Below are 72089 nucleotides of genomic sequence, written 5' to 3' on the forward strand. Positions count from 1 at the left end.
AATATCGAACTCTTAAATATTTTAGTGCATTCTAGGAGTAAAGTGGAAGTGTTTTTCTGACAGACCTTGCCTGCATCCCCACGCCCCCTCCTCTCTATTTCTCTTCACAAATGCATTGTGTGCACCGGCCGGCCCAATCCATCACTCAGCGTCTGGCGGGAGAAAAAGCACTTTCCCAGGGTGGGTGTTTTCTAGTTCTGCCAGCGCTGCTGTTTCAGTGGGCACCCGTGAGACCTCGCTGATGGACACTCTGGTCATCACTGGCAGGGTGCTTTGGGACTCTCTTCAACCTCGCATCCCTCCCTCTGCTTTCCCCCCTACTCCCCCTTCTCTCTCTACCTCAGCCTGTTCCACTCACCTCGTGTTTTCACCAGCACCTTCCTTTGTCCCAGCAGTGTTGTGCACTCCCTTTTTGACAATGATGACTATTGTACCTGTCTGAATTCTCTCTTGCAAAGTGGCTCGGCCTTCAGAGACCAGCCACACTTTGTTCGAGAGCTAGGGCCTCTCAGGATGAGATTTTGACCGCATGAAAACAAATAAGCTATAACAATGTTAGCAGGGAGGTAAAGAACCCCATTTCACCACGTAATTGAAGTACTGTTTAATCAATCATTGCGTTTAAGTAGATGGTTCCATTCTGGAGGGATTCTCAGCGGTAAGGCCGAGGTTCTGTACTCGACATCTCTCTCTCAGTGCCTCCCGTTCAGCCTCATTTTGCATCACAACCGGGCAGAATGCATAAAAAGAAGGCTTCGTGCATGCATGTGCTCAGAACAATTATGTAGAAATAAATCTATTCAAATTGAAGTCTGCTCCAGTTTTACTCCGACAAACTGAGATTTGATTTCCAAAATGCTCACTCGTCTCTTCTACACAAAGAAGCCAGCGGGGAGAGGGTGCAATCGCTGGAGAAAAGTGGGCTGGAAGGCAAATCTAGGTGATGCGTATGTTCTTAGAGTGCCCCTGGGTCTTCCATGGGTAGGTAGGATCTGACAAAAGAGATCTGTACAGCAAAAAAATCCTCCACTCTGCTAGAGCATGGGAAATTAAGCCCAGATAAAGATTCTCTCTTAAACATACTCCCTTTTCTCTTTTCATCCCTCTTTTCCCCCCCTCCCTCTGCAGTGGCAGAAGAAATTACCCATTGTACCATTAGATAAACCCAAACAGCCCTCTCCGTAAGACCTCCAGTTCCTTGTGCAGTCCCAGCTTGGCGTCCCTCGGGTGTTTGTTCAAAAGGAAAACTCCGCGGTGCCTCCGGGGGATGTTTAACTCATTGCAGTGGCAAGTATTTAGAGAAAACTCAACAAGTTTGAGGCTGTCAAAGCTAGAATCCAACTGTCAGGCTGAATTATGTCTCCAAGGCGTCTGATGTGAGGTAATGACCAATTGCATCATTTTGACAAACCCACCATCGATGAGAACTAGGGCAGACGGCGATTGCTTTTGCACAAGTGTTTCATTTGAATCTGAACTGCTGCTGCTAAGTGCATTAAATGATGCTGATTAACTAAGATTACGGCTGCAGCAGGGATGTGATTTCTGTTTTGATACGGAGCATAAATTGAGGCAGAGCAAACAGTTTTTTGAGTGGCTGATGAATAATTGAAAGTCAGCAGAGGGTACATCAATAAAGTGGTAATGAGGCGTATTTGTGTGAAATTTCTAATTCTCAAACTCTGTCACTCTTCTAGCAGTCTATTACTTCCATTATTACTGCTACTGTAACTGCTGCTACAGCAAATTATGACTGCTTATTGTTAGTGTTGTTATTAATTGCTACCTGTCTCTCATGTCAGTGAGGTATTTTTAAAAAAACATTCTATGTTTTCATATCTTTTCAAGACTAACCCAAAATAAATTGCAATAATTTATTACCTCAGCGCATGATGTGTAAATATCTTATGCAAAGTAGCTGTTTCTTCCATAATTAACTATCTCACATTTTCATTATCACAAATTCATTATTTCACCATGCCATGGATATTATTCATCAAATGTAGGATATTTCGGACCTTAACCACTTATTCCCACTCTTCATGCCCTGTGCCCATTTCTACCCCCCAAAATAATGGTGCCAACTACGTCTGCATATCTGCAATGATGCGTATCTATTTAAATAAATCCAAAATATATCCTGAATCCTACTTTGGTATCAGTTTTTCATCATATCAGTTGTCATGTCATGTTACTATCTCATCCTAAAACAGAATATTTCCAAACCCCAGCCTACACCCTCACCCCTATTGTTGCTATCATTAATTGACACATGGTTCCTGTCGTGTCATGCGGCTATTTTATCCAGTGCCGAATTATTCTTGAACCTTGTCCTAGACTCTCTAACATATCCCTAAATCTGACAAGTGATGTCTCAGTAGAGGTATTTTTTCATGCCCAGTACCTGTTTCACCCCCAACTAGAAGAAATTTTAGTTCTTAACCAGGGTTAGTATTATGATTGTAATCATGATTTTTGTCATGTCATACACCCATTTTTTTTATCATGACTTCTCCCACTTTCTATTGTGTTATTAGTAATAATAGTATTTTTTAAAGCTCATAACAGAGCTGTTTTGTCATGCCGTTTAACTATCTTAATCAAAAATAGAGCTGCCACATTGTTTCAACTACTTGAACTGAACTTGTGCTGATTTAGATGCATTTTGTCCTTTGATATTGTCCAGTATATAATTTGTGTTCATGTAATTTAAAAGCTAATCCAGGAGTGAGCACTGAAAGCTAGCTTAGGCTGTAAATGCTGCAGCATGTATCGTTCATGCAACATAATTCTGTCAATAAAGATATTTTCTAAAATATATAAATTGCAGATATCTTATTTCCACATTCGCCAAAGCTATTTTGTTGTTATAGATTTCATTCAAAACAGATTCTATCCTAAACCTGACCCCTAGTACTATATTAATAGTAGCATTAATAGTAGCATTAGTACAATTAAACCTGTTTCTTTTTCAGTTTACACAACCATTTCATTCAGACTACATTTCTTTATTGTAACCTAAGTCTGGCTTAAGGGTTAAGGAGCTATTACAAAATTAAAATAGACACTAACCTTTAGGTACACAAAGCACTTCAGATTCTCTGTGTTACGTCTGACTAGCAGGCTTTCAAAAAGTGAGCCTGTGGTGCCCTCTATCTTTGAGTGAAAGTAGAAAAGAAAGGATTACTGGTCAAATGGAAGCAATTATTCCTTGACAGTTTAATTCTGTTGCAGTCATCTGCACTTCACTTAAATTTTTATGTCAAGCAGGCACTAATCTACGATTAATATTAAACTGAATAAGAGATTATTTTCCCCACAAAGAGCTTTCTATGTATAACTATGTATAACTGATGCTGAATAATTTGCTTTGAGAAAATGACAAAAGCAACACTTTGAATGTTTTTATTTACAACAGTGTCTACGGGTCACTTTCTTTGGAGTAAAACTGTTCCTTTGTTCTGCCTTTTTCTAACACAGTTGTGGCATGTTGTGTCCACCTGGAGTACTGTTGACCTTCTGCGAGGCAGCTAGCTAGTTAAAGAAGTCCATTTTCAAGGCTGTTCTTGCTCATATCAAAACTCCATTATAGATTTTACCTCCAGGGGAACCCAGGGCTCACAAGGTCCTTGGCAATTTTACCTGAGGAAGAAGCTAAAAGGATTTGAATCTCCAAGGATGGGTGAGGAGGAGGAGGGTGTGAGGACGAGAGTGAGGGTGGGATGCGCACCCCAGGACCCGAGCCCCTAATCTTTCTCTGCCAAGCAGGGAGCAAAGCAGAGCAAAAATGGAGATTTGGAGATGGTTCAGTGACACTGAACCCTGAACATCAGGGCCTCCAGAATTGGTGGAGGAGGCAGACAAACCTTGGAAAAACAAGAGGTGGAAAAGAAGAGCTGAGAGATTGTTGTCGAGGGATTGCCAGGGGAGCTGGTTTCTGCTCCCAGAAACAGAGCATCCAATACATTTAACATATATGAAAGAACAACAGCTCTCTCCTCACACCATCCTTAACTATGTGTACTAACAAGACAGATGGAGGCCAAAGATGCAGACAGATCACATCAGGACATCTGTCACTTTATGGCAACAGCCTCCTTAATAAGTGACAAGGCTTCCTCACCCCGTGGGCACATGATGGGGGGAGGCGGGGGTTAGAGTCTGAGCAGTGGCTGTGCAAAGCAGCCGTCAAAGTCATGCAGTGCCCCCTTTTTTTAAAACAACTTGTTCCAATTACAGCCAATCACATGCGATATGTGCTCTTGATTATCATCCTGGGCAGTAGACATCAAAGCTGCCTTCTATGGGTGCTGACATGTGGCTGTGCAGTAATTAGTGGACTTCACTGGAGAGAGTTTCATCACCAAATGTTTTCAATATACTGAATGTCTTAATTTGCAGGGAGGAGGGGGGATGGAGGGGTGCATTCATGTTGGGAGAGAATAATGCCCCACAGAAATAATTAAAGCATAATTACAGCTCATCAGCTGTGCAAGTGCTCACAAAGTGCTGTCGCTGAAGATCTGCCGCTTTCCTCGGGCTATCAGACAAGGAGCAGGCCACATTCACATCCAAAACTCACAGCACAGCCCCAGTTGGACCAAATAGATCCTCGTGTCTTATTACCAGAAATACCACCAGGAAAATGACATAACAACCCAAATTCAAATGAATTTATCTTGCTGTTACACTGGTGCTTATTATCCTCAATAAACACCTGCTATTGCTGAGAATATGTTGTCTGCCAAGGACAAACCAGGCAGCATGCATCAAACCAGGAAGCCCAGAATGCATAGCAGGTCGTTAAAGCAATAACTTGTCTCCTCGGCTGACGTGTCAAACTCTATGCTCCGTGCAAGACGGAGATGCACAGATTGAGGAGCCAGTCAACCTTTTAAATTGACATCATGTTAGCTCTGTCCCCAGGATGAAGCATGGCTATGTCCCGTGATGACCACTTCATACAAATATGGCTGGCAGTGCAGTCCTGTAAGGAGCAAAGTGCACGCTAAGTGTTTGTGACGAGTACTAAGGCCATTGCTTGATCCCAAGGAAGTAATGAAGGCGGGACTGTAGGCCATGTGTTTTCTCCATCCACCTGATGGCAGACTTATAACAACCCGGGTGTCAGGCCGACTTAAAGTCATGCATCCTCTCTCTGCTGCTGTGCTCAGAGTTATCTTGACATATGTTTACCCCTCCCAGCCCAGAGCTGAGGATCCAAATGGCACAATGGTCGCCTTCAAGTCTGCTCTGATGATGTTGCCCGCCCTCTATGTAAATCTGTATTTGTGTGTGAGTGTGTTTGTTTGCATGTGTGCATGCTTAGCAGAACATGATCTGTAAGAATGCCAGGATAAAAACAGATCGCCCTCTAGTGGTGAAAAACATGCAGAATGAACCATAAAATCACCATAATGATGCTGCTTCAAAAAAGAACATAATGGTAAACTGAAACTCTGATGTTAAAATAAAAATTCGAATATAAAACACATAATAGATTGTAATAACATGTTTATTATACATTATTTACATACATTTATGTTTTTAGTATATGCATCATAGGGACCTCACAGTGAGTGAACGCTTGATAACATAATAAGTAGATGAGCACACCAAGAAACAGTTAAATCCCAAATCACAACAAAAGTCACCCCAAGGACCTTTATATTGTAAGGAAAATGCCCTACAATAATACAGAGAGAACCCCAACATTCAGAAAACCCCCTATGAGCAAGCACTTGGTGACAGTGGAAAGGAAAAACTCAATTTTAACAGGAAGAAAACTCCAGCAGAACCAGGCTCAGGAAGGGGAGGCCATCTGCCGTAATCGGTTGAGGATGAGGCGAGTAAGACAGGACAAAAGACAAACTGTGGTAGCGAGCAAGGAATGAATAATAACTAATGATTGAATGCAGAATGTGGTATAAACACAGAAAAAAAACTCATTGCGCCACATCATTAGAAGCAGCCGATGCCTTCTGTTTCCTGAATCCAAATTAGGACATGGTTAAATTAAACCTGGGTAAATTAAATATGTTAATTTACCTGCTATTGGTTTAGTTAAATAAATGCATTAACCTTATACATAATTACCAAACTGTTATGGCATCAAACTTTCAGGAACTTTTTGTAAAGAATGTTGTGTAATACATATATGACAAATGCAAGAAAAACAAAACGCCCCTTCGTCATCATGTAATAACCGCTTAGTGATTTACTATCTATATTATATCAGTTCAGTTCAGTTCATTTTTATTTCAAACATATACATTCACCAACATTTCATAAAATCATTCCATGCAGTTGTTTGAAAAGGAGTAGGCTGAAGTATATACTTATTTAGCCCTACCCCCTCAGGTTTACATCCTCATCATCTAAATTTGAACAACAAAACGTTTACAATGCCTTCAACTTAGAACATAATAACATCACAAAAAAAAAAAAAAAAAAAAAAAAAATTGTCATGTTCAACAAGAAAATCAAGAAAATAAACATCAGTTTGACTGCTGTCTTGGGTTAATTGCATTTTCTTCATTCTTATACTTATTTAAAATTTCTTTTTTGAGTTTTATTTTAAACTGGTTTATATCACTACTGACCTTTATTTCTTCTTTTAACTCATTCCAAAATTTAACTCCCGCTATTGAAATAGACATCCTTTTCAATGTTGTTCTTACTTTTTGTAATTTTAAATTCCACTTCCCTCTAAAATTATACCTCCCTTCTCTTTCTAAGAACCATTTACTTATTTCGATTGGGAGCATCCCTTTCCTTGCCTTATATATTATTTGCACTGTTTTAAACTTCACCAGATCCTGGAATTTTATAGCTTATCTTAATAAAGAGCGGGTTTGTGTGAGCCCTATACCCTCCTGATTTATTAGTCTAATAGCCCTTTTCTGCATTATAATTATAGTCTGAATATTACTTTTATATGTATTTCCCCAAACCTCTACACAATAACTCATGTATGGTAATAGTAAAGCACAATATAACATATACAATGTTTTCCTATATCTATATTATATCTATATTATATCATTCAAGAGCATGCTGTTAAACAGTGTCACCAGTTAGTAAAGGTATTAACTGGGACAGTGACCAGCTTTCAGCAAGAACCTGTGTTGTTTTCCATTTCAGTCAGTTTTGATTAGTGATACAATGCTCCACACTGGTATCGATATTAATACTGATATTGGTATCAGTCCTTTACATGACAAAATTACAAGTTTGGATATCAGAAGTAAAACAGTATAATCAAATAAAGATCAGGGTAATCAAAGATAATCAAATAAACTTTGAATCCACTAATGAAAACTGCGTCTCAGGCACTGTATATAAATGATGCTTGGAGCACAGATGTCTGACTTGTAAATCATACATAAAAGCTGGACGTTACCCACAGAGATTTTCTGATTACTTGAAGCCTCAAAGAGAGTATCTCTATCATTATGTTTTAAAGTCAGGTGTGATTAGTAAGAGGTGGATTGAGGGCCCCACTGCATGGTCATAGGCCTGCACTAAACCTTACCCTGCTTTACCATGTTGGGAATCGTAATTTACAAATTAAAAATAATGCTGGATTGAGTAAGAGTTGAAACTAGTGACTGAGACCATAAACTCATCAGGATACTATTAACTTTACTGTACAGTCAACCCGTGTTGGTCATTAGAAAGAACATTTGTTTAGGGCACTTTCACATTGCTATCACTTTTCAGACCCAAACGATGCAATCATGTTTATTTCTATTTTCACAGTCTATAGTTGTGTCCACACAGATGTATTATTAACAGCTTAGCTCTTTAAGGGAGGGAAAACAGTGTATTGATTCTGTATTTGCATTTGCAGATGTTCAAGGTTGTGATATCAGTACCAACAGACATGAAAAGGGGGTGTCGAGCCAGCTGTAGTTTAAATAAACCTTCATATATCCACAATAGGATGCTTCCTCATCTGAAGGTTTTTTATATTTTTAGTTATATTGTAGGAGGCTATATTTTTGGAGTTACATTCCATGTACTACCCTGCAGCATTGCCTTGCTTTTATGACTTTATGAAACTGACACAAGTTGCACATCTTAAGTAGAAAGTAAAAATTAGGCAATTAATTTTGTATGCCTTAAACATGAGACTCGTGCCTTACTGGTGCTCTAGAAAGACAGTAGTGTCAGTAATAATAAAACTTAAATATGTAACATGTATAAAATAAAACTATATATTAATATAATATAATAAAATGGGCATGGAGCATTGTCATCGTAGCGCAATGATCTGTGGCAGTGTGACATGATATAGTTCTGTGATATAAGAAGGTCTGTTTAACAGAGGTGCTGAACTCATTTAACTGGACCACCTACAATCCTATTTAATTTCAACTGGACTGAACCAGGAAAATATTGTATGATGACTTCTAAAAAGTTTGTTTTTAACCCTCTTAATCAGGGGCGCCACTAAGGGGGGCCCAAAACTTGCTGGCCCTACCAGTGCCTCCCAGTTACACAATTTAGAGATGATAAATTACACAGTTTTAGTTATTTGTTAGTAAATTAAGTGCAAATCGCTACAGTTTAATTTAAATGGTCCATATTACTGTCTGATAAATATCTTAGAATAACAAGATAAGGTGGATGTTTGAAAACATACCCAATGTAGTAAATACTACTTAGAAAACAAAAACACATGTAGGAACAAATTATTTCCACAAGGGGGCAACACTACACAAGAAATGTATTTAGTTTCAGAAAGTCTTCCACATTTACAATGTTTCACTAGTTTGAAGTGTACCACGTTTGACACCAAATTAAATATTACAGATAGATAGATAGATCTATTTCATTCATTTCATCCTGGATAGCTTTGGCATGTTCTTCCTGTTATGAATCCTCTCCGGCTCAGCTTCCTCCCACAGTCCAAAACCATCCATCTATTAGGTTAAATGCTCATTCTAAATGGTCTGTAGGTATGAATTTAAACGTGTGTGAATCTTTCTGTGTTGACCCTGCAATAAACTGGTGATGAATGTAGTACATAGGCAATACTAAAAAGTAGAAGGCTGTCAGGTAAAAAGTGACTGTTGCATTTTTTCATGTAGCCCAGGTGTGTGCAGGTGTCTGGTAAAACAACATGTCAGCAGTTTTCTTACTGCTGGAGGAGAAAAACCGGTTCTGGCTAAGCAAAGAAAATATGTTTAAAAAAAACAAACAACCAAACAAAAAGAACAGTGAGATATGAGACATCAAGGCTTTCACAGCACAAATATACAGAATAATTCCACATTTTTGTGCTTAAAAGTATTTCAGTGCAATTTTATTATAATTTCTAGCATTTCATAATAGCAATAATAACTGTGTAGCATTCCTTTATTATATATCATAGCGCATTTTAGAAACAGGTTTACAAAGTGCTGTGCAGAAAAACACAGAAAACACAATGTAAATACACAAAAAATACATGAGAAATATACTGATCAGAACAGTACAACATAACTAGACATAACAGCTAAAGTAAAAATAATAATTAAACAAAGCATCTTTGTGATTTGGCTGAAAGGATTATGGTGTCTATTCATTAAAAAAGAAAAAAAAAGATAATTAAAGACTGAAGCAGTAGCAAAAGAGGTTAATGGAAATTTCAACATATAGGTGTACATCTTCAAAATGCATGATAAGCCTAAAGAAGGTGGAATCGGTTAATGAGAGTATACAGTTAACTGTGGTTTATTGGTTAGTGGTAGTACATGAGGAGGGTGAGTGAAGGTAAAGACTCCAGCTTGTTGTGCATGAGAAGTGAGGTTCCTGACACTAACAGTTTTGAAATGTTTACAATAACAATACAGATGAAGTTGAGATTTTTGAAGGATTCAAATCACATCCTCATTTACAGTCTCCATGATAGCTTTGGTTTTGTAGTTTTAAGCACATCTCTGTAATTGTAACTGAAATGCATTTAAAAAAAATCCAAAAAGCGATACCACTTCCCATAAACGGCACCCTGTTATCTCTCTCGTACAGATTCGATTTGAAAGTAGAGATAAAGTGCTTGATAAAAACACTAAAACCAGTGAGCTCTGTTTATTATCCAGGAAAATGACAACATTGTTTCTGAAAAGAGATGCTTCTGTTAACTTTAAGTATTAAATGTAAAATGTTTGTTAAAAGAGAAAACAGCAAAAACAACAGAAAATAAATAAGGCACACACAAAAACAAAGAAATTAACATTATCTGATTAAAGTGCTGCCATTTTGAGAAATAATACTTTTTTTTGTGAGAGTTACATGAAAAGATTGATAGAATGTATTCATGCTAAATATAGAGCTACAGTTAGCTGAGCTCAATATTAAAGACTAAAAATACGGAGAAACCACTTGATTTTGTTCAACAAACAAGATGAATACTGTATGCTACTTATTTAACTTTAAATATGCATGAATGTAATTTCATGGTCAGTTCACGGATTGTAGCTGTTTCCCCATTTTTCCAATCTTTTTGCTAAGCTAAGCTAAACTAAGCTAATCATCTCCAGGTTGCAGTTTTATACTTCATTGTCAGATATGGCTGGAGATGCATGCAGGCATCAATCCTTTTCATCTCACTCTTTACACAAAATACTCATCGTAAAGTTAATCTGAAAAAACAAAACAAAAACAAAAAAACAAATTAAGTCACCGCAATAAAGGGGTACACTTTCAATAATATATAGTTTCCCATTAATCTACTATAGATGTTTGTGAATACTATGGTAAGAAGTATAAGGTGTTTGAGGTGCTGCTATGCATTTACAATAACTAAAAATAAAAGGAAAAAGGGAAAGAAATCAAGACAAGACACAAGCCATGACATTTCCAGTGGTACCAACCCTGTATTTGCTATACTATGTTTACTGTGTACAACCCTAAGAGCCCAACATGTGCACTCTAGTCAGCTTTTTTCTAGCAGTGATGCACTTAAAAAAACAAAGATTTGAGAGAAAATGGCCGACATTTGATGTCATATAGGATGTAACTACCGTCCATCACTTAAACATTTACATCCATTAGCAAAAGAAACACTGGTTTCCTGATTGATGCTCTCTTTTACTTCAATTGGAAGTGAGTCAAAGAGATGATCCTCCACAATCAGGCAGCTCCTGCGAAGGAGGGAACACTGACCAAGCTGAGCTGGGAGACGATCCAGACAGTTTCCCTTCAATTCCAGATGTGTGAGCTGAGAAAGTTGGCCAATTTTCTCTGGAACAGAGGAGATACAGTTGTGGCCAAGGCATAAAGTCCTTAGTTTGGTGCATTTGAACAGTTGCTTGGGGAGTGCCTCGACTTTGTTACCTGCAATAGCAAAATATAGGAGGTTCTGGAGAAAGCCCACCTCTGGTGGGATTACCACTATAGAATTATGGCTAACATCGAGGTGCCGCAACTTGAGAAGTGTGAATAATGGTGAAGGTAGAGATTCCAGCTTGTTGTGTGAGAGATAGAGCGACTCCAGGTTTTTAACATGGCTGATTGACAGTGGAATAGTGATGATCTTATTGTGCCAAAGTTTGAGACACGTTAGTCTTTTCAGGTGCTGAAAGCTGATGACCTCTTCAATGGTGCGAATGTTGTTGGATTTGAGATCAAGTTCCTGAAGGTTGTTCAAACTGAAGATGGCATGAGGGATTCGTTCCAGTTCACAGTTATGCAGTTCCAGTTCTGCAAGGTTCATCATTTTCTTCAAACTGTTCAGCACTAAGAGCTTTGTACCATCATTATGAATAACCAGCTTTAACAGATGTGGTGACAGGTCGGTTATGTTTGTAGGGATCTTTGTGAGGTTGCTTTTGAGGTGCAGAATCTTCAGATGCCTGAGATCTCGCAGGGACTCAAGTCCAATCAGTTTGTTGTTTTCAGAGTTCAGGTTACCCACCAAGTAGAGTTCCCTTAAATTTTTCAACATGTATACCCAGCTAGGAATCTCTGCAACATCTGTGAATTTGACATGAAGGCATCGGAGGTGATCACGAAGGAAAATGAAAGCTGTCTGCTCAACTTTGGCAGGACAGTGGTAGAAGTGCAGCTCCTGGAGGTTTGTCATTTGTGAGATCTTCGCTGTTATTTTGGCTTCTGGGATTAATTCTAGTTTCAGAATTTCCAAGTCAGTGAGATCAAACACAGCATCCGGAACTCCAGACAGCATGAAAAGATGAAGTTCCAACTTATCTTGAGGATTGCGCGTTACATGCTGGCGCAACTTGTCAAATGTCCATTCATGGTTCAGGCTGATTTCCCGAAGTTTATTCTCACTCACCTCAGAGAGAAAAACCCCAAAACGCTTTGAATACAGCTGGTCGTATTGATCAACCATGTGGAGAAGGAATGCAAAGTCATTTTTAACATCAGGAATGTCACTGAAGCTGCTCTCCTCTCTGACTTTTTCAAAGGAATACTCCTTGAGTGGTCGCCGAAAAAGCCAGAACAGTGTGTATATGCAGATCACGCCATAAACGCATATGAGAGCAATATAACTAACAAGGAGCTTGTTTAACATAAATGCCATGTTATGTGTACAATGGAACTTGGTATATCCAGTCAAATGCTTTATTTCAGGCTCACACACATGGTCAAAATCTATATAAGCAACAAACGTCATTGTGTAGCACAGGATCAAAATAAATTTCACAGTTTTGATAACTGTCTGTATGGCATAGAGTCTATAAATCAAATCACTGTCTTCAACATGAGCACGGAATTTCCGAACTTTCTCAAACAGGGCCTTCGCTTGCTCGCCATCTTTCTTGTCCAGTATAGTCATGGAGGGAATTTCACTCACAAGCTTTTCAGCAGAAAAGGTAACCCCAGATTTAGTCAGCACCGGAGCGGACTGGTTCGGACTCCCCTCCTCGCTACTTGTGGACAGATGTTTCAGGAGAGAGGAGGCCCCGGCCAGCCTCTGCTTGTTCTCTGACGAATCCTCGCACGCAGTCTCAGACAGAGCTTTGGTAGTCCAAGGTGATTCAAAACACTTTCCCAGTATGGAAACAAAATGTTCTACTTTTGAGCTTGTTTTGGGGTATTTGAACCAGAAGTTGCTACTGACCATCAACACAATAGTGTGAATTAGAGCAAGGTATGGGAAATATTTTGAATACCAAGGTAGGGCGACATGGTAGCACATCTGGTTGACAAAAACATACTGCTGAAAATCCAGCTTGGTCCTGACGCCTGTAGGATAGGGCTGTCCGATGGTAGCTGGTTGTGTGAAGTGAATGGTAGGCGTGACGCTGTCGGGAGGCCTTTTAGCCATGAGAGGAGCAGCTTGCTCCCCAATGGCACTCTCTTTGTTCCAAAAGCCATTGGTTGGCTCTGGCGCTTCAGGTTCCAAGAAACCCCCGGACCCCTCTGGAGTTTGCTCCAGAATGGGAAGACAAACCACTTGGTCCTTAGTTAACTGCATGGTTCCAGAAAATATGGCCAACATCAACATGACAATACCAAGATAATCCATGAAGACATCCCACCATGGCTTCAGTATTCTGTAAGTTGGCTGGATGTCATTCAGGGAGGCTACTTCTGTGAGCGTGAACATTCCTGCAACAGAAAACAACTTTAGTAAGAAAATGTGCATAGGATTATATCACAGTTGATGTTCTTGTACTGAATTGTTTTCGCATAATGTCTCGGTCCATAATAAACCCACACATGAAGGAGTCTTAGAACTACCTTGTAAGCTGTTTACAGATATTCTCATCCCAGTGGTACTCTGTAAAAGCCTTCCCTGACTTAAAAAATAAAGAAATTGGGGAGGTGACAATGTTGTAGATGTCACGCTATAATGGACAATTGCAGTTTAACATGTCCAAGTGCAACCTTCTTACCATTAATCCTCCCTTTTTTTCACTTAAATTAAAATGACTCCACTGCAATCACATTTATTCTCATAAAGCTGGATCCATTAGGGGTTTAGTGAAAAAATGCACAGCTAGTATCCCTGTCTCAAATTTCAGCTACAGCTACATTTCTCAGGAACATTTAGAGCAGACTCAGAGAGGACAGCCTCTTGGGATTGTAGCTTTAAAGAGGAGCCCGCACTTGAACTGAGACATGATATGAGATGTCAGTGTGCAAAACAAACGGTGCAGTCTGCAGAGCAGCTGTAAATCCTAAGCATCTATTGCGTCTCTTTTCTGTTCCTGGTTTTCTCTGCACTTTCGTGACACTGTCATAGTGGCTCTAGAGAGGCTTAACATGCTGAATACTGTTTGAGCACTGAAAACACATGATACAAACAGCTGCTTCGGTGTTGCTATTTAAAGAAAAAAACTAAATATAATTGTTTACCCCTGCGAATAAATCTGTTGTGTGTAAAGCATGAAGGTCACTGTTTTCCATGGGGCTGCAGAGCAGGCTGAGACCGGCTCCAGCAGCAAGACGCATCCATGCACTCAAAACAAGAGGTGGGGGATGTACGTGACGCCTTTAAACGCAGCACAAAAAAATCTGTCTTCGGCTGCAGAAAATCACTTTCACATTAAAACAGTACACTCCGTGCAGGTTTAATTCTCTGTCCAGCTCCACTAAATTTCATAACGCCATATAGCCTGCTAATGTTATTGAGCCAACGCACTGCGGGTACATTTAAAGACCTTAGATGATTTACACTAAAACAGCCACATACTCACCTTCAGGGAGTCTGATCCGGTTTTGCGGATGCCAGCAGTACCGAACAACGCCTCTTCTCACTTGCCATGTTTCCCTGATGAGATGAATCCGTCCATTCTTCGCACTAGTTCAACCGTGGGCCTGCCGGCAGAGCTGTAAGCAGCTTATCTGACTACCCCTACTCGGCTTCAGATGGTCCGGTCCTCTGCCTCTGACTGGGCGATACAGCCGGCACGGCAGCACCAGCTGCTGAAGGTGAACACCGTTTGTTTGATATGCTCGTTCACCGGGGCCGGACCACCTCAGGACTTTGCACCAGGTCCGTGAAACTGTGCATTTTTCATGCGCAGGTGAAATCTTCCCTAATGTTGCGCATGTTTTCTGTCCCACATCAGGATCTGACACGACGGCACAGAGCGTTTTGAAGCCCTTGTTTCAATTGACAGCAAAGTGCAGGATGAGCCACTGAAGTTAGGGACCGTGGCAAAAGTGCAAACGCCACATTTAAAACTGAAGCTCGGCTGGTTTAGTAGAGAGTGCAAGAAAACACTCAATTTTCTGATTGTCAGCCTTCACTTTCAAACGGGAACATGCGAGCCCTTTTTTATTACACTGCATTTCCCCTTTTAATTAATAAAAAAATCTTTTACTGACAGCTGCAACCAAGCCCCCTTTGTTTACAAAGGCACATTTCATTCACCAAAAGGCAAAAACGTGACCACATCTTGGAATTACATCTTACAGTTTATGGGTTACAGATTTCATGAGCTTGTAATTACTGAATAACAAATGATAACTGTGAGAGAAGATTTCTTTCATTTTCCTTTTTTGTAGATGCAAAGCATTTTCACAATTGCTGAATCAAATAACATAACTTTTTAAAAAATGCCTTTTTGGGCTTAAATATTTTTCCCAGATAACCATGTAAATTATTTTGTAGACACTTCATACCAACTACATTGTTTTTTATCTGAGGCCCTGTGCACTTCCAATAATAATCTTCTTTACAGTTATTAATCCTCAACAGCCAGCAGGTGATGTTTTATCCCACAACACAGTCGAATACAGGACATTGTCCTTTGTGCTGTTCCCTCTTTTAGACGCTTTAGATTTTGCATCACTGGTCAGTAAACCAATAGAATCAAAATTGTATTGCATTTTATTTGCAATATTCTGACATTTAGAAATTCCAAATGACATTTTTTTTAAAAACTCAAATTTTATTGGTCAATGACATAAAAATACTGTTCATGAAAATGCATATTTCTTACGCTGCATATTTTTTGCTCACACTTAGGAGACAAAGACAAAGACCAGTGTGACATCATCCTTCAGGTTTTTAATGCACTTTAAAATGACAGCTTCCTACAATAGAGAACTGTTTAATTCTAGTTTCATTCTAAGTTTCTAGATTCTATGTATATTTCATAAGTACTTTCCTCTTTTTCTGTGATCCATGTGAAGTAACAGTCTCTTAGATGTAAATATATACAGTACAGCCTAAAGCTACTGGCCTACACATAAATGTGTGGTCATGAATGTGAAGATTTACATTCAGTGATCAAGTTATGTCATGACGCAGTGACTGGAAATAGGCTTTGAAGAAAGGCTTTAACAGTATGGGAAATAAGCTTCTTCCCTCTCCACAGATTAAAGAGAAAAATCAATATCACTTTATGTATATAAAGCTAGAGGCAGCAGAGAGTTATTTTATCAGAGACTTCAGGGAGAAAGAGCTGACCTGGCTGTATCAGTGACTACTGGTTAACAGACAGATGTGTGACTAAAATAAAACTTTTCATAAAACTTTTAGAAAGAAAAAGAAAACTTTCTCATAATGCTGAACTCGCTCCTTAAGACTGAGTAGTGGCCATATAAAGTGTCCCTGCAGCAGCCACACTCAATGTGACAGTAGATGAATATGTCATTTTCCTTCCGTTAATAAAACAAACAAACAAAAAGATATCTCTAGCCTATTGTGTAATACTTAAATATAACAATGACTTCATATTAAACAAATGCTCTGAATTGATAGACAGAACAAACAGCAGGCACTACGGCTACAGTAAGGCATCTCACTCAGCCTTCATTTGATCCCTGACATCTGAAGGCAGAGTTTCAAACAGTGTCTCCTCCACTATAAGGCCACTGCGCTTCAAAGCGCGACAGAAAGCAAGCTCCTGTGGCAGGAACTCAAAGTGGTTGCCTTTGAGCTCCAGGTAGGTCAGATGAGCTAGATAGGATATTTTTGGCGAGAGTTTGGACAGCGAGTTCTTGCCAAGCTTTAGCGTTTTCAGCTTTTTGCAAAAGAACAGTTCATCTGGTAGATTTTCAATTTTGTTACAAGAGACAGAAAGGTACTGCAGACTCTGAAGAACTCCGATTTCTGGAGGAATGAAACGGATGTCATTGTTGGATAGGTCCAGGTAGCGCAGCTTGTTGCACAAGAACAGGTGTGAAGGCAATATCTCAATCTTGTTGTGGCTGAAGTAGAGGTGCTCTAAGCTGCCGAGTTTTTTGATATGCTCTGGGATATACATGATGCTGTTGTACCAGAGTTTGAGGCAAGTGAGCTTCCGCAGATGCTGGAAGCTGACAATCTCCTCTATCGAACGAAGGTTATTCTCTTTCAGGTCAAGCTTTTGCAGACTTGTTAGGCTAAAGACTGCATGCGGAATGCGCTCCAGATCACAGCGCACTAGCTCCAGCTCTATTAGATTGGTCATCTTTTTCAGGTTGTTGAGCATTACTAGCTTAGTGCCATCGTTGTGTAAATAGAGTTGCTGCAGATGGCTGGAAACATCCACAATCGACTGGGGTATCTTGGTTAAGCTGCTCTTAAGGGAGAGTGTTTTGAGACACTTCATTTCCCGCAGAGACTCAAGAACTATATTCTTGGAGGCATCAGAGCTGAGGGACCCAGTAAGATAGAGCTCCTCTAAATTTCGCAGGCCATACATCCAGTTTGGAAGTTCCCTGTTATCGTCGAACTTCACACGAAGCACTTTCAGGTTCTCTTTGAGGAAAGATGTAGCAGTTGTGTGCAACTTTAAAGAGCACTGGTAAAGAGACAGCTCCTGAAGATCTTGCAGCTGTGAGATTGAGGCAGGGATGGTGACATTGTTGATGAGTTCCAGCTTGAGTGACTGCAGCTCTGTCAGTTCAAAGACAGTGTCGGGTAAACCAGGGAACATGAACAGCTGTAGTTCAAGTTTGTTGTTGGAGTTGGTCTGGAGTCTCTGACGCAGTTTCTCTGCAGTCCACTCATGGTTGAGACTGAGCTGTTTCAGTTTGTTCTCACTGACTTCGGAGAGAAAAACTGCAAATCGTTTGGAATACAGCGGGTCATACTGGTCAATCATGTGAAGCATGAAAGCAAAGTCATTCTTGACATCTGGGATGTCACTGATCCCCGTTTCCTGTCGCACATACTCGAATGAGTATTCTTTCAGTGAGCGGTAAAACAGCCAGTAGGAGGTGTAGAGGCTTGTTAATCCATAGACAGACACCAAGAACAGGTAACAGCAAGACAACTTAGAAAAGAGATGAGCCATGGTGTGATTGCATTCGAAGACTTTGTAGCCTGTCATGTTCTGGATCTCCTCGATACCGTTGCAATGTACTGTATTATTTACGTTATTTACTAGAGCGCTGTTATAAGCAATGATCAAAAGGAATTTAAACACCTTGAATACAGTCTGGCAAACATACATGAGGTAAAGGATATCTCCTTCCTCAACATGCAAACGGAACTTCTTCACCTTTTCAAACAGAGCTTTAGCTTGTTCACCCTCTTTTTTATCAAGAACACTTGCTGATGGCTGGTCGACAACAATCTTTTCGGCAATAGAACGGAGGGACTGCGTCTTCTCGAGGCTGCCTTCCCCCGGAGACATAGGAATGTTAGACCTAGAAGCGGTGTCCTTTTTATGATCCTGTTCTTCTGGATTTTCTCCAGACACTTCCGACAAAGCTCGTGTGGTCCAGGGAGAGTCGAAGCACTTGCCAAGCATAGAGATAAAATGCTCTATTTTAGAGCTTGAGCCAGGGAACTTGAACCAGAAGTTGCTACACACCATGAAAACTAAAGTGTGCATGAGCACCAAATAGGGAAAGTATTTGGCATACCAATGCAAGGCATTCTCATAGCACATTTGGTTGATGAAACTGTACTGTTGAAGATCTAGATTGGTCTTCAGGCCTGTTGGTACAGTTGAGGTGTTGGACTGCAGATGTAATGGTGACTTCAACTCTACTTCACTGCTGTTGTCTGGAGGCAATGATATTCTCTGAGGAAGGCATATGATTTTATCGTGCATTACCTAAAATGAAATTAAAAAAAAATATAATATATATATTAGAAAGAAGAAATGCATAATAAGGCTCAGTCAGACACAGAAATGAGTGTTTTTCAGATTTCATGCAATGAAGGGTCCACAGTTAAGCTTTTGTTAACTTAAAGGTGAGCCTTTGAAGCAACTAACAATGAAAGCAAAGGACACTGCTGATTGACGTATGATAAATACCATTAGAACACCAGAATGTCCCCTAGCAATCAACCGTCAGGTACAATCAATGAGCAACAAGCCTTTGTGGCTTAAAGTACTAAATTGTTTCTCAGTTACGTTTCAAGGGTAATTTGCTTTCTCGAAAATAATTCACAAGAACATTTATAATCAGGACATTTTGACATTTATATCCTTGCAGGTTTCAGCAAACCAGCCATAGGGCCAAAACTGGTAACCCTGGAAATGGAGGATTAATCATAGAGTGGCTACAGTTGTCAAACTGCCTATTGGGTCTGTTGTAACCTACACCATGATCTTTTATAACAAATGCAAACCTAAACTCAGTAGTTTTAATGGCTGAGCAAGAAAACATTTCTCAAAAGTTAAAATATTTTATGCAAGAAATAAAATAGTGGTGGCAACCCTCGACTCAAGGACATATGATCCTAAGACAGCATCATATGTTTGTCCTGATGCAAGTATTACAGTATTTTTTTGCACGAAATATGTGTTGAATTAGAACATGGACTGCTTCAACCCAGGAGACATTATGCAATTAAGTAGTTTAGAGCATAATGGTCACTGTGATAGCTTCCCAGATCTGATAAGCCTTCAGTATCATAGATCTTTTCCTCAAACTGAATGTCCCATATCACGCGACATAACAAAATGCTACCCTGCATCTTCCATGTTTTGCTGGCTGTTACTGGTCTGAATGTTCGCATGGATAAACACTGCTTCTCCAGAAAAAGAGAAGCAAAGTCTTTATGGCATTTCCCATCTTTGATTAGACAGGAATCGATGTCTGATTAAAACACCACACACACTCCATTAGCTTGAGTAACATGAGGAAGTCAAAACAAGTCAGTATTCACTGCTAAAGGTTGAACTATTTGTTAAAAATCAGACACTTTTGCACTGTAAGGAGATAATACACTAAAGAGCCCTCTTCTGACTGCACCTGTGACACAGATACAAAAAATCCAGTACATCCCAGATACACTGCTGTTTTGATTTCTGTTTTTCTACCATTTAGTCATTCCTAAAGTTCTTAGTCAGTCGGAGACGTATGTGTTATCCTTGTTACTTACATTTTCACTGAGAGAGAGCCGTGCATGGATTTCAGTAAGCCACACAAAGTTACCACATTATTACAGTGCATATAAAGCATTCTCTCATTAACTTTACTTGGGTGCTCTATGTAACCTGCTCTCCTGACTGCATGTAAACACACTGAGCGCTATCCACCAAATGGCATCAGTAAAAAACAAATGCCTTCGGTGTTTACTTGTAATGTAAATAATGAAAAACAGCTGCTTGACTCTGAGATGCTAATGACAGGAAATGGGGCTCTGAGGAGGAGATGTTATGTGGACTCTGTTTACCTGTTTGAAACTCAGATTCTCAGCCCATTTAAGTGAGAAGTGCGGACACAAAATGACATTATCACTATAGTAAGGAATGCAGTTGCGCTGCAGATATCACAGACAGCAATGCAAAGTCAAGTCAGTAAACGTCTCTGAAGACTGACTGATTGAACTGCAGAATTTTAAAAACTCAAACTATACAGTAAGTGACGAGATTTCTGTGTCAGGCAGCGTAATCCGTTTACATAAAACCCCACAATGGTTTGGACTGACTTCTAAACTAAACTTGGCTACAAAAAGAATTGTTCACTCAATTTACAACCAATCAGATCACGTCCAAACACTGTAATGGTGAGAATGGGAAACAATGGCAGCTTCTAGCTTGATAAATTTCCTGTTAACATTTTTCTTAAACTGTTTTGGTATCATTTCCAGGATTTACACTAAAGAGTTGTACAACATTCAAAAAACGTCCCCATTTCACACAGAGAGTGAAGTCAAGTAGCGCCTCACAGGAGTTAGGAGTCTTCTGTTTACTAAAAGTGGCTGGGCGGTTAAAGTTTCCACTGGTACACTCCTGATGGGCTGAATGCCTCCCTTGCTTCACACAGGCTTGGTTGTAAAAACACATAATTAGCGCTTTTTTGAGCTGGTTCCAAAGCAGAAAGCAAAGCAGTAATGTTGCCATCTGGGAGAGTATAGACTTTCTCTGAGTCTAATTATTATTAGATTTAATGAAAAAACTGTAGAAAAACTTCTCTTATCACATAAACAGAATGTTTGAATCCAAACTTGTGGGTTACTGTGTATTAGCTACACTTCCATTAGTCTCTTTCTTTAAGTAAATACATCATGGTGAGTCAGTCTTACTGACCTGAAGAGTACATCCAAAGACGCCAATCATAAGCATCATTACAGACAGATAGTCAGTGAACACATCCCACCACGGCTTCAGGACTCTGAACGCTGTCTGTTGTTCAGAAAACTGCCGGAATTCCATCACAGGAATCATGGTGCCTGTTACAAAACAATGGAAAAGAACACCACATAACTCTTAGATAGTACAATTGGGAAATGTATTAGCCTCAGAGAAAACAATGACATTATTAAATTCACAGGGCATTCCTTTTCAAAGCCACTCACCACCACTGACATTCATGATGCATCTTACATCCCTTTTGTTGTTGTTGTTTGAACTCTGTCACATCTTTAATGTTTGGCTAACCATTTTAATTTGGCTTTTGAGTATTCTGCTTTTTGCTTATCAGTCAAAGCAGTTTTTAAACTTTCCTTTCAAAGGTGCCAAAAATGTTCATTTCTTAGGTTCCATTCAAGCTCCCAAACATTTTTACCAAATATCAAGCCATTTTTCCATTGTTTTCTTTTTAACCTTGAAATATCAAAGCTTTCAACAATATTCCAGGACCAAGCCCACAGGCCTGGGCATTCATGTTATCATAAAGTAGGGTGGAGAAACTGTTAAAGGACACAATATGTGGACTGCAGCCCAACGTTGTGAGGTAATCAATGCAATCTACAAACTTGGTCCACATCAAGGGACTGAAACATTCAATTTCATTGATTTGTGGTCAATTTGTGGTCTCAATCTGCATTCACTAAAAGAAGATTAACCACAAAAGTATCTGGATATAGATGAGTTTCTTTTGTGCTTCCAGAATGATGCTTTAAATTACTTTGACAAAACATTTTTTTCACTGTTATCTGACCATACTGGTATGGTATTGGTCCAGAAATTCACAATGAATCAAAAACATGTATTTTCCTACTTCCCACAATCCAGATAGATGACTTTTGAACTCTGAACTTTCTCTCTTTGCCCAAACCTCATCTCAAGTGGAACTCTGACACTGTACCCATCTCAAATGTAATTTATTAAGAGCCATTCTATACATAGGACGATAAAAATTACTCATTCTGACAAGTGTTTGGACATTAATTTCACAGTCCAAAAAGCCCACTGGTTTTGCAGAGTCGGTTCACACCTGGCAACACGATGACTAACAAAACTGATCATAACCAATCACAGCACTTAGCTTGTATACACAACAGCAAGATGTTGGAGCTATTAATCTCTTTACAGGCTATTTAAAGCTTAATTTTGTTAAAACCGGTAGCATGAAAAAGAGCAGAGTCCCTCACACTGTCATTATGTGGCCACCTTTAAAGTACTGCAGCTGCAGGATCCTGTTTCCAGTGTCTGTCTGGCAGTAGCTTGGCTACACTGTCATTTAAACTGAAGAGGCGTGTGACAAACACTCTCCACACGGATTTTTGTAGTAAAACATTCCAGTGTGAACTATATAGTGCATAGCATGTCTCTACAACCGGAAAATGACTGAACGATCTAAATAGTTGTTAGATTATAAAGTGCAACATTTGATCATACACAGCTCCACGGCACTAAATAGCTACGGTCAATAAAACTTTGTCTTGCATTATTAATACGTTTAGCCGTAAAGTATTCTTGAACATGTTGCTAAAAGACTGAAGCTTTTAGAGACGTCATGTTTTTCATAGTTCAATTAAGTTTTTTCACCTGGAGTGTCTATATCGATTCTTCCATTTCACGATCATAACAACAGGAAGGAATGAGAGAAGCTCTTCAGGAGATGTTTATACGAAACCATGGCTGACTTTAGAGGGTCGGTTCAGTCACACAGCAAAAATGATTTTTTCTCACTTAGCTCCAAATAACAATGCAAATAAGTGTAAGTTTCAGTGTTTTGAGATATCCATCTCAATGGAATTTTGTTGATGGCATTTTTTTGTCTTTAAAGAATTCTAGCAGCTACATTTTAAACTGTGGTTTGGCCACATTTCTACTCATGAAGAAGTTATGATGTTGACAGTTTAATAGATGCTAAATTTACTCAAGTATTGCATGTAAGTAACAGAGTCAGCGTAATATTAAACTTTTATTTATACTATGTTGCTATTTGTGGAGGAGTTTTAGAATTCCTGTTTCAGATCCATGGCATTCTGGCTGGACTCCAAACTGGTAGCAAACTGATTCCATCTTATTGCTGTTTTATTGCCATCTTGCCACAATAAAGTCACTTTGAAGTAGGACGTGTAAGGATTCTGGTTCCTGGATACTGAACAAGCTGAAGTCATCCTACTAACAAATGTATAATCCAGCAAACAGAGTGTTAGACTAGTCTAATGGGCTTGATACGAATGCACGGACAAGTTTCTCAGAGTCAGCTTGAGATAAGAAATTTCTGACTTTTGATCTATATTTTTAAAGTGATAGAAAGCAGTTCTAGTGACTGTCAAAACTAAGACCATTCACCAAAACAGATTCCTGACTTGCTCGCTGTATTTCAGAGCAAGGGATGATAAATATGAACACATTTTCTGTCTGACTTTTTTGGACCACCAGCAAATATTACCGTCTGGTCTGTGTTCAGTTCTAAAAAGTTTCGAGACATCCAACAATTAATGTCATCAGTTCAGCTCATTAATTTATGAAGAGAGGTTAGATCATCAAAGTAAAACATGTACAACTGTGTATCATCTGTGTAAGTATGATGGAATATATTAGGATTCTTTATGAAAGCACCAACTGGGAGTATGTAAAAGTTAAAGAGTTATCGACCAAGAACAGACCCCTGATGGACCTGCATGTATGTGTGCAGAAACACAATCATTCCCCACACACAGCAAACTGAATGTGTGTAAAACCAGCAGCAGGTCCTTAATTTTATAATATGAATTTCACTGCTGTCCTAAAAAAAAGTTGAGGCTAAACAAATGGATTTACGAGGCTAAACTAATTCAACTCAGCTGAAGTCCTGGGGGTGTCCATGGTTTAATGGGGTGGGGGGAGGGGGAGGGTTGAAAGGGCTGCCTACACTCTGTGTTAGGTAAAGGAAAAATACTGTCTTGGTACTGGATGAGTCAGCCATTGAATTGAACTGACCAGGCCATATCCTTGTCCCTTCCTGACAGGAAACTTGCCTGAATCCCAGATATCCAAAAACAGACATGTTTGGAACACACCCAGCCCCAGGCATACAAAAAGTCCTGTCTCATTAAGGACATGGGAAAAAAAAAAACCCGCCCGCACTGCGGGATTGGATTTCTCTTTTCCAAGGAGCTACTTTCAAGTATTTAGACTTTAATGTAAAACGGAAGCGCCGAGAAAAGTGCTCACACAGTAAGAAGAACTGTGATTCATCTTGCAGTCGCACAAATCATATAAGTCATCCTGTTAGGAGCTACAGTTCGACCTTAAAACGTTTTTAGTGGCGATTCAGTGGTGCTCTCTTACAGCGATGCTGTCCACTTTCCTGTACGCAGATTACTCTGTAGCATATTCAGACCCTATTTATATAATCAAGACATAAAGTAACGGTAATCCGGATAACTTGTTTGAGAAGCGCTCCGCCGAATATAACTGCGTTATTGTGGCTCCGCTGCGCGTTTGGACAGTGAAAATCCGTCTATCGCGTCGGTTCAACATCACTGACAGTGTTAAAGGTAAATATTTACCTTTTCTGAGATGGGAGCTGGACTCGAAGATCTGAGTTGTCGGGTTTCAAGCGACGAAGTCTCCGATCATCATGTGCGTGGCCGCCTTTTCTCCTCTGCCTCTGACCGCCAACCTTCCTAGATCCTCTGCCAGAGCATGCAGGCATGTATACTGTGAGCCACAGGGGCGTGGACATCTCACGAAACCCCAGCAGACGTTTGTAATGCATGGAAACTGCAGCTGGCTGCTAATATTGATGACAATAGTACTAACATTAAGGCTTATTAAAAATGTATGCATTTATTTGACTTTTCAATACAGCTGAAAAGTAAAATTACTTTATTAAAACTCATCAGTATACACTCAGAGTATCAGTCTCAAGCAATCAAGTTTTTTTTTCTTTACACAACTGATTTGATCAGTCTTTTGTTGGATGTTTGTTACATTGCAGATCACAATCAAACAAAGTGTGTTTACAGCAACAAGATTAAACTGTTCAAGCAAGAGCAAATATGCCAAATTTAATTGATCAAAAGTGTTGTTTTAACATGGGCCTTTCTAATGAATGTATGGTAAGTATGTAAGTAACATAATATAAGGACTGGCAGTAAAAAATGCTGTTTTTTTTACTCCATAAAGTATTAAATGAATGCTGCTCAGTATGCAAAAAAAAAAAAAAATCCTTAAAGATGCAAAAATTTACTTTCTGATTCAACTTTATTTACATCTGAAATGTAAGTATAGCAACAAAACTGAGGCAACAGTAAAAAATACATCAAATCCATTGTAGAGCCCCCCCCACCCGACTGATGAGAAAAGGTCGAACGTTTAAATTAACCTTGTTGCACTAAAATCGAGCTGAACAGCAGCAGCAGTTTCATCATTTGCCTTGAGATTCACTTTAAAAGTGCAGTTTCATATTGATTCTTTTTTTGGTTTTTTTTTTTTGTTTGGGAGGTTCTTTGTAGGACATCAGATCAGGAACCAAATTGCTATTCATGCCGTAGGCTAAAAGGGACGGTAGACTTAAAGTGAGAGGAGTTAAAACAGCTCTTTTCAGGCGCAGGGTGAACTGAGGAACTCTGAGTCATGCAGCCGTGTAACAGCCCGCGGTTGCTTTACTCTGTTGCCCTTGAATAATTTAACAGTTTTTTTTATGCTAACTAATATGTGAAGGCCCATGCTCCTGAGTGGTGCATGCATATGCCCCTCATCCTGCCTTCCTCACCTGTTTGCTCCTTATGAATTATATCTGCTGCCAGTTTCATTGGTGTGGTGCCTGGTAACGTGCCGTTAATCAGGGCAGCTGTGATTTAAAATAAAAAGTCTGACCCATGCCTCTTTGTTGTTTACCGTTTTATTTCATTGCACTGCACCGCCTCCACCACCTCCCTACAAACACCCCAAATAAAGTACTTAACTCTAACCCTTTTCGTTCTGTTATTTAAAGTCACTCCTCCTCTCCTCTTCCCAGTGAGCTGGGGTCGTAACAAGTGGACTCCAAGAACAAAAACATGAAATTGAGGAAATGAGCACAACGGATCCCCATTATGTAAAACCAGTGTAAAAATAAACCAGTTTGCCTTTGAAAAGCAATTAAGTAAAACACAGATTAGTGAAAGTATTTAAAAGTTCTGTAACTTTCACCACTGAATTCAACTTAAGGAATTAGAGACTCTTTGTGCTATACTTTTGTTATCTTGCAGGAAAGCTTTTAAGTTGTTTTGAACACTGTTAGCTTTTGTGGCTGTTGCAGACATCAACTAACAAGTATTACAAATACTGCCTCTGTTTCCTGCTGCACAGACTGATAGTGCAGTTTCAGTGAGCTGTTACTATAATGTAAAATATTAGAGTGCCATTAAGACATCGCCTCGTACTTTCCACTGCCATCAATTTTAGTCCAGCAGCACTTCCACTGTATCTTGTAGAGAACTTAAAGAGCAGATGCTACCCGATACCATCTTCTTGAAGGCTAATCTATTCACTTAGTGAATCACTTTGCAGCTTCTAAACCAGTATACACCAGTGATATTTTAATTATTTTGTATTTTTAAGCATACACTCTTCTCAGTTTAGGTCCAGTTAATGCAGTGTAAAACAACTGGCATGATCTATGAGATAGATCATTTATCACGAGGGAATACGTAGCTTAGAATAAAATAGAATAGTTTTAATTTTCATGACTTTTGTTTTGTGTAGTTTATATCAGTGAGAGTACTGTTTGCATATCCAAATAACCAGTATAACGCTTTTTCATCATCCACTGTGAAATGTTGGTTTCTCTAAAGTGCCTGGCCTTGCTTCCAGTCCTGGGAAGTTGTGTATTGACACTAATGCTTTAGGACCTCTATAGATCTTTTTTGACAGGAGCTTTTATGGTTGGAACTTTCTGTTCTTTATTTTATAAAATTACATCTGTGATAAAGTTTCTTTTCTCTCTTTCTCAGGGAACAAAGCTTGATATAGTGATGTTGTGATGGTGTCCTAACATTTGATTTGTTTTTCAGCTCTATGCACTGTCCCCTTAGAAACATTCAGTGTAGCCATGATTTAAAGCCGAGAAAGCCCCTCTTTGGTTAGAATAACATTACGACTTTTATCACTTTGACTTATTTCTGGTGCCACCTTTCCCACTCTCCCACTGCTACTTAGCAAGAATTGCTATGTTGGAAACTTGAAGCACAGCCATATTTGGGTGAACAAAGGCTGCAAGTTTATTTACCTGATGATTTGATCTAATCCACGTCCACATTTCATCTGAAAGCTGTTTCCATGGAAGCATACAGCTCAGAAAACCTTACCCTTTTACAAAGGAGTTTGGTTGCTGAATAAAAAAATTAGCAAATTTGGAATTTATTTAGCACTGTTGCCGCACAGCAAGAAGGTCCTGAGTTCAATTCCACCATCAGGCCGGGGTCTTTCTGTGTGGAGTTTGTATGTTCTCCCCGTGTTTGCGTGGGTTCCCTCCGGGTACTCCGGCTTCCTCCCACCGTCCAAAGACATGCAGCTTGTGGGGATAGGTTAATTGGATAATCCAAATTGTCACTAGGTGTGAATGTGTGAGTGAATGTGAGTGTGAATGGTTGTCTGTCCCTGTGTGTTAGCCCTGCGACAGACTGGCGACCTGTCCAGGGTGTACCCCGCCTCTCCCTATGACAGCTGGGATAGGCTCCAGCGCCCCCCGCGACCCTGAAAAGGATAAGCGGAAGTGATTGGATGGATGGATGGATGGAATTTATTTAAATCTGGGAAAAAAGTTATTACATTTTTAAAAAGGTCATTTAGCATATTTAGTTCTACACAAACTTTTTCTATATTGGAATTTAAATTGGTAGAATTTATTCAAAATGCAAAGAAGGAATAAAAAAATGGAAATATATTTGCACATCTTTCTTTTGATAATCTGGTTATGTAATCCTGATTAAATGTAATCCATTTTAAGACACCTCAGTCTATGGGTTTATTATGAAAGAAATAGTTGGAAATAAATCCATGAAAATCAGTGGAGTCGAGATTTAAGAGTGATGTAAGTTTACTGTACCAGTAAAACCCTTTTAAAGCAATAAAAATCTGATCCGAAGGCGATGTGCTGTTGATAGTGCTTTCTTGGCAGGTTTCTCAGAAAGGCGGTCAGATATTTAATGTCTTCAAATATCCCTACGGACACATGATTGCAAATTCAATAGGGATAAGCCAGAGAAAAGCTCTGGCAAGGCATCCCATATTCCTCTGTGGTTTCCTGATTTAATATAAAATATAGAAAATAATGTTGTTTTGTCAAATAATAACAGCAATAAATAAACTCATTTTATATAATTTGCAGAATTACAGTATTACAGCCCTCATGTCTTTATATTTTCCTAGGAACATGTAAATGCACAGGTTTAGTTAAACATCTGCAAACATACAGAGAAATACAGCATGTAAGGCAAAAACTGCATTTGTACAAATTTACTGAGCTTAAAAGTCTATATATGGTATGACCACGTTTATTCTTCATCATAGCCTGAACTCTCTTAGACAAGCTTTCTGGTAATTTCCTCAGGAATACTTCTCCAGACTTCTTGCAGGACATTCAAAGCTCTTGTTTAGATGTTAGCTACCTTTTGTTCCACTTTCTGTCAAGATGATCGTAGACTGCTTCAGTAATGTTGAAGTCCTGGATCCAGGGTGGCCAACCCATGCCTGATAGTCTTCAGTTGTACGGTTTTCTATCCATGTATGCTTTTAGTGCATTGGCAGTGTGTTTGGGATCATTGTCATAACAAACAAATTAAACTACTGCCAATCAGATGCTTTCCAGGCATGGTCGATGCTCAAAATCCCAACAATTTTGACAAGATCCAGAAGACCACTGGCTGACATGCAGCCCCAAACCCCAAACCATAACAGAGCCTTCACCATGTTTTATAGTTGGCTGTTGACAATCACTGTTGTACCTCTCTCCTGACCTCTTCCACACATACTGACAACAATTTAACCAAAAATTCATATTTGGCTTCATCACACAAGTCCAGTTCTTATGTAATTTGGCATACCCTAATCTTTTCTCTGTATTTCCCTTCCTTAAGGATTTCACCAAGACCATTTCTGACTTGGTGAAAATCCTTGGATCAACTGAAGGGCCAAATGCATCTGTCAGGTCCTATGTCAGGTGTTTGCTGGATTTTTTCTTCTTCTTCCATTTCTTTAGAACATGAGTTTCAGATACTGTTGATCTGCTCTAGATATTATTTTAAAGCCTAGAACTTGTCCAGGGTTCATTTGTTTTGTCCTTCACTTGTCCAATTTCACATTTTCAACCACACACTGCACACCATGCTGAGATATACCAAATATTTGGCTATCAGGTATTTGAGGCGTTCTTTTTTTTTGGCTAAAGGCTGGTAGAAACAAAGTGCCTAAAGATATCATCTCAGTTAGGTGTCTTTTTTATACTTTAATTGTTAATTGTTCACACGTCAGTGTTAAGTGGCTCAACAAACAGACAAAAAATTTTCTGAAAATGGTCAGGTAAAAGTAGCGGCCTTAAAATAAGTAAAAAAGAATAGAATAGAATAGAATAGAATAGAATAATCCTTTAATTGTCCCACAAGGGGAAATTTGGTTGTAACAGCAGCCAAAAAGACACATATACAAACAATAAGTACACAGGACACAGAACAGAAACATACACAATTTTTCTTACATATTTAGAAATATATGTAAAAAAGCAGCCAAAGTCCAGATAAGAACTTTGAACTTTTGCACAGTATTGTCCAATTCACCCAGAAATGTTCGACAACCTTGTTTCCAAATACAACCCTGCATGTCTTGTTACACATTGCCACGGTGTCAGTCTTGGCACAGACTCGTAAACAATCCACCCAGGACTGTTTAGTCGGATGTGGTGGCTGTTTTGTTAAACGTGACATTAACATCATCAACTGGCTTATAGATGCCGACTCATTTAATAATGGACAGAGTAAAAAAGTGACCGCAAAGACTACTTAGGTGAAATCATTATTTGTTAGCCCACACGTGACACAAACGTCACCTCACAGGCCTGTGTGGTAGTACAGTGCTGCCTTCATGTCCGTTACGTAAACAAATAATTGAAGACGAAACGTGAACTTAAGAGTTTTAACGGTCCTCATGCTGTTAAGTGTTAAGTGACTTTCGTTGGATTTCTAAAAATTAAATAAAGCGTGTATGGCTTTTCCTCATGAGTCGAGCCATTTACTCATATCATTAAGTGTCACTAAGAGTTAAAACTCGCAAATTTCCGGTAGCTATAAACGCAGCAGCAGTGACGTCTCCTCCTCCTCTTGACCGCTGTAGCTGTTTGTAAGTGTTAATAAGTAAGTTCTGATTGCAGAGCCAGTGCCTTAACTTCTACGACTGCATGGTATGTGATGTGTGAAGAAGGGCTGAAAGCATTGGTTGTCAGCAGAGGGTTTCATAGCAAGCTAACGGAGCAGCTAATCCTTAAATCAGCATTTTTACTACCGTTAGCTTCAGCTAGCTGGTGCTGTGTATTTATCTGCAGCCGACGATAGCACATGACTCAGATGTTTCACTGAGAACATCCATGTTTATGTCAGGCAGCAGAGCTGCATAAACCGACTAAGGGAAAATCAGCAGGTGAAACCGGTTCATGGGTTTTCAGTGTCTCCCTACCGGATAATAGTTCCCCGGTATTGCCCAGTAGTACCCGTGACGTGACAGTGGGCTGAAGGGTATGGCAAGCCATTAGTGCCAAAATTCGCCACATAGAAGGGAAGAACATCGGCGCCACCTACCTACTGTAGTAATTTTTTTTATTGCAATGGCAACATTGTGCACAGTGTTGCCAACTTAGTGACTTTGTCGCTATATTTAGCGAGTTTTCAGACCCCCTTAGCGACTTTTTTTCTAAAAAGCGACTAGCGACAAATCTGGCGACTTTTTCTAGTGTTATTGGAGACTTATTTATGACGACTTTTTGACGTGATAGCGCGCATCGCCCTTACTCTCAACAAGCAGCGGTGCTGCCGTGGGCACCTCACCCGTGCCAAAGCGCTCACAGGCGGAGGGTAGTCCTCCCCCAGCTGCTATCAGGGCAGGAGACGTTCACACCTATGCGTCCAAACGGCAAATGAATCGCGCATGAGCGAAGCCGCTGCTCCCGCACTGCCTGTAAAGCAGTCAGTTCTTCTTTTACTATTATGCTGTTTTGTGGATCACAAGGTTTAAAACTACTTGTAAAAACACACACACACACAAAGTAACTCCACCAGAGTGCCTATTTTGGGTCACTTTTGCCGGTCCAAGCCCGGATAAAGGTGCAGGGTTGGAATTATGACATTAAAAAAAACAATAATTGCTAAAAGAAATTTAATTTGTAGTTCTAAATAAATTCTAACTGCATTTAGGACGTGCTTTACTCACTTTATGTCTCGTTCCACGTTGTTATTTCTCTCTTCAACAACATAGGTTACAATTACATTAGCATGACCAATTATGCAAATTAGGCGATGACGTCATTTAGCGACTTTTAGCGACTTTTAGGACAGCTAATAGCGATTTTCCTTACTGAGGAGTTGGCAACACTGATTGTGCAAAAAAGATATCAAAGCCCAAAGTTGAAAGTTCGAAAATGAACTTTAAGAAGAATATAAAATCCAAGATAAACACGCAGATGTCATGCCAAATCTTAATGTGTATGAAACAAATACAAAAGAGCAAGTGTTTTTAAAATTGTCTATTTATTAATTTTCTTATGAATGTATTGAATTGATTTGTTAAAGAATAATTCTTCTGTTACAAATTTAAAAAGCATTACATTAAGTGCATTAATAATTGTTACCACATTTGAAGAAGTACATTGCCCGATCCAGTTACAGATAATTAATCTTATAATTAAATCTGTGTCTCACCCCATTTTTGGCTGCACTTCTTTGCATTCAAATCCTATTTTTTTTGTTTTTAAATCTAAATTAACCCAAAGGCAAAAAAGAGCATTTAATAGCTAATTTGCTGGACTACATTCTCCAGTTTGGGGTGTTAATGATAACTGATGTCTTGTAAAAAAAAAAAACAGGACTTTGTCCTTTACTAGAATGATCCATGTGGAGGCATCTAACTGAGCAAAAAGTCATAGTCACAGCAGCAAAGGTATTGCAGAAAGCTACAGGTTATACTGGGAAAGCAGAAGTAAACTAACTCACTTTCTTTTAATTGCCTTTCTTTTTGTGCAGCATGAGCATTGCACGACAGGTCCTGAACTGCTCCAGGTTTACATGTCGATCAGCTCACGTAACCTGCAGAAAGAGGTTTACTACTTCACAGGTAACAGCACTTTAAAAAGATTTGAACTGAGCCACCCAGGGTATGTGATATGTGGTTGTTAACTGGCAGGATACACTGATTGAACTGATTTGTTAGCAATGTTTGTAGATGTATAACTGGAGAAGCTACACAGCCATCGAGCAAAGTCCTGAAACTTTTTCATTTTCTCAAGATTCAGCTAGTTGATGATTATTTTACCACCACCCCAATTTCCTCTATGTTGGGTGACTGGAAATTGTTAAGTAGTGGAAGTTGTCATACCTTTTTGTATTTTGTTGCAGCACGTAATGATGTCACGGCACACACATGCCAAAAGAATTGAAGGACTGGACAAGAATGTCTGGTGAGTAAAGCATTTCTATGTCTTTATAAGAGACGGCAGGAGTTCTTTTAACAGACCACTGATCAGGGTCAGACTTCACATGTTACATGAGGAGTAATCCAGCAGTTTTTCCACTCCAGCAGCTCGTTATGCTTTGTGCCGTTAGTGTGAGTTTCAAAGGGAACTTTATGCAAAATGCTTGAGGAGAGTGTAGTACAAGTTATTTCCTGCCGCTACTGATTTTGGCTTTAATGTCAGAGCATTTGTGAGTTTGTTCCATTACATTTTTTATAATTTATTTTCTTAGCTTGAAAGGGCCTAATATCCTTTCATAGTAATCGTTCTGTGTTTTGTTGGATGACTTTTGTACCACTTTAAAATATGAAAATATGCCCTTTTTGCCCTTTGGTCAGAAATATGTACTAATTTCTGTTGTTTCTAGTGAAGCTTTATTCCTGTGTTACTTTAGGGTGGCTTTCACCGCACTGGCAGCCGACCCATCTGTTGTTAACCTGGGCCAGGGCTTTCCAGACATCCCTCCACCTTCTTATGTCAAGGAGGCGCTAGCGAAGGCCGCATCAGTTGACAGGATGAACCAGTACACCAGAGGCTTTGTAAGTCTTTGTGGACCACAATCTGCAGAGTTTCGTGTGTTAAAACTCCCATACCATCTTAATGAATACTGCATTATTATGAGAGATTTGCAGTAACTACATTGCTCATGGTTTTTCTTTTCTTTCACTTATGCTCTGTGTTTATTGAAAAGGGGCACCCATCTTTGGTGAAGGCCCTCTCTCAGGTGTATGGGAAGGTCTATGGACGTCAGATTGATCCCTTAAAAGAAATTCTGGTCACGGTTGGTGGTTATGGTTCCTTATTTAGCGCCATCCAAGCTCTAGTGGAAGAAGGGGATGAGGTGAGGACTTTGCTCCCTTGCTTCATATTCAGAAACGTTCATATTTACGTCCACAAATGTTCTCCCAGCGCATTCACTGTGTAATTTCCCTTCTTCCAGGTCATCATTATTGAACCTTTCTTTGATTGTTATGTACCTATGGTTCGTATGGCCGGGGGCAAGCCTGTGTTGATACCGCTAAGGCTTGTAAGTATGGCCATGTGTTTAGTTAATACAACTTAAAACAACCTGCAAAAAAGAATATAACCTATTCTGTATAACATATAAAGAAACTATTAACATTAGAAAAGAGAAAATTCACTGTTAGAAAGATGTGCTGTGCTGTAAAGAGTTCATCTGAATTCAGTGCATGGGGCACTGTCTACCTGCTGCTCTGGCCTGAGGATGTTAGCAGATGTCAGTACCTTTAACACAAATCTTCAACATTTCAGAAATCTGGAAAGAAGACGATCACAAGCGCTGACTGGTTTCTGGACCCAGATGAGCTCGCAGGTAAATTCAACTCTAAGACAAAGGCCATCATCATCAACACTCCCAACAATCCCATTGGAAAAGTAAGCACACAGCTAAGTTATCTGTCACTGTGTTTGAAAAAGCCACTGAGACGATGACCGTTGCTCCGACGAGTTCGTTCCTGTCTTCTTCCTGCAGGTTTTCACCAAAGACGAGTTGCAGATGATCGCAGACCTCTGCATTAAACATGACACTCTGTGCTTCAGTGATGAGGTTTATGAGTGGCTCGTCTACAGGGGACACCAGCATGTCAAAATTGGTATGTGTATTGGTCAACATGCATTTCTGACTGAAAAAGTACCGGTCAGTGTTGTCAGTACAAGGTTTGGAGTGTTTAAACACTCTGTAACTTTTATTTAGGGTTCAAACCATAGAAATCATCCACATGTCCCCGTAGACAGTGCTGAAATTATGACAAATTACTGGGGCATTTTGGTGGCAAGACAATGGTTGTGACTTCTAAGGTGTACTACGTATGTGGCAGGTCTCCAGCTACAAACATGAAATGTAGTTAGGAGTGACGGCTATGTCCAGCTCGGACAGTGTATTCAAGATTGTGCATCAAAATGACGTTTTTCACAAACTGGTGCCTGCTTATGTGTTTTTAATTTATTAATTCTACCGTTATGACTGTGAACCAAATTGTTGAAACACACAATTACTTTTTACTTACTTTTTACTTTGTATTTGACTTTTCTGACATTTCAACATTGTTTTCTCTCTGCAGCAACTCTGCCTGGAATGTGGGATAGAACTGTTACTATTGGCAGTGCAGGAAAGACGTTTAGTGTGACTGGATGGAAGGTAAGTTGTGTTAAGCCATGTTATTATTTAACAATGGCTTATTTAATCACTTATCTGACCTTGTGACATTTGTATCTTCTAGCTTGGTTGGTCTATTGGACCTGAGCACTTGATGAAGCATCTTCAGACCGTCATGCAGAATTCCCTGTACACCTGTCCCACACCTCTGCAGGCAAGTCCACCAAACATCTCCATTATGCAGGCTCGTGATTGTACTTCAGTTCTAAAGCTGTGTTTCTTGTCAGGAGGCAGTGGCACAAGGTTTACTCCTAAACTATGAGCTGATGGATCAGCCTGAGTGTTACTTCACTTCACTGGCAGATGAACTTGAAGGAAAGAGGGACCGCCTTGCTGCCATTGTGGAGGAGGCTGGCATGACTCCCGTAATCCCAGAGGGAGGCTACTTCATGCTCGTGGATGTCACAGCTCTCAGTGAGTTACTGCAATTTTAAACTGACATCGCAAAACACTTAGTTACACGTGACTTGTGTTTCTTACAGTTTGGTACTGTGTTCTAACTTCAGCTGGGTCTAGTTAACAATTTTCTGTTTTCATATTTGTACTGTGTGCTTTGGGGTGGCTGTAGCTCAGGAGGTAGAGCAGTTCTTCTGCTAATTGGAAGGTTGGTGCTTCGATTCCTGGCTGCTCCAGTCTGTATGCCAAACATGTGAATTTTAGATATAAAGAACCTCTATAGAAAAAACATAGGAAAAAGTGTCTGTATGAATCGGTGTGGACGGGTAAATGAGGCTAGTTGTATAAAGCGCTTTGAGTACCCAGGTAGAGCAGTATAAGAACCAGTCCATTTACCATTTCCTTTAACTCAAAAAAGAAAGCAATCACAACTGACAGTTGCTATTGATGTAACAAAGGCAATTATGCAGGGTTCGTACGGGTGCTTGAAATCCTTGAAAAGTGCTTGAATTTCAGATGTGGTGCTTAAAAGTGCTTGAAACTGTATTTCTTTTACCACATATAACTTTCTGAATGAATAGTTTTCTTATCAGATAGAGAAATAAAATGAGTCGCAAAGTCTAAAAGCAAAATTTCTCCGCCCGGGCTGCCTAGCACCTCTGCATGTCAGTCTGTTTCAATGTGTGACCCCGCCACTCCCTCGGACAGTCGGGGATGAGTGCACTAACATGCCTGGAGATAGCTGTTAAATGAGTGTTTGATGGAAACGACAATAGCGGAGTTTGTGCTCTCGAGTCACATGATAGGTGAGTCCTAGTAAATAATTTTTGAGAATGTGTACATAACACGTGCACATTTTTAAAACTATTATTATTATTTTGCTAGCTATCAAACTTGCTGGAGAAATGATTGAAATGCACCGAGTGTGATGCAGTACGGCCGCGCTATTATAGCAGTTAGTTATGGCTTGGTGATTTATGGAATATGCTGTGAATTTAGCTAACATTACTTAGTAGTAGCAGTAATGTGAGTTTACTCAAGTAAAAGGTTTAAACATTAGTCCGATACTTAACTAACCAACTTAAGGCTTATGGAAATAATGGTAATAAGAGGGACTGATCCATATGGGCACAAAGAATAGCCACTTTTTTTGTGCTATTGAAGTTCCCTGGTGTTTTAACAAAAGGGGAACACAGGACATTTAAGTCAACCTAAAAATTTTAGTTTTAATTTTTACATGGCCTTACTGAGGTGATGCTAAGTTAAACATGCATTCTTTTTTTGGTAATGTGCTGGAAAAGCTTGAAAATGGACGTTGAAAGTGCTTAAAAAGTGCTTGAATTTGACCCTGAAAAATGCGTATGAGCCCTGCATATGTAGACCGTCATGTGGAAAATTTATGAATATTAGCTCAAACAGATTCCCATGCCTGTGTGACAAAAACCAGCCCAAACGGCATCCCATGAATTAGCCGGTAGCATAGTTGGTAAGGCCAGACAGGTACAGTGGTTGAAGAGTATTGCAGCATGTTGTGTGTGTACTTGATCATCTGCAGTCAGTTAAGTGAGATTTGAGTATAAATATATTATTCATTAAATGTAATTGTCATAAGAAATAGGCTGGAAAAATCCCCAAGCTGCAGCAACACCTTAAAAATAACCCAGTAGGGATCTGCTGACCTGATGACTGGTCAGTGAGACTGTTTCTAACCCTTAAAATGTATATTCCCCCGCTCTGTGTTCATTATAGATCAGGACCTTTCACATATGGATGAGGATGAAGCCTATGACTACAAGTTTGTAAAGTGGATGATTAAAGAAAAGGTAAATATTTCTTCATTCTACTATATTGGAGCAATGTGTTTCTGTAATGCTTTTTTTTTAAAATGGTAATATATATGTTTTATACAGAAACTAGCAGCCATTCCAGTTACTGCATTTGTTGGAGAAGAGTCTACAAAAGACTTTGAGAAATATATTCGCCTTTGCTTCATTAAGGTAAACACACAAAGTGTCAATAAACACAGTACCTCTAAAATTATCCAGTTAAGATGAATCTTGGCTGAGGTGCAGTTTTTATTTTTCCTGTTTCTCTTAACAGCAAGATGGTACTCTCGACGCAGCGCGGAGCATCTTGAAGAGCTGGACAAAGGTTTAACAGGAGGTGCTTCGGAAGACTTAAACTCCACACTAACTGGAAATTAGTCAAATGTATTAGAAGAGTTGATTATAGAGTACGTATTTTGAATTGTACAGTGTGTTAGGAGAAAGGAAACCCAAATATTGAATAGATGAAAAAACCCTAGTCAGTCTTTTTGTCATTCTGTTTTTGGCTGTTATTTGTAGAGGGTTAAATCATGAAACACAAAAGAACAGGAAGGAAGAATCTGCTGTAACTGTGCCTTTTCTGTGTCTTCCCTTTCCACTAAAACTATGGGTCTGGTTTGTGAAAACTTTATTGTGATCAAATGTTTTGTAAAATTTTAGTGCTAATCATTAGATTAACAGCAATCTGCTGGTAACAAACATCCATAAAGGTTTAAGACTCCTTTTAAAAAGTACAGTTATTAAATGTATTGACAAGGATGCTGAAGATGTAGCTCCCAGGCAGGAGGAAAAGGGAACGATCTCAAAAGAAGGAGGTACATGGATATTAGTGAAGGAGGACATGCAGATGGGTTGATTTATTAGAAGAGGATGTTAGGGATGGAGTGAGCTGAAGGCCGATGATCCACTGTGGCGATCCCTAAAGCGAGCAGCACAAAGAAGCTTGAGCATTAAATGTATTAACAAAGTTTGGTGTTATTTTATTGTTTTCTGTTTCTCTGCTTAAATCATTTGATTTGTTCTCATTGGCGCAGTTTGTTTTGGAGCGCAGGCATGCTCACTGTGAAAAAGAACACATTAAATGGTAAATGGCCTGTATTTGTATAGCACTTTACTTAGTCCCTATGGCGCTTTACACTACATTCAGTCATCCACACATTCACACACTGGTGATGGCAAGCTACATTGTAGCCACAGCTGCCCTGGGGCGCACTGACAGAGGCGAGGCTGCCGGACACTGGCGCCACCGGGCCCTCTGACCACCACCAGTAGGCAACGGGTGAAGTGTCTCGCCCAAGGACACAACGACCGAGACGGTCGTAGCCGGGGATCGAACCGGCAACCTTCCGATTACAAGACGAACTGCCAACTCTTGAGCTACGATCGCCCCGACATTAAGACGTTACTAAAAAAAATAATAATAAAATACAGTTAAAAGCTTTATGAAATAAATAGAATCCAGTTAACTAATGTACAGTAAAACCACTCAGGAGGAAAACCAGTTAAAATATTTGAACCTGTTCCAACGTTAGTTGTGATGATCCAGGAACAACACCAACACAGGGATATCATTCTTACCTTTTACTCCTAGTTTTGGATGTGAGATAACATTTTTGAGTACAGAGGACTGTTTTCAACTGTTGGATTAGAAATTCTTTTTGTAATGTATGGGAACAAGTGAATCTCATTGAATCTCTAATTAATCCTGGCCAAAAACAAAGGGTCTCATACAGCATTGTGATACCACTTGCCTTTGGCACCACAACCATTCAGGTGAGTTCATAACTATGGAGGAGTCAGAAAGAAAAAAGCACAAGTCCAATTAGGACTTTTTTCCCCCTGAAAAAAAGCCCTTTTATCTTGAGTGTAATGCTTCTGTGAGTCTGATTAACAATTCCTAGGGAAATGTTCCCTGTTCTTTGGATTTTTAGTGATACTTGGTACTACAGGTAAAATACATAACACATCTGTGGCATTTGGGACATGCAGACAGTTTTAAAAACAAAAACACCAACCTGCCCTCAGACAGAAGAGGAATAAATCGTCTTTTCATATGTGGTGACTCAGCAGTAATAATATTAAATGTGAAAATTTGAGTGCAAACTGTAAGAAAGAAGGGCAGGAAGTTAAATGGCCACCCATCCACTATGGGGCGACTTAGCCTGTTAGAGAAGATGACAATTTAACCAACATCCAGTGTATATATAAATTATGTAACCTCTTAGTGAAGTTGTCTCATAAGATTTTTTTTGCAGTCGTTTTGTTCTCATTTCAGCGTAATGGACTGAGATTTAATTTTGTAAAAACTGTTGAAAACTGACAGAAATGAGATTACATGTCAAACGGCTATTCATGCCACTGTAATCATGTAGCTCGCCGTGTAGCTGTTACCTGGCTGCTAAGCTACAACTTCAGCCCTCAATTGACAAAAGTTACCTTCAGTGTCAGCTTGAATACTTATGAAAAATGTGACATCCTGTGTCGTTTTAAAGCTGTTAATGCAGAGGCCGTGTACTCAAACTTTCATAAATTGTTGAAAAATATTTCCGGGATCCCCATGAATGCAACATTTATTGCCATGCTCCAAAACAAATCACAACCAAACGCAATGGGAGAAAACACCTGCTCAGCCACAACCTTTATCCTACTCTACAATCCGCTTTCAACATTTTTACTCACCCCTCTTTTCTTTCTCTACTTATTTCTCAACAACCAGTCCTTTTTCATCTCTGCTTCCTGCCTTTATTACATCCTCTTAGCTAGCACCAACAACAATTCCATTCCCTCATATTCTAGCTCTCCTGCAACTTCTACAGTTTTCTTCGTCTACCCTCTACATCATATCTTTGGCTCTAGTGTCACCTTCTGCTATGACATGGAACTACATCAACTTGCAAACAAATACTTCCTGATCATTGCAACCCCCCAACAGGTTCACTTTTTTCCTTACATTTACAACTACTTTTAATTCCATTTTTCATTCACTTTAGCAGTTGAAATTACAAGTTAAAGTGTGTGGACCTGGATGTGAACCAGCAGTCTGCTTCACAAAAAGGATACCCCTGTAAGCGGGCAATACAGTTTTATACCACAACAAAAACAAGTATTATTATGACTATCTTCTTCTGGGTAGCGACGTGGCAGTCCTGCCATTTCCCCCTGGGGATCTTCTGCTCCACTCCGTCCACGTCTAAGCTCGTCTGAATCTGTTCCTTTCCTGGAAAAAACACAGAGAAAGGAAAACACCTCCCTAGCCTAACCTGGATTATTAATATTATCTAGCAATTCTTAGCCTGTTATTTTCTGCTTTTTATCTAAGTCTGGGAAATTCTGTTCAGATTCCCTTGACTCAGAAAAAATATCAGCCTGACTGTAACTCTACATATGATGTGTAAGCATGTTTGCATCTCTCTCTCTCTCTATATATATGATGTATGTAAGTTTCCAGTGGCTTCATTCATACTGACACTAATAGTCTGCATTTTTACCTCTATTTTATGTATTTAAGTTTCACCAGTTGTACCCTTGCTGTGTATGATGCACTCTTGAGTATGTTTGGTGGCTCATAATGTGTAACAGTAATCTTCTGCACATGCATTGGGCTTGAGCTTCCTTAGGTAATCTGGAGATACCATTATAGCACACGTTTTTGAACAGGCTACCCATATACTGAAATGCTACAGGGTTTGAGTTCGTACCAGATCACTCCCCCCTGCTTTCTCCCTCCTGCCCTGTCTACTCTCTACTGGCCCTGCCCGTAGCTATAAACGTACAGTTAAACAAAAAGGGAAAACTAATTATTAGAATTACGATTCAGATATTTTAACTTCTCAAAGGTTGGCAGATCAAAGACATTTTTTACACATATGCAGGTGCTACATTCTGTAATATGCATTATATATATCATTAAAATACATCAAATGCAGTACGTATACACTTGTTTCATATAAATATACTCTATAAATTTCTTATTTTCTTTAGCCCACATAATTAAACATTTCAGTTACATAAAACATGCAAACTCTGATTTTATGTACTGTATAGCCTATATAATAAGTATGTAGTCCAGTAAGTATAAAATCCAGAAAGCTACACAACATGGGGGGGTCATTTACAAACACAAGTCTATTTTCACTTACTGTTTTTCTTAGAAACAATCAATGCTTAAAAACTATTAAAGATGAAAGGTGAGTGGATGGAATGGCCGCTATATTAAACAGTTTAAAGGTAATGCTTGAAAAGCACATGTCAACTCAGAGTGTAATGAAAGAAACAAAACCTTAAATAAACACTGCCAGTACGATTGTTTATTATGTTATTATGTACTCTATGTGTTAATGTGTACCCCGCCTCTCGCCCTATGACAGCTGGGATAGGCTCCAGCGCCCCCCACGACCCTGGAAAGGATAAGCGGAAGCGAATGGATGGATGGATGGATGGGTTAATGTGTTGCATCATCTGTTATAGGTTTCCCGTTCATTTTCAGTTGTGTTAAATACATAAATAAAAAATACAGTGAAACAATAAAACTGGGGTTTCTGACAGTATTCATCTTTGCTGAAGCTCCACATAACTGCACTGGACCACACCCACACATACAGATGTCACATTGCATATGGACAAAAATCAAGCCATGCAGTCACAGCTAAACCTCAATCTCCTCTGCATCTCATTGTTAATGTGTATAGTGAAAATAAAATTCAATTCAATTCAATTCAATTCCATTTTATTTATATAGCGCCAAATCACAACAAAAGTCGCCTCAAGGCGCTTCAGAGAAAAACCCAACAGTCATATGACCCCCTATGAGCAAGCACTTTGGCGACAGTGGGAAGGAAAAACTCCCTTTAACAGGAAGAAACCTCCGGCAGAACCAGGCACAGGGAGGGGCGGCCATCTGCTGCGACCGGTTGGGGTGAGAGAAGGAAGACAGGATAAAGACATGCATTCAAAGCTCTTCTTTGGATGTTGGCTGCCTTTCGGCATACAGGGAGTGCAGAATTATTAGGCAAATGAGTATTTTGTCCACATCATCCTCTTCATGCATGTTGTCTTACTCCAAGCTGTATAGGCTCGAAAGCCTACTACCAATTAAGCATATTAGGTGATGTGCATCTCTGTAATGAGAAGGGGTGTGGTCTAATGACATCAACACCCTATATCAGGTGTGCATAATTATTAGGCAACTTCCTTTCCTTTGGCAAAATGGGTCAAAATAAGGACTTGACAGGCTCAGAAACGTCAAAAATAGTGAGATATCTTGCAGAGGGATGCAGCAGTCTTAAAATTGCAAAGCTTCTGAAGCGTGATCATCGAACAATCAAGCGTTTCATTCAAAATAGTCAACAGGGTCGTAAGAAGCGTGTGGAAAAACCAAGGCGCAAAATAACTGCCCATGAACTGAGAAAAGTCAAGCGTGCAGCTAGTGATGGGCAGATGAAGCTTCATGAAGCACTGAAGCTTTTCATCCAATTGGTTCACTCCAGCGCAAAGCTTCGTGAAGCTTCATTTGCTCTAGTAGGACATCTAGTGGACGTGAAAATATTAGTTGGCATGAATTTGAAGAGTGTGGCATTTTGCACACAGCCTGTAAATGTCAACAACAACAGGAGTGTGTAAAACATGTATATTGTAGTGATGGCAGTATACTGTGTATATTTATACTGGCAGTATGGAAAATGATTATTTGGAAATGCTTAAAATGGAAATGATCATTTACTGTGAGGTGAGGTGTGGTTGGGGTGTGGACAGTGGTTGTGCTTTTGTAACGTTGAGGTATGGACAGCTACACACTGAGGCTTTGAGCCTCAGTCCTGCCTCTTCACATTTTATTCTGTAAAAACTACATTGTCACTGCTTTTATGACCTTTTTAGTGGGGAGAACATAGCTATGATTTAATGATTTAACATATCTTTTAAATCCTTTGTCCTCCACAATGCTAAATGGCTGGGGGTCCTCAATCACCATGCTAACCAGGTCTCCATCTATTTGAGATTGTTCTCCTGAGGAAAGACAATAAAAACAAAGCACAAATATAAATATCACACACGTAACTTATTACAGTTGTATAATATTGTTCTATCATTTAGTAAGATTACTGCATGCTATATTATCATGGCATTTGATGACTCACCTGGTCTTGCTCCACAATCCGTGTTCCCCTTATTCTCATGCAAAGCTCTGTAGTGCCTGAGGATGGATGAGGTGTTGTTGTTATATCCCAGCTCCCTGACACATAGCAAACACTTCACCTTGTACAAAAGTAAAGACAGCTTAACATAAATTGTATTGCACCATCAGTATTATGAAAATACATCATCTGTAGAAATGTACATACCTTGTTGGGAGGAATAAAATCAAGATGTTCCCACACAGGGGAGGACATCCTCCTCTTCTTAGCTGGCTCCATTCTCTCCTGACTTTCTCTCCTCACTCTCATAAACCTCCAAACTTTCTCCAAACTGTCTCCAAACTCTCACTAACCGTAACTCTCCATCAAACACCCACATTTTGAATGAAGTCTAAGGGGTTTATATCGCTGTCATAGCTCGCGGCAAAGTTCGAACCGCTTCATGAACCAGTCACGTGGTTTAGCCGGGCAGCGAGGCTTCGGACGTCATCATTTTCAACTCCTCCCATAAATGAAGCAAGCCTCGATACGCGCTTCGCGGAAACGCCCCCTCCATTACTCGACACACGCTTCGAAGCCTCGATACAGAACGTCCCATCACTACGTGCAGCTGCCAAGATGCCACTTGCCACCAGTTTGGCCATATTTCAGAGCTGCAACATCACTGGAGTGCCCAAAAGCACAAGGTGTGCAATACTCAGAGACATGGCCAAGGTAAGAAAGGCTGAAAGACGACCACCACTGAATAAGACACACAAGCTGAAACGTCAAGACTGGGCCAAGAACTATCTCAAGACTGATTTTTCTAAGGTTTTATGGACTGATGAAATGAGAGTGAGTCTTGATGGGCCAGATGGATGGGCCCGTGGCTGGATTGGTAAAGGGCAGAGAGCTCCAGTCCGACTCAGACGCCAGCAAGGTGGAGGTGGAGTACTGGTTTGGGCTGGTATCATCAAAGATGAGCTTGTGGGGCCTTTTTCGGGTTGAGGATGGAGTCAAGCTCAACTCCCAGTCCTACTGCCAGTTTCTGGAAGACACCTTCTTCAAGCAGTGGTACAGGAAGAAGTCTGCATCCTTCAAGAAAAACATGATTTTCATGCAGGACAATGCTCCATCACACACGTCCAAGTACTCCACAGCGTGGCTGGCAAGAAAGGGTATAAAAGAAGAAAAACTAATGACATGGCCTCCTTGTTCACCTGATCTGAACCCCATTGAGAACCTGTGGTCCATCATCAAATGTGAGATTTACAAGGAGGGAAAACAGTACACCTCTCTGAACAGTGTCTGGGAGGCTGTGGTTGCTGCTGCACGCAATGTCGATGGTGAACAGATCAAAACACTGACAGAATCCATGGATGGCAGGCTTTTGAGTGTCCTTGCAAAGAAAGGTGGCTATATTGGTCACTGATTTGTTTTTGTTTTGTTTTTGAATGTCAGAAATGTATATTTGTGAATGTGGAGATGTTATATTGGTTTCACTGGTAAAATAAATAATTGAAATGGGTATATATTTGTTTTTGTTAAGTTGCCTAATAATTATGCACAGTAATAGTCACCTGCACACACAGATATCCCCCTAAAATAGCTAAAACTAAAAACAAACTAAAAACTACTTCCAAAAACATTCAGCTTTAATATTAATGAGTTTTTTGGGTTCATTGAGAACATGGTTGTTGTTCAATAATAAAATTATTCCTCAAAAATACAACTTGCCTAATAATTCTGCACTCCCTGTATTCACTAACGTTGAGGTCCAGGCTGTGGGGAGCCCAATACACAACTGATAGCGTTCCATAATGTGTTTTTGTACCTGAAGATGGTGGTGTTGTAAATGCTATTTATTGTTTAATTACATTAGCACAATGGTGATAGGAAGGCCCCAACCCCGCCTTCCTAATGTGGGAGCCAACCAATAGGACCACTCCCTCCATCTCTGCGACCAGTGAGACCACAATCATCACCATCTAACAAGGTACCAGTGATATGAGACACATATGTTGCTTTTCACTTGCTTTTCACGAGATTCAGTCTGTGAGTGTCATGGTCCCTGTGCCTCACCAGCTGATCCTGTATTAGGCAACATGTGTTTTGTTGTTTTTTGCTCTCTCTCTCTCTCTCTCTCTCACCTGCCGGGGCAGTGCTCATAATGGGCTCCCGCCCCTGGCCCACGCACCTGCTGCCTATCTGGGTGATCGCAAGGCCTATTTAGGACGGCAGCGCTGTGTTACTTGTCGCTGGATCGTTGAGCTATCAGCGTCAGTTGCTCTACCGTTAGTGAGTTCAACTCTGTAAAGTCGTTTCCGTCTGTTCGCCGTTAACTCTGGTTTCTGTGTACAGATCTACCCCGGACCTTTCCCTGCCTGCCTGTTACCGTGTGGACGAGTGAGTGGATTTGTGTTACCCCGTTGTGGAGAGAGAAGAGAGAGCCATTGGAGTGTGTCTGATTCCCGTCCTTCCCCTCACATGCCCCGGAGCCCTGGACCCCCCTTCCCTCCTTGTAAATAGTATCACCTGGTGTTGTTTGTGTAAATAAACTGACTGTCAACTCTGCAAAGATTTCCGGTCTGCACCTGAGTCCATTAACTAAAACCTGACAGAGAGCATGTTACATGTAGGACACTGGGCTTGAAAGTTGGGGTGTAACGTCTTTCCCATCTTGTTCTTCATTGTCCTTTCATTTTTGCTTCCAGTGTCCAGCTGATGCTGATGTAGATGGCGCTGACACACGGTCATCTGGATCTTCATCATTGTCTGTGGTGATGTCTGACAATTTGCTGCTTGACCTGACTCGTTCTTCTCTCATCTTTTATTTTTCTGTCATGGTCCTGGGTCATTTGACCCAGCATTTTGTGTTTATTATTTATTATGATCTTGTGTTCTAGTTCATTCTGATTATGTGTTCGGGTTTAAACTTTTTAGTTTTAAGGGTTTTGGTTCTGTGGAAGTTTCTGCCCATGTGTTCCTTCTGTTCTCTGTCTGTTACTTTGTCTCTGAGTGTCAGCCGTGTCTCCCAGCTGTTTCCTCTCAGTCCCGTTCACCTCTTGTATTTAGTGTCTGCGTCTTCCCCTGCTCGTCGTTGTGTCGTTCTTCATTCTACTCTGTTTGTTTGGTTTGCCCGTTTTCCTGTCTGTTGCTTTCCCAGTTTAGTTAGTTTTCTGTTCAATCGGCAAACTCCCAATAAAGCTGGGTGTTTTGACTTCACATTTGCCTCTGTGAGTCCTGCTCTTGGGTTCCTGCCTGCCTTCACACAGCCATGACATTTTCTTCTTTTCTTTCTGTTATTTATCTTCCTTCTTTGAGTCCCTGCTTCCTCCTTTTCTGCTTTGCAGTTTTCACTTTGTCCTTTTATTTGTTTCCCGTGTTTGTTCCTGCTGCTTTTATTGGATGCAAGCTCCTCTGCAGAAAGAAACACAATGTAGGACACATGTAGCTTTGGAAGATGGGTGCAACACTGACTGTCCAGCTCAGCTCAAAATTCAGTGTTTAGACATTTTTCTAGCTCTCCCATCTTCTTCTTCTTCTTCTTCTTCATCCTCCTCCCTTGGTCTCCTCCTTGAACCTCCTGGTACTGGGCTGGGGGGCAATAGAACAGGAGCATCCTGGCCATTGTCTCCATCCTCATCACTGTCATCTGTGTCACTTTCAGTGTCGCTCTCAGATCCATCATCTTCCCACCACCTCACTTCGTCAATAATCGGATCTTCTTCTTGCTCAGCTGGGTTTAATTCAAAGTCTCCTGCTCCATTATTGTACAAGGGTCGTTCTATTTCTTGAGGTGGATTTCTTTCTCTGTTATCTCCTACTCCCATCTCTGCTCTATTATTTTCCCAGGGTCTTGCTATTTCCTGGGGAGGATTTATTTCGATGCCTCCTACCGGAACATCAACTGCCTCCTCTTGTTGTGGCAGTTGATTATCAGCTACACCACGCAACTGATCAATTTCAAGCCAGGGGAGCATCATGCGCAGTTCCAAAACCAGCTCATTGACCGCTGGCCCTTCACCAACATGGTTTTGTGAGCCGTCTCCTCTATCCATTTTTTTTGAAAACAGTCTGCTTTAATAGACTGGAGAAAACTGGTCTGTACAGCTGTCAAACTTTAGCTGATTGGTATAGAACTTTTAAAATGTCCTTGAAAAAGAGTTTAAATCTCTTTAGCAAACGCTTTAAAAACACGGAGCAAATGTGAACTAATCGCAACTGATTGCTGTGAGGAACACTGCGACCTTACGGCTATTTAAGGATTTTCAGAGATCAAAGGCAACATTCTGATTGGTTGTGCGCTGTTCTGACCTTTGTTTCGTCATCGAATTTGGTTCATTCTGATGACGGTCAACGTTCTGCTGATGAAAAAACGTCACTGGTGACTGAAACTTTTACAGGCAAAGCATTTCCCACAAAGCCTTGTGCATAAAGTTTAAAGTATTCCTCGGCCTCATGATTTCGTTTTCCTTTCTGGCTGAATTAAAATAAATTAATTTAAATAAATGATGAAGAGATGAACGTCATAGATTTCCTATGACGCTTTGTGTTCCTACTCTTGTGACCTGTGATGGTATTTCTTTTGATGTATTTGTATTTTATTGCATTCGCAGAGTCTGGTCCAATAGGAGCGCTGAATCCCACTTTAGACTACAAATCGTCAGTCGACGGAAGTTGCATCACCACAACAACAACCAGTACCGGTGTTGTGCTAAAGTAGTTACCGCGGTAAGTCCGCTATTTTTTATGGAAACTGGCATTTCTTTTATGTTTACGGTAAGTTATAGACTCTAAGACGCTCCTGGACTTAGCTGAAATTATACGAGGCTGCATAGTTTATTCAACTCTTACTTTAGGGTAAATGTTAGCTGCGCGCTAGCCAGCATTTAATGCATTACGCCCATTTCTAGTCTTTTCCAGTGGCTACACTTGATGATGGCGACACTAGCAATTCGTGTTATAAACCCAGATGCCCCTGCACATCGTCAGCAGGCCGGGTGAGAAGTATGGTCTTCACCAAACCTCCACAGGAGCTGCTCAGCCGAGTCGCTGCCTTCACTCACGCACAGACGGTATCCACGCGCCTTCACGTCTGCAGTGCCCGGTGGTGCTTTCCGACCGTGGCTCGTTACAAACGATGTGACATATATGAAGTTGTAAGTGTATCGTGTATTTAATATTGTACTAAGCAGATTTACTGCACTGCCATTTACTACACATTTACCTGCGTATGGCTGTTGTCAGTACATGTTGCTCATTTAAAACTTTCTTTAAGTGTGTAACATTCACGATGATACTGTTGATGGTAACGTGTATGATTCCAGCGTACCTGACAGGCACTTTTGACTTTGTGTACACAGTTGATTATGTAAAGCCCCTCGCATTGCATTCATCATCAAGTTCACTGATTGACTACCCTGCAGTGCTGTTTTCCTGTATTCCCGTTTCCTCCACTTTAATAAAGTGTCCTGTGTTACAGTAACAGTGAGTTGTGGGTTCACTTAATGAATGCCTAATTTGGGCTTTAATCTGCCTTAGACTTACTGATCTTCTTTGAATCAGCATCACAATAATCCTAAGGGCACTGACAAAACATACAAGTATAAATAAATAAAATCTATAGAAAGAGAAATATGTTTGATATGTTTTTATTAAGTTGCACACAAATAGCATTCTCTGCCAATAGGCTCAGAAGACAAAACTGTAGAAACTGTGGAGGCAAATTTCTTTTCTCATCTATTAATCACATGTTTAATCAAATCGGATTAGTTATAGTAATATCACTTTCTCACTTTACTATAGTGAGAGCACTCCCATCACCAGTTTACATGCATGTGCAATGTTAACACAGTGAGGCCATTGTAATGGGAGACGTTAAACAGATAGTGGGATGATCCTAGTGTTTCACTGAGATGCTCTCTCTACATTGTAATGTGTTTATTAAACCCACTTCAGATCAAGCTCACTGGGTGTGTTGCAGGTTATTGTTAAAATTTCCATAACAGACCGGAACCACAGAAGCAATGTGTACAAGCAGGTGGCAAACACAAGTTTTTGAAATATTTGTACAACACGTGCCTCTGCAACAGCTTCAGTGTTTCCTGGAATTGATTGGGAAACAATAACAAAGCTATTAAGTCAAATTACCCCCAGATAGTCTTGGTTGAGGTCGAGTGATTGTGAAAGGTATATGATCACAACATTTTCATAATGAATGTGGTGCAGATTTCTTTTCTCATGTATTAATCACGTATTTAATTATATCACATTACTATTCACAGTTAAAACGTGTTTTCTCTGTAGCTATGAACGGCTGAACTCATGTTTTTGTTGTACCGCAGACAGAGGTGACAGAAAGCATACTACACTTTAAAAGATAAACTGCAATATTATTTCCATTTCTGGCTTTTTTATGTGTTTTTTTTAAGAGTCCACAGACCCACCAGCAGCAGTTTTTAAATAAAAACACCAACTTCTTCTGAATTTAATTGATGTTTATGTTTTTGAGGTAAAGGGGTTGTGCGCTGTTCTGACTTTTGTGACGTCATCGAATTTGGTTCATTCTGATGACGGTCAGCGTTCTGCTGATGAAAAAACGTCACTGGTGACTGAAACTTTTACAGGTGAAGCATTTCCCACAAAGCCTTGAATGAATTATAGTGACAGAAAGGGGCCACAAGATGGCGCCATTTTTCACGTTGTAGATACCGCCTGTTGGCTGTTTGGTTTACGTTCACACCACTCAATGAGTATTGTTCTACCGCATGTGCAATCATCAGATTTAATCTCTCATATGATTAGCAAATAGCAAGCAGCTTTCATTATCTGAAATGTTGCTGCATGAAAAAATAAAGAAATTATTCTAACATTTTATTGTTAAATACCTAATTAGTTACATAAAAATGTACAACTTTTGATCATAATATAGGATGCTTTTTCTTTTTACTTTATCCAGTGATCTAGTTTTTAACATGCTCTAGTTATATTGTAACTATTAATTAACTGATACATATTATTTTCCCTTACAGATCCATTGTATTGCTTCATCTAATATACATGAGGACATTGAAAGATGTGAAAAGAACTGCTCCACTTAATTAATCAATCTCTTTATTAGTATTAATTATTATGATTATTACTATTTAATTAAGACACTAATCCGCAAGGCTGGTAGAATCATTGGTCAGAATTTGGAAGTGTTTGAATCAGTGACAGACAGGAGGTCACTGAACAAACTGCTCTCCATTATGGACAACCCAGCACACCCTGGTCCACACTTCTGAGGCAGCAGAGCTCCTTCTCACTCTCTGACTGATTCATCCTCGCTGCCATAGAGAAGACTGCACTATGTCATAGTATAAGCAGGGGCGGATGTAGAAATTTTTTTTGAGGGTGGCATGGAAATCAAATGGGTTGGCAGATCAAAGACATTTTTTACACATATGCAGGTGCTACATTCTGTAATATGCATTATATATTAGAGATGGACCGATCCGATATTACGTATCGGTATCGGTCCGATACTGACCTGAATTACTGGATCGGATATCGGAGAGAAATAAAAAATGTAATCCGATCCATTAAATATCAAAAAAACACCTCACAAAACTTGCAACACGGCGTAACTCGGCTCATAACCGTAGCACGTTGGAGCAGTATGTGTCACGTGATAGAGCGGCTGTGTGTATTTGTAGCCTCGCTACCAAACCAGCATTTCATCTCCGAGGAAGTTATCCCAGAGAGAAGTAAAGCAAGTGTGTAAGTTCATCTCTGAATGTTTGTAAAGCATTCCCACATTAAGCTTAACAACCGATATATGGAGCGACTGCCTCTCTCTCTCCCTCTGCTGCTGCTACTTCAATCATGAAACTGCTTAATGATCAGCTGATCGGCTTTTCTGTTGCGAGTCCGTCTCTCTTGTTTGTTTTTGGCCCACTTTGCACCAGAAAGAGGAAACCAGCGGCTGAACAACAGCAGCACGTTTAAGCTTGATAAGCTGTTGTTAGAATGTATTTAATATTACTTTCTACACCAGGATCCTTTTCTACGTAGCTGACGGCTGGTAACTGTGCAGGGCGGATCTAGCAAAGTTTAGCCAGGGGGCCGATAGGGCATGAACAGGGAAAAGGGGCACAAAGACATACTTTTCTTTCTTATTCTCATTTAAAATGTCTAGCTTTTAATAAATAATTATCTGAATCTTACACCCAAAGTTTTAATCTGATGTAAAATGTATAGAAGTCCATTACTGTATATAGTAACTGTTAAGTCTAATATACCCTAGTAAGCTATAGTACTTTTTCCTTTGGGAAGGTACCATCTGTGCAGTCTGCAACTCTGTTGAAGAAAGATGTTGAATCTATTTAATTATTCTTGAAAAATAATTTATTTCTGTGCATTTTCTATGCACTACATCAAATTAAAGTTGATTACATCGATTAAGCATCATGAGGTGGAGGGTGGGGGGTGGTTCCCTATTTTTTTTTTGCTGGGAGTTTGCAACCCTATTAGTTAGGTTGCTTAATATTTGATTGATTGATTAATTGATCATACTTTATTCATCCCGAGGGATAGGGTTAGGTTACTTCTGCTAAGTACTCTTTAAAATACCAGAATAGGGAGGATGGAGCAGGTTTAAGTTTATTAGATTGATCAGTGTTGCTGAACTATGAAATATTTTGGGTGCAGTGTATTTTTTACATACAGGTATAACAGAATAGCTTTAGTGTTGTTGTTTATTTAAACTTGAGTATGAACTTATACAAAATGCAGCAAGATATTAAAAAAAAAACAGTTTTATTGATTAAAAAACACACTATATCAGATTCATATCGGTATCGGCAGATATCCAAATTTATGATATCGGTATCGGTATCGGACATAAAAAAGTGGTATCGTGCCATCTCTATTATATATATCATTAAAATACATCAAATGCAGTACGTGGTGTAGTAATCATGACTTTCATGAAACAATTCCACGAAAAGATATCAGCATGTGTAAAGATAATCATGTTAGTGATACAGCAAGAAATGTCACAGCTTAATTGTTTAAATAATAAAATGAGTGTTGCACATGTATTGTTGATACAGCAAAAGTAAGTTTTGGGATTTAAAAGTAAGTTAAAAAATGTGAAATATCTAAAGGCTGCTTGCGACATGGAAACCGTTACCCAAATGCAATTCCTAGATAATGATGTAGTAATTTTGTGTTAAAAGTAGTAGATAAATGGTTAATTAGATATCTATAGTAATTAGAGTAGTTAAGAAAATAATCAAGCTCAAAATTGTTTTTTATATAATTAATAGTTAAATGATATTCATTTGATCATAGTTTAATCTATATATTTATAACATTACAAGAAAATGAAGCACTGCTGTGAACCACTTGGGGGAGACAAAGTACATCAGACTGAAAGAAAAATCCACTTTTAATGTCATATTTAGTGTTTTGGATTCCCCTGTAACATGAGTGATGCAAGGAAAAAATGGCTCAGTGAAGGAAATAAATGTGTCTTTGATTTTAAATTGATTGTTTTTAAAAACGGTTACTGCTTTTAAAGGATGGAAATAACAGAGAGTTCAAAATGATCCATGATCTTTGTAGAGTGTTGGTAATTTTACTTATGTACTCTGGGATTTTCTGCTGTAGTGTGTGGTCTGCATATAGTCATACTAATGAGTCTTTTTTAAGTGTCTTACTTAACAAAATATTATAAGACTGGTCATTTATTAAACTAAAAGTATTTTGTATTCGTTGTTGAGTAAATGAAACCCTACTTCAAAAGTGTTTTTAATCACAGTTCTGGGCTTTTTTCTTTGGTAGAATGTGAGCTGTTCTAGGGAACAGGCAAAACCTTGAATGTTATAATATGAACCATCTTGTAAGAAGTCAAAATGCAAGTAAATTACTGAGTTTACCTAAATTATTGAATCTAACTGTCTAATAATCACACAACAATAAATTTCATCATTGTGGATACTAAACATTTGACGTTGTGCTCCAAATATTAGCTGCATAACCAATACACCCGGTGAGGAGGCTGCGGTATCTTTCCTTTAAATATTTGGAGTGGCATGATGGTACCTGGACAAATGATGGCATTCCATGCTTAAAGCATGTCTCTGTGTGCTCTGCAAATTGTGCGCCATAAATACTGAACTTAAAGCCATTTCCAGCTGTCGTAGCCAACAGGGCTGTGCCTGCATTTAATGTGGTGGAGGAATCATTATCTGATGAAATGCTTTTAATTGTAGCCTCAGAGTTAATAGTTAACGTTCCAAGCTACTTGGCATGAAATTGTGCTGTTGGTAGGGATGAAGGTGCTCTGTTCTGCTAGGCAAACAAGAGGGCCGTGATGAGGACGACCCCCCCCCCCTTCGACCTCTAGATTAACATCAACACACCGTGACTGTGTGAACCTTTCAGTGTATGTAGCTGATGATGTTATGGAAACTAGCAGCCAGTTTTTTACATAATCACACACAAAAAAATGACACCTGCCTCTTGAACAAAAGATCCTTTTCCTGTGCTTATACCCTCCTGTCACTGAAGCCTGACTCAGCGTCCACAGCCTCATGGTCATAAAATGTCAGCAGTAATTTGATCCCTGGGTCTGTGCTGCTTTACCCATGAAGAAATCACGAGGTTGTCCCTATAATAACCTGCTGTGATTTGACTACAGTGAATAAAAACTAAAAGGATTTAATGTGTTTGAAACTTTGCAACAGATGGCACATGTTTATCAGTAATATTAATTACTTAGACCACATGACTTTTCTAGTGATTTCTGTGGTGCACACAAATGTAAACTCGGGACAGTTTTTGCTAAAGTAAAGCAGGCACTACCAGCATGTTGATCATTTGCTGTACAATGTGTTTGTGCTGATCTATTAAATTCAGTTCTGTGTTTAGTTTGCTATGTAGCAAGACTTTGAAGATTTTTGACAAAATGAACAGTTTTTTTGTATGTTTGTGTTACCTAAGACAAACTGTCAAGTGAGCCAAAATGATGAAAAAGCTCATGATGGCGATCCTTTGGTTCCTCTGTCACTCATTCACAGAAACTAGTACAAATGTACATTAGCATCATAACACCAGTGTGTGAGGTATAGTAAGATCAGTGCAAATAAATTAGATGAGTAACAAGGTAATCATGCTGCCATTCATTATTTATTTATTTTTAAATCTTGAGCCTGTGGTTAGTTGTTTTGCTAAAAACCACTGCTCCACCAAATTCATATTCTTGAAACAATTTATTAGTTACATTTTAACCAGGAATATCATCTATAACAAAAATAAATATGAAATGGCCAGAAATAACATGAATGCATAGGCTTCTATTAAGTCAGGTAGCACAAACTCATTACCTTAACTGTATGTGCAACACTTAAGTGCATCAGTATTCACCAAAGCAGTAGAAACACTGTATTGAAGTCATGTGAACATTGGCACTATTCTCAAAATAAATCTGGTTGTTGAAAATAGTAACCATACAACTCTACCAGATCCCTTATCGTGGCAAAGTCTACAGCTTTGTGTAGACCGTCACCCCCTTGGTATACTATGAAGGTGCAGAAAGAGGACTGTTAATCTACATATGTTTTATTTTTTTAAAAAGAGAGAGTTGAACGTGTTTTAAAATTCTTTCAAGACTTTACGATTTTAAATAGACAGGAATATCTAATCTATGTGATTCCTGTATGATAAGATGCACTTTAATGAATAAATCAAATGATGAGCCTTTTGCACATTTCTTATAAGCTTCTGTAGGATGAAGTCCTTCCAGATCAGTTCAAAAATCTGATTATGCTTTTGAAAGGACTTTTGATTAGCATTTAAAATAACCATGAAACGTTTATTTTTTTTAAAAGAAACTAAAGAAAGCCACTGGGATTTAAAATTGCTTACTATTATTCTCTCATATCTCCTTATTACTACCATATACTCCATATTTGAGAATGGCTACCCTATCATCAAGAGCTCAATGTCTTTAGATGTGAGCAGTCTTTTAAAACAGAGTATGGTAGGCACAAGTCACATGAGGTCATGTTGTTTTTGTTCCATTTACTTCACCTTAAACTTCTGTTGGTTTCATACTGTGTGCCATATCAAGGGAATTTTCAGTGCATAAGTATATGCAGTTATATCAATGTATTAAGCTTCACAGCGGTAATGCACTGTGAGAACTGGTGCTGGGAACGCAACAACTGCAGTTAAAAACCTGAATAGGATTATAATGCAGCCTGCTGTTGTCAGATATACTTAATGTGCAGTCACTAGATCCCTGTGGATTAGATGTCTGCTGGTATAATAACATCATAATTTATGTTAATTATGATTATTGTGTCAATAATCTAATGTCACAATCCCGTTATGGCGTAGGATTTGGGTTACTGCTGCCCTTAAAATGAGACCAGATGTTTGTGGTTTTCTGTGCTACCCCTAGGTGGCCATGTTGCTCATGTTCTGTAGTTTGAAGTTGCATTGCAATGATGAGGTCTGATTTAACTGGCTCAGATGATGGTCTTCATGAGATAGGGGCTTGCATTTCAAATGTATGGCAAACACTTCATATGGATCAAATTAAGGGTCACATTTTAACTGCAGAGCAGAGATACTTTGGGTTTGAGTCTTTTGTCACAGGCTTTGGATAAATCTCCAAAAATGCTGGATCCTACATATCCCATAATGCAACTCATATGCATCTTTTTAGGTCCATTCCTCCCAGCCAATTCATATCCTCGTATCACTTTGTGATACATGCATTTAAAAAAAAAGTTATTATTATTAAGTTATTATAAATGCCTAGCCAAGGTAATCATGCTGCCATCAATACAGCATCATCAAGACACACAAAAAGGTTCTTTTCACAAGCAGAAATGTGTGAATTTGAGGGAGTGTCCCTTTAATAATTCTTGCTGCAACAGTAGTTTGCCGAGTTCCAGGGAACAAAAGCTTTTATTTAGAGCAGCGTGCAGAAGCAATTTTCTACATAAATCCATCTCACAGTAGAATTAAGCTTCCAACTGAAAGCAAAAAATGGCCCAAGAGATCACAGATGGATCAAAATAAAGCACCCATCATCCAAACAACAGTCATCAAAACATTTATATTGGACTAATTCTGCAGAATTTTCCCAGCATATGTCATATAGCCATTATGGCCGAGACATAAATATCTGTGAGAATTTAAAGGGTGTACCACTGCACCCTCCAAATGATGTCCGCTCTCACACAGGCCATATGGCAGTGTGTGCCCGGCTCTTAATGCCAGCCCCTGCTCTCTGCACACGGGCTAACAGCTTGGTGGACACATAATTAATTTGCTTAGGCGTCTGCCATTTATTTTCCAACCTACATTTTGTTAATTGGACAGAGGAGGTTAAAATCAAATGAATGTTTCTGGGTATGTTAAGGCTACTAATTGCATGGAATTTACAAGATAACGCTTGCTTGTGGGAATACAGAGCCAGAGGGGTGGGGGTGAGGGTGGTGGTGGGGTGGCGGTATTGAGGAGGAATGCGGTGGAAACGTCATATGTTTTTACTAATGTGCTGAGCAGGGCTCGGGCGGAAGTCCGCAGAGGACAAGAGATCAAAATTTGAATTATAATTTGGAAAACTGATGAAAGAAACTTAAGACAGACATGCCCTACATGGGTTATATTATTGTAATGTGTATTTTTTTTGGTTGTTGTCCTGTGTTGTTTAAGCCTAACAGGACCTGACATAGCCTCCTCCCGCCTTTTTCTGCGTTGCGTCATTTTGCCCATGCTGCTTTTTTTAATTCACTAAGCAATAACTGTCTGTGCAAGCAAAGTTGAATCAGACTTGGAATATGAATTTAATCAAGTTAATTGACTAGTAAATGCAAATGTTATTAGGAGGCGAATGTGCAGCATAAATCTCGGCGACGCCTGTTTTTTGTATTTTGTAAACATCAAACGATGATGATGAAAGTTGTTATCTAAATGATCAGAGAGATAGAAAATGTGTATAAAGAGAAACCGTTAATTAGAAATCTTGAATATAAAATAGGTCTCTCATTATGTTATGCTCTCATTCAATACAGTTCCTCCATACTGAATAATTAATACTGGCAGTATACTCGGATAGCAAATAATTAGCTGAGAAAGATTAGAAACATTTAGGAATGTCTCATTAAATGATATCATGCGCAATGGATCAGCTGCTTTTTCATTTACCGCAACTTTTTAAAGTCAACATATCTTCTGTCTCAGAAGACGGGGTTTTTGAGGGTGGGTGTGGGCGCTGAATTATGAGTTTTTAAGTGCTGAGGCATGGAGACTGTGCCGTACGGGTTAATGACGATACAAAAGACTGAATTCATTCAGACTTTGGGGGATGATCCAGTTAGTCAGTGCCTGCAGCAGCTGTGTGGAAGGGGTGTTCGTATGGTGCCCCTGGAGCCGAGCAAAACAGGGCACGTTGTCCATGGCGGCAGTCCCTGCTGTTGTTAATCACCCAGCTACCCCCCACCCCCCTCCTCTGATTCTTTCTCCCTCTCTTTCTCCTGCACTGATTTTCAAGCGCAGATTAATCAGAGCATGGGGGCCTTGATGAAATTTTGCTGTTATTGTTCCCAATTTTAGCAACATCTTTTATTGTCTTCATCATTCATTTACAGAGGAAAGGGGAGGGGGGGGGCTGCTGTGTCAATTATGCAAATGATGTTGCACACTTTTGCAGATTGCTTCATTCGGTTGCCGTTGTTTGTTAGATTTTAATTATTAAATATTATTATGCTCATGTTTCCTTCAATTTTCTGAAGCTTTGTTTCAGTTTGATCCCTCCTCCAGCTGCTCATCCCTCCGCTCTGAGCCAGAATCAAAGGAGCCTGGCACGCCAAAGCCAAACAAACTCTCTTCTATTTAATGATTTTGAAGTTAGTACCTCGCTCTCATCTGTGGGCTCCAAAGTATGATTGGAAAAAGGCAGACCACATCCAGTTTAATGACCAGGAATTGAATTCAAGTTTATTCAGAATTGACATTCAATTATGTAGCACCTAATGATATTTTAATCTCTTTTCTTTAATTCCCAGGAATTGGCTTTTCAAAGGCTTTGTCTGGCAGCAACACAGACGGCCTGAATAAAGAATACAGATTGGTATTAGATCCCAATGATGATAGGGAAATTAAAGCTTTTATAGTTCACACACTTGGAGAAAAGGAAGTGTTCCCTTATTAGACATTTCAACCTGCTTTTCTCGAAGGCATCGCCGCCATCTTTCCTCTGTAGTGATAAGGTGGAAATTTAAATACTGCAATAGATTCAAGAAAGCATTAATCAATTTCTGCTTGGTCTCATTTGATACTACATGATTATTTTAGATGGTAGATGGGCTGATTGTGATTCAATCAGACTGATTGATCCCTACAAGTTCTATCATTTGTCATATTAAGTCATAGCTTAAAGTATATTTGGGTATGTTCCACAGCAGAATTTGGTCAAAAAATAAAAACATGTCTTGTTGAAACTGATGGATACAAGACTAAGGGTCTGCATGGATAGTTTGGTCTGACCAACTGACCATGTGACTGAGTGACAAACACCTTCTTCTACAGTGTAAGGAGTTAGATGGTTGATACACAGATATCTGTCTAATGCAGCCTGAAAAGTTTCGCCTTAGTTGTTAGTAGACTGTGAGAGAGGCAAGGCACTTGCAGAGTTCTGAGTGGAAATCGATCAGAAAGATCAGTAACTCGAGGTCATTCCGCCTCTGCTCCCAAAAAACAATCAGTAGCTGAACCAGGAAATGGATTGCATTAGTTAATGTTACCAGACCTAGCATTCACAGGTGGAGATGCTCATTCTGTTTCCCAAAAGCAAACATGCTTCTCCACATTGACCTGTCTTTGGACGAGATGCTGAACCCCAGACAAAGATGCAATCCTGTTTGTTTCCATATGGATTTTATTAGCAAGTTTGGATTAGCCCAAAACATCTCAGGTCAGCTTGTTGTGGTTACTCACAAGGGTGCATTTGTTGTTGTCTTCGAGGGCTAAGTGTAAACCATCTTGCAAAAATAGTCACCCGGCATCTTTCACACTCAGTTTTAGTTAGTGCAAAGTTGTTCTTACATTTCATTCAGTGGCATTAGAAAGGTTTAAGTCTGCCTTCAGACGGGGCTTCAGTCGCTAACTAGGTAGCCTTGGGCAGCACGGCAGTTAGCACTGCTGCCTCACTCTAAGAAGTTCTCTTCCCCAAAATTTCAAATTTCATTCTGAATAATTAGAATACATGCATCAGTAAATTTTGTGTATGTTATCCAAGTTGCCAGACAGTCCACATACTAAACAGAATTTCACTGCATTTGTCAGCGCAACTTGGAAACACACAACCTGATTAAAGTCTGTGCAGCTAATCTGTGAGCAGACAGATCAGTTGGATACCGAATAAATGAGCTATTATAGGGATTTACTTGGAAAAACAAAAAGGCACATACTCCCTTATGTAAGCACAACACTCCTCAGCTTATTACATCTTTTTATGACCTTTTTACATAGTATTATAGTGCAAGATGGTGCAAACATGGTTAACCACAACAGTGGGCCACAAAGATACAAAGATACAACTTATGGGTTGTAGTGATTGTAAAATAAAAACAATACTTGGGTGCACAGGGTGACTGGGTGAGGAGTCAGCTTAGTCCTGGCAGGCTGGTGGAATTATACACTGATGAAAGTGTGGCTTTCCTGGCAGCCCTGGATGCCATTCAGCCGCTTCCCCAGAGAAGATCTTTTTCCGCGATAATAATCTTGATCAGAGCAAAAAACCCCAAAAAACCAAAACAAAACTTCTATTCTTCATTCTTGTTTAGTAATGTGAGAACTACACCATCTCATGTGAAGAACATTGCATTGGCCGATGTACTAAATGAAGATATTTTAGCTCCGTAACATGTTTCCTGCAGCTGGAATGTACTGCTAAATAACTTGTGTGCATGTTGCAGCTAAGTTAGAGAGTAGCAGTGAAAATTACACTTATTCTCCACTTAAACTAAAAAATAATTTCATTTTCAACAAATGTGGACCTACAATCTACTGTTTGGGTTCTGACCCTGGCTGAGAAGTCCTGAAGGATTCTTGCAGTTTGTGCAATCCACATGCCTTTTCTCACCGCAGGTTACTGGTAGAATTATATACCAGCTGCACCTTTGACTGCACCGACTTAAAGGGCAAGGACGGGATTATGAGTGCGCCCCATGAACAGTGTTATGAAGGAGATCGGCTGGTTCACGGGGGGGTTGGAGGCTGGGTCTGAAAAACATAAACCGAGGAGCACTTTCTCGCTGATTACTCATTGATGTTTTCCTGCCTTGTGGGATACTTCTGTTTCTGACAGTTGCTCCAGCAGTGGGTGTGTTCAGCAGCATGTCCGGCGCCACTCATCATGTTGGCCGTGGCTGTGGCTGGGAGGAACAGCTGTCTGTGTTAACGAGGCCATAGCCACGCAGACCAGTGAGGCGGTGGTGCTCGAGCACACCAGAGCACCACTTGTGCTTCAGAAGGCCCCGGGATACGTAAACAACGACTTAATGAGAATGCGTGCCATTACTGTAATTAACACAGCTCACGTCAAGCACTGTCAGCTTTCAAGAGTTTCAGGAAGGTCTTGCATTACATTAAAACGGCTGGCATGCAATGACTAGAGGCCCTTACTGCAACGTTCACAACCCATCCTGTACAGGATATAAACACTCAGTAAAACGGTGCATAAAAAGATTATGGTCCACCGTCTGTGATTTAAAGTCTTTTTTATGAACTATAATAACTTATAATTCTATATTTATATTTTGTTTCTCCTTCTGCAAAAATTGGAAGTTTTATTGAAGTTCAACGTTATTTGAATAACCCTGTCTTGACTGAGGGCCAGACTTCATGATATCATCTTGATACCTCAGATAGCTGTTGTTGGGGTTTTTTGGGTGGTGGTTGGTTCAGTTTAGCGTTACTTCTAAGATACATTAGTTAACTTAAAGGTTGTAACTTTAGTCTAAAAGACAAATAAAGATCCCAATAGGCCTGATTTCCCTCTTTTGCATTAATCTTCATGTATTGCCTTTCAGTTTCACTCGCTGTAAGACGTGACAGGTTTAGTTCAGGTGACATTAATTTCATTATTCATTTCAATAATAATTAGTGTTCAAGAAACCCACTGAATTTAAAAAGATGAGTGCCATTTTTTCTTTTTTTTTCAAAGTGTGTGATGAATTGTGATTTCAAATATTAATTAAAATTGTTTTTATTTTGATTTTTGCCATGAGAAGGGCTCAAATACAACTAACTGTATCTAAATGGGTCTACATACTACAGTACCCATAAGCTGGGTGCTGTTGCTATGGAGAAGAAACCAGTTGGAGGCATGAGTTGTAACAGTAGTGATGTCAAAAGGTTTTGTCACTACAGCTAGCAACACTGTAGCAGCTGAATTTATTTAACCTGATGGGATTTAAAAATTTTGCATACTCAGACTTTTGCATTTGACATTTTTTAACAAACACTACATATTTGAACATCGCTACATAAGTTTCCAAAATGCATAAATACTTCAGATGTTTCTTCACAAACATGTTCATTAAGTTGTTTGATTTAAATTTTTTTGGAGAGTCAGATACAGATGCTGCTTTTGAGCCAGCGATTATGATGACCTCTGTCGCACTTATTTGTGCAAACCTCGGTTTATCTGGGATGACAAATATAAAACACAATAATGATGGCGGCTAGATGTGGAAATTAAAAACATACAGTATCTGTTTGTACGGTCTAATCGTCAGCGACTGTCTGTGTGCAGTCATTTGAACTAACTCTGGATGCGGCACAGTTGCTCGAAATGGTTTTTGCAGGGAAGCGGCATTATTAACAGTTAATCACAGAGTGAAGTTGTCAGCGGGGGTGGCTGCAGTTTTCATAATGGCCTAATTTCTAGCAATCGCAGACTAATTATCTGCATTTGCAATTGTTGTGATTTTCCTTTGTGACTATGCGGCAACTTTTAATGTAGATTTTATAGTCCAGGGATGAGTTGTTGGATTACGTCTCAGGAAAGCTCCATAGGGCATAACTGCCCCATAAAGCTGTGACATAATTGCAGGATAATTAAGAAGGTAAATTCTTAATAGGTGCCTGTTTCATAACGTGTTATAATGCACTTTGTATCATCAGGAATTTTGTAGTCGGATGAATACAACCGAACATATAGTGTTTTTAATAAAAGATCCAGATAAGTTGACTGAAAAACAATAAAAAAAACAATAAAAATCCACATTAAAACAGCAACATACAGTAGTTGGTGCATGTTTTCTATATCTGAACAGACTTGCAAGAGCTCATTAGTGTGTTTCTTAATATATTCAACATTATGGGCCCTGTTACCTTGCGAATGCATAATTTAAATGTGGTATTAAGTTATATTGGTCTGACTCTGTTTTGAATTACTTTCTGGTTTTAATTTCAGTTTTGTTGTGCTCTAATTAATCTGATTAAACTCTGTCAGTGGGTGTATGTTAATAGTTATGTCACAGGCTTGTGTATGCTAATAAGTTTTATGTGTCCACTATAATGGTGATCTAATGACAGTTTGTAATACTTTTCTGTGGGTAAACAAATCAACTGTCAGCTCTTTTTAAAGTACACTTCCATGATAAACTGTGCCTGTCTGACGGTGCAAGACAAGGGCAGAGAGGGTAAAGAGAAAGGAGAGGCAGGAGTAAATTATATCATAAATGAAAAGTGAGCAGCAATTACAGTAATTTGAAGTCAAAAGCAGGAAGCTTATTGTATTTAGAGGCAGGGAGGAATCATCTTTATGAATCTCTATAATGCTTTCAGGTTACTGTATAGACAGAAGGTTGTTGGGGTCAACAGTTTTGACGGTGTTCCCCTGAAGGCCCTATTTTCCGTCAGAAAAGCAGATTATGTTGTGGAGGGTTTATACATTAAGTGAATGAACTGTGACAGCCAGCAAATGTGTCTAAATCTGTGGTTATTTGTAGAGACTCTGAAGAATCCCTCTCCTTGTTTCACATGACTTTTTCCATTTAAAGAATCTCAGAAACACTTATCAGACTCAAAACATGTACCTCAGATTAAAAATGCAGCAAATCAGGTGTCATGACTTGTCTTTTATCCTGTCTGCCTCAGCTCACCCCAACTAGTTGTGGGAGGTGGCTGCCCCTCCCTGACACTGGTTCTGCTGGTGGTTTTTCCTTCCCTCTGTCTCTAAGTGATTGGACGTCTAAGTGTTGGGGTTTTCTCTGTATTGTAGGGTCTGCGAATGCTGTTGTCATTTGGTGATCTATAAATAAAATTGAATTGAAATATTTTTACCATAATTTACTGCAGATACTTTCCCTTCTTTACTGGACTCTCTGAAATTGCCACTGACAAAGCATTTATTTGGCGTCAGTTTGATGAAGGTTATTGCTATTGAATTTGCATGATACAGTTGTCACAGACACACAATCCGAGAGGCTTTAAAAGAGAGAATCAGAAATAGAAATGTGGTAAGTGTTTAGCCATCCATTATAACACGATTTAATTACTGAAATGGTTGTGCTTACATATGTGTTCATACTCCTACGCATATTTCCAAGGTCGAGAATCAAACTTTCAACTTAATTTAATGAATTTTGAACCTAATTATAAAAAGTCTGAAAAACTGTAAAGAATTTGAAGATGTGACTAAACAGTTAAGACAGTATAATACATTTATTTGAAATTAGTTTTCACCAGTTAGATCTGACTCACAAGAAAAAGGTGCCCAAATATCTTAAATGCATTTGTATTAATACTTATTTTATTTATTACATGCTTCATAAAAATGTGCAAAACAACCTCATCTTGTGTTTTTGAGTGACTTGAAGATCTTGACTGTATTTATATTATACAATAAATAGGACTAAGGACTTGATGATATTTGCTTTTAAAATAACTTAAGAACATACGTACTTGTTTACCTGTTTCCCTCTATTTCAGTATGGTAGATATAACACTTATTATGACTCTCTATATATAGTGTCATCACAAAGTCAGTTAAGCTTCAGGGATATCAATCTGTCTAGTTAGGAAGCATTAACCATTGTGAATCTTTTACCTAGTTTGGTACAAATTAAAGTTGGATTGGAGAGGAAACAACCAGACAATCCCCAAAGAGGGTTTAGTAGATGGTGGCACAGACCATTGCTCTCTCCTTATCTCTCCTGACTGATTTTTCTATAGTATTTCTGCATGAGATGGTACCTGCTGCCCATTCAGAGTGCAGAGGTAGTCCAGTTCCTCCAGGATAGCATGTCCATGCATGCTGTTACAAAGTATGCTGTGTCTCTCAGAGTGCAGATAAATAACACCAGCTGACTGACTGTTTTGAACCCCCTTAAATCCAGAAGCTCTCTCCATCGTATAAATACTTACCTCAGTCTTGTTTGTCCTCTCTTCTGTCACCCCCAAGAGAGGGGGGAGCTCGAGATTGACAGATGGATTGGTACAGTATCCATGTCGATCTGGACGTTGTATCTATCTGTTGTGGTTAAAAAGGAAGCTTGCAGATAAAAATGGCCTAAATTAGCTTCCTTTGAGATGGGTGACGAGCTCAGTCATTCAGTAGATTTACTGCTTCTCCACATCAAAAGGAACCAACTAAGGTTGTTCAGGCATTTGACTAGGATGCCTTCAGACAGCACCTATGTGAGGTGTTTCAGGCATGTCCTACTGTGAGGAGGCCCTGAGGCAGACCCAGGAATCAGTTTGGTTGGCTTCAGAATCACTTGGTGACCTGCTGAATGAGCTGGAAGAGGTGGCAAGAGTGAGGGATGTCTGGACTTTTCTGCTGTCCCCGCAGCAGTAGAGGATGGATAGGTGGATGTGTTTAGCAAAAATGCTAAAATCTTAATTCCTCTTTAATGCCCATTAATATATGGTTGGTTCCAGCATGGCTGGCAGGATCATGTTTTCTGTTGGCTCAACTGAAGATGTGCTCTATGAACCTGAAATTGTCGAAGCCTATAAAACATCTGGTATTTGAAGGAAGAAGCCTGGAAATGTTTTAGATCGTGTGCCCTGTTGAGCAGTTTTCCATCCAATGAGTGAGGCACCACCTTGTAATGTGGTGTCATGTTCTCATTATCAGTTCATGGTAGAACCACAGAGCAAACATACAGACTTGGAAATGTACACATTATGTTCCCTTAAAAGGGTCAGCAAAAACCTGTTAAACTCACTGGCACCGTTTGGCAGGGGAAAAAGCAATGAATAGGGCACTGTGTGAGTATCAGTAATCCATGACTCTGCAGCATTCACTATCTTGCTTGTATATCCCAGTGTTGTTTTAATTAGTGTTTAATTATTGAGGCTTTCACGGCTAGTGTTTGCTTTAGGTTCTGAGCTGTGATTGAGCCACAGAGGGAGGCGGCCTCGATTTAGCAAGTTTTGGTCAGTAAGCGTTTGCTTAAATTTGCACTTATCTTCTTGACTGCACATTTGTTTTAAAAAATGCTACATCAGATATAATCAGCTTTTAGCTCAGGGTTCAGATGCAGAAATGACCAGTGTTTCACTTTTTTTTTTTTTTTTTAAAGTTGTGTTTGTTAACCAAGACTTGACTTGGTGAAAAATGTGTAGCTTCTGCCACAGTAGACTCGCCTGTACTGTTTACGGCACCTTTTCCTTCGTGCTCCATCTCTCGTTTGCTTTATCTCTGCCTCTCTCTCCTCTAACCCTAACCCCCCCCCTCACATTCTTTCCTTCGGAGAAAAGAAGGCTACGCATTAATGAGTCAATGCAGAGCTGTATTATGTTTAATTAGGTAGTTTATATAATGAGGTGTTCATTTCTAATGGAGGGACATGCTGTGAGCAGCACATCTGCAAGAATAACTCAGGCAATCAGCGGCATGAGGACCCATGGAACTGCAAATGAGACTTACTCAGAAATGAATTATGTCTCAGTGCCTTTCCCAAAGCCCATTAATTAAATCCACTGGCATCAAGGTCTTTTTCTTAATTTCATGTACCATTAGCATAATAAACACAATTTGAGTTAGCACAATGTGATCAGTTTAATGGATGCTATTTATTTTGCTTTATTATTTAAAGCTCTAGTAATGGGGGAAGAAACATAAATATATCTCAATGGCTCCCTCTATTAAAAAAAAAAAAGAAAGGAAGGAAAAAACTCCCATCAGGGCCTGGCGTCGACACAGATGCTCGTTTCAGTGGCCCCCATACATTTGGAGAGCTGCTCCTGCCCTTCTGAGTGTGCAGAGTGGAAAGGTGGTGCATGGCTATAATTTTCGAGCAGTAGACTGCGGTTCGGTTTCACATTTATTAAAAATTGGCCTGTGGTCTTGCATGTCACAATCTCCTTCCTCATAATGTTTAGCGTTCCGAGCTGTTCCAGCATTTCGGGGTATTTTTTCTCTGTTAAGTGAGTGGTGAATTAGGATTTGGAGGCATTTATACACTCGGGACATTTGAGGTGCAAGTGCAATCCGAAGCGGCAGGAATCCGTGCACCTTCATTAAAACAATACAAGGACTTAATGTATGGTAGCGAATTTGTTCTGACCTTAAAGCGAAACCCTAGAGGTGAGATATGATTAGCGTTATTGTTGAGGACAGGTACATCATTATCTCAATGTACCTCGACCATTGCCAAGTTCCACAGCCGTGCTCCATCCTCTGACTCGGGCACTGGCACAAGACATAATCTCTCCTCAGGAGCAGAAATGCACTTAATCATCTACTCAAGTTTCAGGGACTGCCCCCGAGTGCTCCCCGTCTAGTAGAACTACCGCGACTGCTCGGCAGAAATCTGCAGCAGTGTTTTTAAGTTCCCAAATTAATTGCCTAATGGATTAGGAGGTATGAAGTGTCCTACTTTACCAAGATGGAGCAATAATTTAAATTGTGCCAGGTAAGGACAAGGAGAACTGTTTTTTTCCCCTTCTTTTGGATAGAATACATCTTTTATTGCCCCAAATTCTGTGAAGCCTCCTCCCCCACCCTCATTGGCATTCAGGAGTTCATTAGACAGTCTAGTGCCTTGAAAAGAGAATTACAACCAGTAGCTTCTTGTTACTTTTGTTACACACAAAACTACTCAGGCAGTCTGACATTGGCTCGTACGCCCTGTACGCTAAAGAATGGTGTCACACACACACCAGATACAGCGAGGCTGTGTGTTACCAAGACAACTTAGCGTGTAAAGATGCAAAGAAAGGCTGGTATTTTAAAAGGAAAGGAAAGACTTTAAAATAGACGCTCATTTTGGACAATCAAAGTGACCAAAAGTCAGCCTGTTACTGTGGCACACCTCATCGTAATGGGCATTAAAGTGGAGTGATTGAAGGGGAATGACTCCATGTGTCAAGTGTTGAGTGAAAAACACATGACACCAAAACCCATTAGTGTCCTCCAGAGAGACAATGCCCAGAACGCTCCCTCCTTCTCCTCCTCTCCTCCTCCTCCTCTCTTCAGACTCTGGGTGCTGTTTCTGACAAAAGACACTCTTTCTGCTGCAGATAAAAGGCCCCACGATTAGCCCAGGGGTTGAACTGTGCTCCATTCCAGTCTCACTTTCTCTCTTTCTTTCTTTTTTTAAGTAAAATGAGAACTTGAAATTATGTCAAAGTCTGGTGTAATGAAAGTGAGTGTTTTTCTATAATAGATCTCAGGAAATCATCCAATTATCTTTTTTGCTGAAAGAAAATTTTTATTGGAAATGCTGATGCTCTGAGATGGTTATTCTTGATGTTTATTACATGAATTTAGATAGGCACTTCTTTTAACAAAAAGTTCCACTTGGATTATCATACTGCTTATGGTGATCATTTGTCTGTCAGTCTATCAGACTGTGTGTGGTTGTGTTAATTTTGTCTGGGAAAACTATGTCAAAAATATTCCTTGCCAGCCTTTTTTCCACAGCGACAACAAGCTATACTGAAACACGATTTGGGGTTTAGATTGTGACAGTTGGAGGAGATGAAAAAATGTATGTGCTTGTTTTTAACAGAGCTTAAATCTTAAAATTTCTTGTTAAATAATGCAAATTAAAAAGCACTGAATATTGAGCCACCCGTGTGAATATGCATTGGTTTCATGACTTTGTGGTGCTAACACTGTTAGCCTCACAACAAGAGGAAGGTCCTGAATTGAATCAACCAACTGGCTGAAGCCCTTCAGTGTGGAGTTTGTTTTCCCCAAAGACATTAATGATTCAGGTTTATTATGTTGTTATATATTCTAGATTGACCGTAGGTGTGAATTAGAGCATGAATGGTTGCCTGCATCTCAGTGTTAGAACTGCGATAGACTGGCAACCTGTCCACGATGTGCTAACAGCTGGGATAGGCTCCAGGAACCCCACGGCCCTGTATTGAATAAGTGAACGAAGATGGATGAGGATGGATTTATTTTTAATTAAAAATATTTATTAAATTAGTATATTTACTAAATATACCTCCTCCACAGCTAAGGCCCAACTAATTGTGAGGAGGTCAGATGGGAACTTTTTCCAAATTTGGTTGGCCAGCTTCAGTTTTCTGTGAGCTCTTGTGTAACAATAATTATTCCAAATTATTCTGGCAGGAATTGAAATTTGATGAAAAGTGGTAATTAAGTGGTAATTTTAATTCATTACAAATCAGGTTCAAGCCCATTAAAAGAACTTTTGTTTATGGCAGCTGCACCATTTAACAAAAAGTCCAAATTGTGTTGCTACAACACAGGCTGTTCTGGGTAAAGACATATGTTTGCAGTGCTTGTGGTTATGTCAAGCCATAAAAACTTACACATTTCTTTTCTTTTTTTGTTTACAGTTTTAATTCCTTTACAAATTACTGATAAGCCTTTGACGTGTGATTAACACATTCGGCATTATTACTGGAAGCAACATGATCAAATTATGTATATAAAATATGTATTTAAGACACTCTTCTGAATATAGTTTAATTAACACCATTTAAATTTTAGATTAAAACTAGCATTGTGATTGAATCTGTGTTTTCATCTGAAAACGCTTGAAGTTAAAACGGCTCTATTAGCATATGCAAAGAAATAAACTTGGTGATGAAATCAGTCTCAGTAAAAGCAGACGTCCTGGTTTTGTTGACTCACTCTTCTCGGTTTGGCTGTAGCGCTCTTTGACACCCTTTGTTAAGAGTGTTTGACACAAGGAGGGACGTATTAGGATCAATAGTGGGGTTGTGTGCTTATATTACCCTGAGAGTCCTGCTGGTCATTGAGTGGCGCCATGAGCTCATAGCTAATGACTGAAGATCGATGGCCAGAAACTTGACTGTGGTTTGTTTCAGTGTTATGTTTACCATACAGTGGCTGATGGCTGCACCACTGACACTCCTCACCCAAGGGAGAAAAAAGCAGGCTCTGGAAATGTATTTGCTGATAATGGTTTAGTTGCTCATTAGATTTTTCTGCCACATGACAAATCCCTGATTGCATCAGCTATACGGAAATCAAAGAAAATTTCAAAGTGTATACATATACATATATATACATATACATAAATTGTGCATAGGTCCAAAGAGTCTGTGTTATATCTACTACTGCTCATCCACCCATTGTTCATTTGTTTGTGATTTAATTCAAATAGATAAACTTCCATATATTCTATATCCTGGGATGTTTAATAATTAAGTTGGTTTTTTGGGGGGGGTGATTATGGCTTATATGTCATAAAATTAGAAATCCAGCATGAAATGCATGTTCCTTTTATGTAATCAGTGCTCTGTTGGTCCTTTGTCATGAATTACTGCATAAATGCACTGTCACATGAAGACAATCAGCTGGTGGCACTGGTTGCTTTGAAGGAGCCTCCAGCTTGTTTGTATTTTTGGGTGTCCCTCAAATTTCCTTCAGTAAAACTGACCTGACCCCGTATAAGGAGGGAGCTAATTCAACAGTGTCTAACAAAGCATAGTGCTTTGCAAAATACGCAGGGAAACTGCTCCTGCTAAAGGTAAAAGCTTCAAACCACCTTGATTGGTGTGTTTTTGCCTCAACACTTGATCATCCAGGCTTCAAAGAATGACATGCTGACAGCTGGTGATGTGTAACCCAAATGCAATCAAAGGACTCTTGCTATTTGGTCTGAGTGTGACGCTGCACTCACATCTGTTACTGACTTATGATTGAGAAGGCTTTAGCCATAGTTTTGTCCTTCAGAGGTCAAGACAGAAAGATGTTTTTCCACAGATTTCCATAAGACGGGAACTCTTTTTTTTTTTTTTAAACCACAGTTATCACCTTCTGGTGGCATTCAGGCACTTCTGTGCTGGCTTCATTTTCCCGACCCAAAAACTACGTCCAATTATGGCTGAATCTCAACAGCGCTCAGCTCCATCAAAGGCCACAGAGCTGTCGCATGTCCTTGTGTGACTTGTTCTGTGGTTGTACAATCTGTTTACATATCTGGACTATTCCACATTTTATTTTGGGGGAAAGAGGGTGAGCTTCAGAGAAAATTATCTAAGAAATCCCAGTAACGTTTGTGCAATTTTTAACAGAGTGAATAAAAAAACTTTAAAAAATGATGTCAGTGCAGATTTGAACAAAATCTACTGTAGCTTGTTTTTAATTGCTTTCTTACAGTCAATGATGCCTGTCTCTAAAGAGAGATTGAAAATGACTCTCTGTGCCACCATCAGCCGCTGTGGTTTCAGGCTCAGAGCCCACATTCAGAAACAGGCTCATCTAGTCCATTTTTTCAAATATAGACTTATTATTACCTTCCCACAATAAATTGCTCTAGAGGGCTGGGGAAATGCTGCCCTCCGTTTCTGTAACAGTGGCATCTCAGATATCATTAGGGAAGTACTATGCAAGGGGACAGCAGATCAATGGATTCCGCCACAAGAAGCATTAGTACACTCTGTGTATGATCAGTTTACTGAACAACAACACCGCCTGCCTCTGCAGCTCTTACTGGAAACAATTGATGCATTGTTGCAGTGAAATTAATCCCCTGAATTCATAAGCCCAATCAGATATTCAATTGGCACTACCCAAAATAATTGTGTGGATGCCTACAAATGAGAAGCATATTCAGCAGCAAGGCAGAGGCAAGACTCTGGCAAGTCTGCTCATTTAATATCACATGAGGATTTTTACATATTTACGGGTGACTCGAATTTGATTTAATCTTACACTCATTTTTGTTTTATTTGTTACAATCAAGAGACACACTGATAATTCCACACTATAAAGTGTTACTTTTAAAAAATAGTTTTGGATGCAAAATCATGATTGTGTCAAATCATGATGATTTTTTGAACAAATGTTGAATTCTTTACAACACAAATATGATCAATATGTTGATCGTCAAC

At 39.5% G+C, this 72089-nt stretch overlaps 3 protein-coding genes across 6 annotated transcripts; 1 reads left to right on the top strand and 2 right to left on the bottom strand.

Moving 5' to 3' along the window:
- Positions 1–9294: 9294 nt before the first annotated feature.
- lrrc8db (leucine rich repeat containing 8 VRAC subunit Db) lies at positions 9295–15351 on the bottom strand. Of its 2 annotated transcripts, none has more exons than XM_039606341.1 (2): positions 14655–15351; positions 9295–13563 (listed from the first exon to the last, which is right to left on the bottom strand). In XM_039606341.1, the coding sequence occupies exon 2, from the start codon at positions 13559–13561 to the stop codon at positions 11006–11008; it is 2556 nt and encodes an 851-aa protein (XP_039462275.1). In that variant the 5' UTR covers positions 13562–13563; positions 14655–15351; the 3' UTR covers positions 9295–11005. The 2 variants fall into 2 exon arrangements, with proteins under 2 accessions (XP_039462275.1, XP_039462276.1); XM_039606342.1 differs by lacking the exon at positions 14655–15351 and adding an exon at positions 14314–14406.
- A 602-nt stretch (positions 15352–15953) lies between these two features.
- Positions 15954–25175, bottom strand: lrrc8c (leucine rich repeat containing 8 VRAC subunit C). Its single transcript, XM_031730555.2, has 3 exons — positions 25025–25175; positions 21384–21526; positions 15954–18956 (listed from the first exon to the last, which is right to left on the bottom strand). Exons 2-3 carry the CDS (start codon positions 21519–21521, stop codon positions 16710–16712), a joined length of 2385 nt encoding a protein of 794 aa, XP_031586415.2. The 5' UTR covers positions 21522–21526; positions 25025–25175; the 3' UTR covers positions 15954–16709.
- A 5578-nt stretch (positions 25176–30753) lies between these two features.
- LOC116312954 (kynurenine--oxoglutarate transaminase 3) lies at positions 30754–38705 on the top strand. 3 transcript variants are annotated; one of them, XM_031730485.2, is made up of 14 exons: positions 30754–30847; positions 32726–32816; positions 33098–33159; positions 33608–33752; positions 33905–34054; positions 34154–34240; positions 34486–34608; positions 34706–34826; positions 35295–35371; positions 35454–35543; positions 35617–35803; positions 37535–37608; positions 37696–37782; positions 37886–38705. In XM_031730485.2, exons 2-14 carry the CDS (start codon positions 32727–32729, stop codon positions 37940–37942), a joined length of 1350 nt encoding a protein of 449 aa, XP_031586345.1. In that variant the 5' UTR covers positions 30754–30847; position 32726; the 3' UTR covers positions 37943–38705. The 3 variants fall into 3 exon arrangements, with proteins under 3 accessions (XP_031586345.1, XP_031586346.1, XP_031586347.1); XM_031730486.2 differs by having other exon boundaries at positions 30788–30894; XM_031730487.2 differs by having other exon boundaries at positions 30789–30833.
- The last annotated feature ends 33384 nt before the right edge of the window (positions 38706–72089 follow it).

Source organism: Oreochromis aureus, linkage group 23 (genome assembly GCF_013358895.1).
Source record: "Oreochromis aureus strain Israel breed Guangdong linkage group 23, ZZ_aureus, whole genome shotgun sequence".
NCBI lineage: Eukaryota > Metazoa > Chordata > Actinopteri > Cichliformes > Cichlidae > Oreochromis > Oreochromis aureus.

What these genes read in the sequence shown, in the direction of transcription:
- LOC116312954 (XM_031730485.2), top strand. Translation starts at nt 32,727, where the DNA reads ATGAGCATTGCACGACAGGTCCTGAACTGCTCCAGGTTTACATGTCGA. An exon ending in GGACTGGACAAGAATGTCTG is followed by an intron (nt 33,160 to 33,607) that starts GTGAGTAAAGCA and finishes GTGTTACTTTAG; the next exon opens with GGTGGCTTTCACCGCACTGG. An exon ending in TGTTGATACCGCTAAGGCTT is followed by an intron (nt 34,241 to 34,485) that starts GTAAGTATGGCC and finishes TCAACATTTCAG; the next exon opens with AAATCTGGAAAGAAGACGAT.
- lrrc8db (XM_039606341.1), bottom strand. Translation starts at nt 13,561, where the DNA reads ATGTTCACGCTCACAGAAGTAGCCTCCCTGAATGACATCCAGCCAACT.
- lrrc8c (XM_031730555.2), bottom strand. Translation starts at nt 21,521, where the DNA reads ATGATTCCTGTGATGGAATTCCGGCAGTTTTCTGAACAACAGACAGCG. An exon ending in TCTTTGGATGTACTCTTCAG is followed by an intron (nt 18,957 to 21,383) that starts GTCAGTAAGACT and finishes ATTTCATTTTAG; the next exon opens with GTAATGCACGATAAAATCAT.